Source organism: Pyrus communis, chromosome 2 (assembly GCF_963583255.1).
Source record: "Pyrus communis chromosome 2, drPyrComm1.1, whole genome shotgun sequence".
NCBI classification, from domain to species: domain Eukaryota; kingdom Viridiplantae; phylum Streptophyta; class Magnoliopsida; order Rosales; family Rosaceae; genus Pyrus; species Pyrus communis.
Window position 1 is genome coordinate 18,885,785 of NC_084804.1, and position 65,716 is coordinate 18,951,500.

At 37.3% G+C, this 65,716-nt stretch overlaps 3 protein-coding genes and 1 pseudogene across 3 annotated transcripts; 2 read left to right on the forward strand and 2 right to left on the reverse strand.

Moving 5' to 3' along the window:
• Nucleotides 1-3,242: 3,242 nt before the first annotated feature.
• Nucleotides 3,243-24,702, reverse strand: LOC137724908 (F-box/FBD/LRR-repeat protein At1g13570-like; annotated as a pseudogene).
• A 944-nt stretch (nt 24,703-25,646) lies between these two features.
• On the forward strand, nt 25,647-26,177 carry LOC137724909 (uncharacterized). Its single transcript, XM_068463555.1, has one exon. The coding sequence runs from the start codon at nt 25,647-25,649 to the stop codon at nt 26,175-26,177; it is 531 nt and encodes a 176-aa protein (XP_068319656.1).
• A 5,246-nt stretch (nt 26,178-31,423) lies between these two features.
• On the reverse strand, nt 31,424-32,044 carry LOC137724910 (uncharacterized). Its single transcript, XM_068463556.1, has 2 exons — nt 31,985-32,044; nt 31,424-31,885 (listed from the first exon to the last, which is right to left on the reverse strand). Exons 1-2 carry the CDS (start codon nt 32,042-32,044, stop codon nt 31,424-31,426), a joined length of 522 nt encoding a protein of 173 aa, XP_068319657.1.
• An 882-nt stretch (nt 32,045-32,926) lies between these two features.
• LOC137726023 (serine carboxypeptidase-like 7) lies at nt 32,927-36,935 on the forward strand. The gene is made up of 14 exons (XM_068464880.1): nt 32,927-33,164; nt 33,277-33,422; nt 33,771-33,847; nt 34,040-34,162; nt 34,311-34,413; nt 34,566-34,603; nt 34,701-34,802; nt 35,065-35,151; nt 35,608-35,775; nt 35,950-36,021; nt 36,122-36,240; nt 36,336-36,449; nt 36,581-36,635; nt 36,727-36,935. Exons 1-14 carry the CDS (start codon nt 33,013-33,015, stop codon nt 36,808-36,810), a joined length of 1,440 nt encoding a protein of 479 aa, XP_068320981.1. The 5' UTR covers nt 32,927-33,012; the 3' UTR covers nt 36,811-36,935.
• The last annotated feature ends 28,781 nt before the right edge of the window (nt 36,936-65,716 follow it).

Below are 65,716 nucleotides of genomic sequence, written 5' to 3' on the forward strand. Positions count from 1 at the left end.
GCTAAATTTTCTTTTCTTTGGCATTTTTCAACGGCAGAAATTTTTGGTTGTTTTTCCACTCCCATTGGTTGACTTTGGAGCAAGTTGCTGGAAACATTGGAGGAGTTTGTGAGGGCCAATTTGCTGAGTTCTGCAAAAGTTTGGATAGTGAAACACCACACTATTTTGGATACACCACATGCACTGCAGAACATTTGTGTGGAACCCTCTTGTAGAAGGCAAGTTATATGCTTTCTAACTTTGGTCTATGGACATTTGGTTGGATTTGTTTGCCACTGCTATTTGGTCTGTTGGTCTCCATCATCTGCAATTAGTTTTCTTGAAGACTCCAGTTGAGGTATGGTTTTGGATCTCCTGCTGATTATTTGAATTTGAAATTTTTGGTTGTCCTGTTGGTGTTCATGTGATGATGGTAAACTTGAGTGAAGGGCATATTTTCGTATGTGGTATGTGAGACTATGTTGCCAAATTTGTAATCAGTTTTGACTTGGAGAATATGCCATGCTATGTGAATGAGTCTATTGGTGCAGTTTCAGACCATGGTGTTTGTGAGCAGGTGGAGTTCGTTGTGTGTCCAACTTTGGTATGGTGTGCTTGATCTTTTGTTGGTAATATTGAAGAATTTCAATTCTTCGTTTGAATCACTTTTGTTTTGGTCAAGACACTTATGGTTTGGAAATCTGGAGAAGACGGTAGAGAAATGGTCTACTTTTGTTGGCTTTGGTACAGTTTGAGTCGAGGTGGAAATTGTTATGAGCACTGGTAAGTTTGGGGAATTTGATTTAGTTCCCGTTGTCTTTAGTGTGTACTTTGGGTGCTTATGGTGATTGTTGATTCGATTCTCTGTGATGCTTTCGGAACTTGGTCAAGGTGGAGATTGTTGGATTTGTGACCAAGTGGACAACAAGACAAAATTCCTTTCGGCTAAAGAAAGAAAGTTGGAACAACTTTCCTTGTTTTGGGGAAGAAAAAAGGGAAAAGGAAACTTTGGTTTTGGTCCTTTATGTTTTGGTGGTTGCCTTTGCAGCCGAAAGAGAGGAGATGAGAGAGAGAAGGCGGGGCCTTTTGTTTATATTAAGGCATTTGGTTATGCCTTTGGTTGTGGGGGAGCGGCAGATGAGAGAAACCAGGGAGAGCATTCGGCTCTCCCATTTGAATATGAGCTGCTCCTTCCCACCATTTGTAATAATCCCATTTTGTTAGTAATCACTCAATCAAAGATGTTGGTGCTACTTGTGTAGCTTTTGGGAGAGAAGGATTTTGATGTGTTTCTTCTTCTCCATTTGTTTCTTAGTTTGAGTGAGAGCTATTGGTTGTATGTGGGATTTGGGTTTGAGAGTTAAAACTCTATTTGTAATCTCCTTTTGATATTAGTGGAATTTCCTCGCCGTCTCGAAACTGGATGTAGGCTTACGCCGAACCAGTATAAATCCTTGTGTCTTTTGGATTATTTGTCTTGTAATATTTTGCCGTATTAGCTTTGGTTTCATATTTGAAGCTTCCGCACGACAAAAGCTTTGTCGCGCATTGTGTGTGTGCGCATATATATATATATATATATATTTATTTATTTATTTATTTATTTATTTCTTCTTTCCATTCATTCTTTAATTTATTTTAAACCAGATACATACTTAATAAATCAAGAACTTATTTCATTAATTAAACCATTCATGCATAATTAATTAATATAAGCATTTATTAAAATACCATTAATTACATTCAAAATAAACATTAAGTACATATTTAATTAAACTGTTCATACGTAAAAAAAACTTCAAATTTATGTCATTATTTAATAAGTGATAAAATTTATAAAAAAAAATCACAATTCTACTCTGCCGCTGGTTGGTCAGGCTCTTGCTGTAGTTCGGCCACACATTGAATATTAAACTTCTACTCTCGAAAACGGGACTTGAATATGTTGTTGATGCACTTCATCAAATTTGGGTTACTTTTGTCGATGTCCCAATTAGGTTGTTTTGCGAAAATTAATAAATTAAAATCTCAGTAATATATTAAATTTAACAAACATAATTATTATTTAACTAATTACTTTACACATACAACTAACTCATCAATCAAATGTGTCTTCATCTCTTTAGGGACAATTCTCCAAGACTTCCAATCCACACCACATTTGTCATCCACCAATACTCCAATGTTGGACCAAAACTTGGTGCGCATGTCCGACTTCACAACCCCTAGTAATTCAGTAGAAGTAATTCGGTAGCGGCTCCCACCATAAGTGGTGCAGCTTTCTTCTTCTTGTCCACCAACAAAATATATATTTATATACTCAAGTTATATATATACTTTATACAAAATGCAAATTTTACAACGCATACCTTTTTTGGAACCTATCAATTGTCTTTGACGAATAAGCATCATAGTCGCCCATCGTACCAAAATTCAAATAACAACTAGATTATAATCTAGAAAAAAAACTAAAGCATTTTCGAAACAAATTGTGAGGAATAGAGAGAGGAACTGCAAATTTATAGGAAGCCAAGGAACCTTGTGCAACAAAGGTTTTGTTGTGTATACCAATGCAGTAAATACGGTATTGATTCCTCCAATTCACATGCATTGAATCCTCTGATTGAAAAAATTGAACATCGGTTTCCTACCTTGTGTGACGAAGCCTTCGTCGCGCAAGTGTTTTGCAAGAAACATTTCATCGCGCATTTATTTTGCACCAAAAAATAACTTACCCACGTTTTTTGACTCACTTTGTGTGACGGGGTTTTTTGGTTCGTCGTGCAAACCATCTTTCGGGACAAATCTCTGCGTCGCCCAAAACAACACCGCTCTTGGGCTACGAAGGTGTATATTTGTTGCGCAAAGCCCATATGCACAACGAATGGTGCTTTGTTGCCCAAACATCTGTCGCGCAAATGGTTTTTCCTAGTAATGTTTGTGACTGAAGCAACATACAGACTCATGTTATGACCTAAGATAATTGCATGTGACAAAAATCAAATTGTAGTGAAAATGTAAAGATCATTGCAAGAGTGAATCATTCTTCAGAAAAACCAGACAGGAATAAATTCATTATAAAGACTAGTAAACCCACATTCGTTTCTACAAGCAAGTCCTCCTAATAAACAGACAAAAAATTCGTGAAAAGGGATACCACCATATGAGACGTCATTCCGAAAAACAGAAAGACCGCATCGTGAAATCCTCTTAAACCTTGTTTCTGCAATCAAGCCCTGTTAGACGCGATGTTCATGGATGAATCATGGGTCCAAGTAGATTATCTCGCAATGCGCTGAGGCACGCCTAAACCGGATCATGTTTTTCAATAGGTCTGAAAACAATCGTCAGAAGCAGGCTTAACCGCCATTTTCTCGAGCACAGGTGAACTTGAAAGCAGGAATTCAATGAAATCTAGTTCAGCTTTGATACCAGAGATGTTGGTTATTTGAACAAGTCGCAGTCGGGTCCATGGGCAATCCTGATTGTCATCTAACCAAGAGTTCACTTCTTCCTCAACAGGCTGATCCTCATCGAATGCCTGCACAAGGTCTATAGCATCAGAATCATGAACTCTGACAAATCAGCTCTCTAAACTACATTACTGTAGAGCCACATTGGTTTGAATTTTTTTTTTAATTTTTTTTTTTTTTTATGCACCAGAAAAATATTGGACGCATCAGTAGAGTAATACTCACGGCAATTTCGAGTTTTTATAGAGCAGGAGTGCTTCTTAGAAGGCATTGAGCAGCTGAAACTTCCTTCGAAATATGAAAGGAGATGCTCATAGAAAGAAAATTCAGATACATGTATGGTTCTGGCAGCTTTACTGGCAAGTTACCATCCGCCAAGTACTGGAGCAGAATGGAAGCATCAGACTCAATGAATATGCTCAAAAACCCATGGGCAGGTTAATGGTCATGAAATTAAAGTAGGAAGCCAAATAATCCATTACCGCTAAAAATTCAGTCTGAACTGTGAGCCTTCGAATATGGAGCAGATGAGCAAGAAAATTGACCAAATGGCTAGAACTGAGAGTTCGAGTCCAGGTAAGGTCATCACCGACCAAATTAATGCAAACTTCAGCAAGATTTAACGTATTCATAATACTAACATGCTCAAAGGAGCCGTCAAACTCAAAGAATTTGAGACTTGGTGCATCAATCTTGAGAATATTAAAGCCATCACATTTTGTTAAAGTCAATTTCTCAAGCAGAGGGCAGCAAACAATCAGATTATCAAGCACATCTTGAGCAACTGTAACTAGATCAAGACAAAGAACCTTCAATCTCCCAAAGCCTTTGAAGGTGGAAGGTGGTTTTAGCAAACAATTATATAACTCTAAATGAACCAAATATTGATAAGAAAATGAAGGAATCTTGTAAGTGTCCCCTTCCAAAATTTCAAGCAGCAATTCTTTGATAGCATTTCTTGATAGATGACGAATCCAACGATCAATAGCACTAGTGGCTACAATATCTGGATGAGAAAGCCTGAATGTGTGTATGGAGCCAACATGAAGTACCAGTACTTGATCTACAATGCTCTCAATAAATGTACGGTCTGAAGTCGATAAACAATCAAACACAAGATGTGGAATCATGGCCGAGTTGAACCTCCATTTGCTTGACAAAACACTTGTCTTCACTGCCTCCTTAATAGGCAAACTTGACAAAATTTGTCCTATAACATCACTTGGTAAGTTGCTAATTCTGTCCAATCCCATCTTTCTTTTCAAAGAGGACTCGGACTGATTTCCTTGCTTCATGAAGTCATTAATCTAACACAATGGCATGTCATGTCAAAATATCATTTATAATATGTAACCTTTGTGTGTTGAAGTGTGAACAGAGAGAGAGAGAGTAGTATCTAAATCCCATTCAATCGTGCACAAAAGAATGACTCTCATATTAGATCAATATTGACTTCTCTTTCGAACATGACTCCGATGCTTTTCTTTGCTTTTCTAAAATATTCAGACAGTAAAAGAAATCAGTAGTCCAACAACATTTGGTCGCATAAAACTGTGTTGACCAACTATGCCTAACAAAAGTACTTGTTTGTCAAAATTCTTTCAGCCAAATTTTAAATTTACAAAGAAAATATATTTATATATATAAACATTATTTTACCCGACGAAATAAGCTTTATAAAGAAAAATAAAATTGAAAGTGTAAAACCTTAACCTAACGATTCTATTCAGCGGAAAAAATATATTAAGTTATGTTTAAATTTAATTAATTAAATTTTATTATACTAATACCATAATATTAAAAAAAAAAAAAACATTCCATTAATAAAACAAAACAATTAAATTGAAGATTTTGAGCAGTAAGAATCAACCAAGCATCATGATTGAACATGGAGCAAAAAATTGCATATGTATATATATATATATATATATATATATATATATATGTATGTATGTATATAAAATCTATCTCTACTGAAGCTTTAGCGCGCGATAGTTCAAGCCGTTGCACATGGGGTCTCTTCGTGCAATTAAGTTGAAGGGGTTGATTTAAGGGGAAACTTAATATGAGTCCAATTTTATGAGCCATTATTAGTTATAGTCCAATTTTATTTAATTTTTAGGTTAGGTCCAGTGATTCATTGTCCACATAAGCTTATTTGTATTCTCTTGCCAAATTTACCCTTAAATTGACCAATTAAGTAATTACTGTTTTTTTTAAGTTTGTGATTAATGTTAATCGTATCCTTAATTATAGGATTAGGGATTTAAATCTCTTTTTTTTTCTTCTCCTTCCCCAAATCATTCATTTCTCTTTTCTTGTTTCTCCCTCACAATATCTTTCTCTTCCTCTGTTATTTTTCCCAGTAGTCTTCTACCATAATATTATTCTTTTGCTCCTCCTTTCATAAGGATGATCAATATACATTTGATTGGTTTCTTTTAAAAAAAAAAAAAAAAAAAATTTGTATTAGTCAATCTTGTGTTTTGGGTTCTTCGTCTCATATATATATTTTTTTTTAACTTTGAAGTTCTATCGAATTAGCATTTTCTCTAGTGTTTCCTCCCTCAATATCATTTTTCTTCACGATGTTTTTTGGTTTTTATCTACCAATATCACTTGTCCTTTATTTATTTTTTTATTTTTTTATCTTTTTATATTATAATGTGCCTGTATCATGAATAATTGTATTTATCTACCTATATATTACATATTTTGTTGATAATCTATATAAGATTAATTGTGTTTATCTACCTATATATCACAAATTAACTGTGTTATCTACCTATACAATAAGTTTTTGTTCATAGTCTATCTGTATCATAGATTATTTTGTATTATCTATCTATACAATAGGTTTTTGTTCATAGGCTACCTCTATCATAGATTCTACCTACATCACAAATTTTTTATCTACCTCTAGCAATGTTTCTTTTAATTTTTGATAAACTTATAAGATTTGTAATAATGTCTTTTTAATTAAAAAACGGGTAGATAAAGGTATTTGAAGATTCAAATTTTAAAAATTCAAATTTAAAGAATTAAAAAAAAAATTCCAGCGGCAAAACAGGTGTAATAGAAAATGAAATAAAATTGGACCCAATTAAAAAACAGCTGAATTTTTTGGACCTGAATCAAAGTGCCCCTTGATTTAATTGGCTGATGGCTTTTTAAGGGTGAGCACGTCATTTGAAATGACTTGTAATAGCTTGGGCCTTCTTTATTAACTTGTACCTGAATAATATCAATAGTCCATTGATTAAGTCTGAAGACAAAACTTAATATATGGTTAATTAGTAAACTTTTTAGTGATTTATGACCAAGTTCTCTTATATATATATATATATGTAAACACAAAAATTCCTGAAACAAGAACACGTGTACAAAATATATTTTGTATTGATTTTGGGGTTACAATCTCTTTTACGAATTTAGCCTCTGATTCTATCTTTGTAAAATGTAGATATGTGGATGGGCTGTTGATCCAAAGGGCCGTCGGGACTTGGTCTAGGGATGAACAGTTATTTGGATTTATTGATGTTGTTGATCCAAATGGTCGTCGGGGCTTGATCTTAGGATGAACGGTTGATGAACAGATCTTCAAGGGGTTTTGGGCTTGATCTTGAGAATGGGTGTTTGTTGATCCAAAGGGCTGTCGGGGCTTGATCTTGGGATGAACGGTTGATGAACGGATCTTCAAGGGCTTTTGGACTTGATCTTGAAGAATGGGTGTGCGGATTTGTTGGTGTTGTTGATCTAAAGGGCCGTCAAGGCTTGATCTTAGGATGAACGGATGATGAACGATGAACACTTTCTTCAAGGGCCATCGGGGCTTGATCTTGAGTTGGTGGAAGTTCTTCAAGGGCCGTTGGGGCTTGATCTTGAAGGAGGATTTGACGAAGAACGAAGAGGGCTTTCTTGATCCTTCGGGATTTGCTTGAGAGCTTTAGAGTTTCAAAGCTTCAAGGTTTTGGTGTAATGTGAATTGGTGAAATGAAATGAATGAAATTGGCTTCTATTTATAGAAATTTTCAAGGCCTAATTTTGAATAAAATATTCAGATGAAATAAATCATTTCTGCCATGTGTTGACATATGTCCTATTTGATGACTTTTCCGATTCATTTCGATTTTTCGTTGAGTCACACGCTACGTGTACAATTTATGTGACACGTGAGCATTGAAATTTTATTTATTAGTCAACATTCATTTCACCGAAATTTCGATGTCTACTATATAGACATGGCTACGACATTCATCAAAATTAACAAAAAAAAATTTGTACCAAAACATGGAAACATTCTTCAAAACCATACACAAAAAATAATAGATATTAGGCTTAATTACGTTAGTAAATTTCTTTGATTAAACTCGAAATGGATACATTCTCCAATCAACAAACAAGAATGTACACATATAAGTTTTAAAATGGATTGGAAAATTGAATGGATTTTATATTAAAAAAAGGGTACATTTTATATTAAAAAATTGTACATTTTACATATAATAAATTGGTATATTGAATAATGGGTACATTTAAGATTAAGAAATTGAAAATCTTTTTATAAAAAACTAATGGTTGCAAACCTATTTTTATTTTATTATTTTTATTTTGAAAATGTTTTGAATTGAAAATTAATTAGGAGTTTAATAATGGTGTGACTATTTAAACCCTAAATCAATTACTAATTTCTATTTAAAAAAAAATATGTAACTAACATGTAAATTTATTATTACATTAATGTTAGGGACTTCGATCAAAATCTGAAAACTAATAAGGTCTCAGTCCATGAACATTAGTAACTAGGGATCGAATACTAAGTTTTCTAATAAAAATACTAACCTTAAATCAATTGAGAGAGGATGAGATGCAAGAGATATGAGTGATGAGGTAGGTGTGATTGTGAGTGAGAGAGAGAGAGAGAGAGTGTGTGTGTGTGTGTGTGTGTGTTTTGCAGGGAAGATCAGCCGGGCGGAAAAGGAAGAAAAGAAGGGAGAAGGAGAAAGAGAAGGCACGTACCTCTTTAATAAATAAAGTTTTGCTCGAAGAAATAGTTTGTCGGGCAAATCTAAGAACGACGTCAATCAATAGTTGTGTCGGTGATTTTTTTACAGATCACTGTGGACCATTGCCTAATAATTAACACACTTGGCCTGATGAAACATATTGGTGGGCAAAGTACCTTAAGTCGACGAACTAAAATTTCGCCAGGACAAATGCTCACACAATACATGCCAGATTTTTTCCTCGGTGCCAAAATATTGCCGATGAATGTTACCTTGCCTTGCAAAAGTTCTTCATCACTTAAAGTCTGTGACAAAACTCTAAATATTGACTAGGTTTGTCCGGCCACCATTTTTTCTTTCACCGGGTAAAGTCACTTGACCCAATGAAGTGTGGTTCATCGGGCAAAATGTGATTGGGAAAATGATAATTTGGTAGTGACTGTTGGGCAAAGGTCCACAATGCCCTGTTAAAAAAATACACCGACACTAGTTTTACTCGACAATGTTCTTAGCTTTGCCTGATTGACTCTTTTGTCAGTCGTCGGGAAAAACCTTATTTATTAAAAAAGTCCGTATCTTATCTCTTTCCTTCTCCTTTCTTTCTTCGTCCTCCCCAGCACCGTGCTTCTGTGCCTTCTGTGAAAACTATCTCTCTCTCTCTCTCTCTCTCTCTCTCTTACATCCATCTCACACGTACCTCATGACCCATATCTCCATCATCTCTCCCTCTCCCAATTGATTTAAGGTTGTTTTTTTTTATTTGTTAAATATTTTTTTGTTTAATTGTATGATTAATTAGTTTTGTTTGTTGTAGGTTCATTTGGTTTGCAATAAAATTAAAAGAAATGTATTGCCTCTTAATTTATTTTTTAATAAGTCTGAATTTAGTTAATTGTCTCCCAATTGATTTAAGGTTGGTTTTTTTTTTATTTGTTAAATATTTTTTTTATTTAATTGTGTGATTAATTAGTTTTGTTTGTTGTAGGTTCATTTGGTTTGCAATAAAATTAAAAGAAATGTTGTAAGATCCCACATTGTTTAGGGGTGAGGATCCTGTAAGCCTTATATGTATATTCTCATCTCTACCTAGCACGAGGCCTTTTGGGAGCTCACTGGCTTCGGGTTCCATAGGAACTTCGAAGTTAAGCTAGTTCGTGCGAGAGCAATCCCAGGATGGGTGACCCAATGGGAAGTTCTCGTGTGAGTTCCCAAAAACAAAACCGTGAGGGTGTTGTAGGGCCTAAAGCGGACAATATCGTGCTACGGTGGAGTCGAGCCCAGCATGTGGTGGGGGCCCGGGCAGGGATTTCACAATTTGGTATCATAGCCAATCCTTGGGCGGAAGTGTGCCGACGAAGACGTCAGGCCCCTAAGGGGGGTGGATTGTAAGATTCCACATCACCCAGGGGTGAGGATCTTGTAAGCCTTATATGCATATTCCCATCTCTACTTAGCACGCGGCCTTTTGGTAGCTCACTAGGTTCGGGTTTCGTAGGAACTCTGAAGTTTAGCGAGTTCGCACGAGAGCAATCCCAGGATGGGTGACCCACTGGGAAGTTCTCGTGTGAGTTCCCAGAAACAAAACCGTGAGGGCGTGGTTGGGGCCCAAAGCGAACAATATCGTGCTACGGTGGAGTCGAGCCCGAGATGTGGTGAGGGCCCGGGCCGAGATGTGGCAAATGTATTGTCTCTTAATTTATTTTTTAATAAGTTTGAATTTAGTTTATTCTGATATATATATATATATATATGTGTGTGTGTGTGTGTGTGTGTGTGTGTGTTGAAATTGTAGGTTATGTGAAATTTTGAGTTTGTGTGTTATTGAAACATATGCAGTTTATATGAATTTTATGTGTGCAACAATAGCCTAGGAAATCGTGGCATGAAATTTGTTAAAATTCATAACTGTTTATACAAAGTTAATTATGTTGATTAACCTTGTATAATAAATTCGAAAAAAAAAACCTTATTAGACCCATTTGAGAGTCTAGTACACAAATTGTAGTAGGAAAAAAAAATAAAAATTGCAAGTCAATAGATAGATTTTTCTATGTGCCAAGGACAAGGTCCGTCATACAAAGTGTCTTAATACAAGTCGATGGACACTTTTAAAAAAAAAATTATCCTCACTCTTATATTATGACACTTGGTGTACTGGGTCATGTTCCTAGTACAATGAAAAGTCTTTCCACTCAGCAAATAAAAATTTGCTATTTTAAGCTATTTTATGATTTTTAGTTGTCATATTCCACTTACCAAATGAAAATTTTTAATCTTAAGTTGCTTTTAAGGAAAATAAGAGCTTTTAAATAAACTCTTCGTTTTAACCAATATTATAGTTTAATAGTAATAAATTAAAACTTACATACCACAAATGATTCCTTATTTTAATCACTTGAAAGTTTTGAAGGCTAGAAGCCTAGAAAACAGTTATTACCTTCAGTTTTACTATTAGGCATCAAAAGATTAAAACTTTGATTTCGTAATTTTAGCTTAGCCCACCCACCAAATAATTCATGGCTACCTCATTTGTATGTAGCTCTAAATTTGCTCAATTCATCTTCAATACAGTGGAATAGTTAGGTAATATGGGCCCACACCACAAAGTAGGCTTATGATATGAATCATTCACTTTTTAGGTCATCATTCATAGATTGTCTTTGTAAAAAGTTCACTCAAACCAAAACTTGTGAAGCACTATTATTATTGTGAACATTTTATTCACAACATTATACCTTTCAATGATAACATTAAAATGATCAGTTTCAATTATAAGAAATACTAAACTGAGCATGCCTAGACAAGGAGTCAACACATTATAAAGTTATATGTATATTTATACATGCCCTTCATCTAAAGGGATTTCCATTTTTTGGTAAAAAATAGGACCAGTTGTGAGGCTTACTTCACATCGAACTTCAACGATTTGAATAGTCTATTTTTTAGGTTGCAATTTATTGATCATTCTTGGAAAATATTAGCCAAAGAAGAAATGTTTGAGACATCTAATTGAGTCCAAAAAATTGATGAACACTATGTTCGAAGAAACATAGAAATTACATCACGACAATCAAACAAGTAAATTGTTTCAGATTGAATTAATTTTTTGAAAGAATGATTTATGAACGAAGGCTTAGTAAAGGGAGCTTTAATGAAAAGGATTTAAACTAAGATTATTTTAACAAAAAACTAGTCTAAAATATTGTTTAACCAAAAACTCCTCAAATTTAAGCACAAATACAAAGGCCATAAAATTATATACGGGCTGGATTAAAAGGCCCAACACACTCAAATATGACTTTTCATAATTACCCCTAACGGAAAGAGAGGAAGAATAAAAGTTTCTCTCTTCATTCCCACCCCACGTGGCATCACCCTTTCATATTTAATGTTTAATTAATTTGCTGTCCAATGTAATTTGGACAGCTACCATCCCAACATGTTTAAGAAATGGTTTGGTGCCCCGACCTCCCTTCTTTGAGGCGTCACATCCTAGTGCTCCCTCTAGGGTTTGCGTCACATCCTAGTGCTCCCTCTAGGGGTGGGCAAACGGGCCCTGAACCAGCAGATAAGAGTGGGTACTAGTGGTTCGGGGCAAGTTCGGGATGGGTCCATATTTTTTAATATCATAACGGAACGGGGCGGGCCAGGTCCAAGTAAAAAGCGGGGCCGGGCGATTCCTAATTCATGAAGGCACATGCCCCCGGCCCGTAACGTACCTAGTGTCTTTTGGTGGATATTACAATCATTACATCTATACCATTCAAATCTCATATACACAGATGCATGATATCAGTCTAGGGCCATCCTACTCCTCCCTCGATCTCTCCTCCTTGAATCTCCTTTCCTCTCTTGAGTCCTCGACGACATCCTAGACTTCAAATCCAGAAAGGCAAAAAACGAAAAGAAAAAAAAGCAGAAAAAAAGAAAAAGAAAAAAACACTGATCTTTATCACCCATTCTTCAAATCCAGAAAACCCAATTGAAAATAAAACCCAAATAGATCCAGTTCTCCCATCAGATCTCAGAAATTAGACAAATTGAAAAAACCCCAGCAAATTGAAAAAACCCATTCTTCAAATCCAGCAGGTCTCGATCTCGTTGGCGACATGGAGGATCTGAGCTCGAAAGCGAGAGCGGAGGGGATGACCTTTTTGTCAAAGACCCTTTGTGGAGAAGGTGGTGGTCCGGTTCCTGGAACGATCGAGAGAGTTAATTCTCACAAAAGAAAAACTCCAAAATCTAATTTTTCCATAAAATCAAAGAGTACCACGATGAAGCATGAAAAATGAAATTACATCATTCTCCAAAAAGGAACAAAATTTCACAACATTACCTCACCACTGACCCAAATTCTAGAAATTAGATTTGCATGCAATAGAAATCAGTATTTTTCTAATTAAAAGAAAAAAAAAATCCATTGATCCAATTTCATTCCCAAATGCATGAATGCCTTTCCTCAGAAAATAAAACAAAGTTCCAACAATTTTCTTTTAAAGAAGAACGACTGAGAGGTTTGCCTGAATAAAGAGCATCGGGTACACACACACACACACACACACATATATATATATATATATAGAGAGAGAGAGAGAGAGAAAGAGAGAGAGAGTCCGATCTGAATCACAGGGAGAGTTTTGGGTTGAAGAGATTGTTGTTTGCTTGAGTGTTGAGGTTGGAATCAGTAGCAGAAAAACGAAACTCAAAAAGCGCAGTTGTAAGAGACAGAGAGAGACAGAGAACTGGAAGTCTGGAACAATCGAGAGAGTTAAATAAGAGAAAAAAAATAAAAAATAAAAAATAAGAGGACCCGTGGACCCGACCCGAACCGGCCCATTTCAAACAGGCCGGGTTAGGTCCGGTTCTTGTATTAAATTTGTTATACCCGGCCCGATCCGGCCCATTTCTTTTAAATTCGTGTTCGGTCCGATCCCTTCAAAATTGGGCTCGGCTCGACCTATGCCCAGCCCTAGCGCCTCCTTTTTTTTTTTTTTTTTTTTAAATTAAATTGTTGTTCAAATGCCTCTTTTTTTTTGTCATGTTCAAATGTTTTTTTTTTTTGTCATGTTCAAATGCTTTTTACATCACATGTTTAACACTTTTATTTTGTTTTAAATTTACAATAAATTCATATGATTTCTAAAAAATATTTTGTAAAGTACTATGGAGTTGTAATTAATTAAACTTTCATCTCATTCAGACTAAGTTAAATGGGACTAGCACGGACTCGCATGGACTACCAGCCTCATTAAGTCGTCCTAATTAGTCTAACCCAAAAGCATGGGATTGCTAAGAATCTCAATACGTTGCTTCCCTCGCCGTCTCCTTCGAGTGAATTGGTAGGAGCGAACCGTTTGCTTCCCTCGCCGTCTCCTTCGAGTGAATTGGTGGGAGCGAACCGTTCTTTGTCAAAGCTATTGATCCGCTGGTGAGCTTCCAGAACAAGTCTCATCTCTCTCTCTCTTGGATTGATATGGGAATTGGGGGATGAACTTGGTAATTAGAGCTGCTCATGAACTTGGTTAATTTGCCTTAAAACTTGATAGTTATTTCTCTTGAATTGAAGAAGAACCATTTGGCTGTTCCGTTTTTCCATGCTAATGTTGTGCCCATTGCATGCAGTCAAGAAATTCCAATAAAAATTTTCAAAGCTCTGCCATGGTAGCTTGACAACTGTGTCCTATTTCTGATGGGTGAGTGGGTCGGCACACGGAAGGGTTGAAAAAGCACTGTCCAGATGAAGATTGAAGACGATGAAACAAATTGTCAAATTCCGGTTTCGTCATGAGGATAAAACAGTGGTGTTCTACTGGATTTGATCTTTTATTATTTATTTTTTAATTAGTTTTTAGTTTTTAGTTTTTCTTTTGTAAAGTAAGTGCGGATTAAAAATTAAAAAATAAATTAAAAAAAACGATTTGAGTCCTAAAATAGTTTAGTCTGGCACTGTACCAAACACTTCACTATTCTTATCCTGCTTAGTCCAAATCAAGCTATTCCAGCTTAATCCTTAAGGCTAGTCCAGTCCGAAATAGTTCAGTGCAACAAATGCACCCTCTAGTGTCTTTTATAACCATGAAAAAGTGTGTTTTCTTCAGTTTCATAAATAATGTATATTTTTGCAATAGTTCCAACAATATTGTGTGTTTTTTTTTGTTCAAAACCAGAATTATTGTGAGTTATTTTGTTCTAATTTCTAAAATGGTGTGTATTTTGTTACCATTCATAAATAGTGTGAGTTATTTTGGATAAATTTTAGAAATAGTGTGGGTTATTATGTTGTAGTTCCAGAAATAGTATAGGTATTTTTGGTTCACTTTTTGAAAATAGTGTGGTTATTATGCTGTAGTTCCAAAAATAGTGTGGGTTCATATGCTGTAGTTCTAGAAAAAGTGTGGCTTTTTATAATGTAGTTTAAAAAATAATGTAGGTTATTTTGGTTCACTTTCAGAAATAATGTGGGTTATTATGTTGTAGTTTCAGAAATAGTGTAGGTTATTTTGGTTCACCTTCAGAAATAGCGTGGGTTATTATGTTGTAGATCCTTAAATAGTGTGGGTTCACTTTCAGAAATAATGTATGTTATTTTGGTTCACTTTCAAAAATAGTGTGGGTTATTATTTTGTAGTTTTAGAAATAATATATGTTATTTTGGTTCACTTTCAAAAATAGTGTGGGTTATTATTTTGTAGTTTTAGAAATAATGTATGTTATTTTGGTTCACTTTCAAAAATAGTATGGGTGATTATAATGTAGCTTCAAAAATAGTGTGGATTATTATGTTATAGTTCCTGCTATAGTGTAAGCTATTTTGTTTTATTTTTAGAAATAGTGTGGGTTAGATCTATAAATAGTGTGGGTTATTATGCTGTATTTCCAGAAATAGTGTAGCTTATTTTCGTTCACTTTAAAAAATAGTGTAGGTGATTATACTGTAGTTTCATAAATAATGAGGATTATTATGTTGTAGTTCCAGCAATAGTGTAGGTTATTTTGGTTTACTTTCAGAAATAGTTTGGATTATTACATTGTAGATCTAGAAATAATGTGAGTTATTTTGGTTAGTTTGGGTTATTTTGTTGTAGTTCAAGAAATAGTGGTTCACTTCAAATGGTATTGGTTATTTTGTTGTAATTCAATAAATAATGTTTGTTTTGCTCTCTTCCATAAACATTATGGGTTATTTTGGTTCGGTTTCATAAATATTTTTTATATTGATTACATAGTGTTGTACCATCATTGTTAATCACACTCCATATTATAGTTAATCATAATTTGCAACCATAAATTGTTAAGGACTTGTAGCGTAAGTGTTTCGATTCTCAACATTCCCTCTATGTAAATCTCATGCCCTTGTTAGACAAAACTAAAAGATGGTTGCTTCTTTTGAAATTGAATGAATGAGTTTAAAATAAAGGAAAAGAAGAAACAACAAAATGGACATTGCTGATGAAAAAAAAGTTACGGATCCATTGAAATTACAATTAGGACAACATATTGTTTGAAGAAAATAAAAGAATAATAATAATTAAGCATCTTGATCTTAATCAACACGCATATTGTGATAATAATTGATCATATTGTAAGTAAGGTCAACATAATCAAGAAATGACTTTACAGGGACCCTCGTTCCATTCGGCTCTACCTTCATCGTCTTTCCAAGGCAACGTTTCGCACCGACCTGATTTCAATCCGGCTGAAAGTACTCCAGATGCTGTTGAATTCGTAACTGCATCATAGTGGGTTGTATCACCTCTAATCTACTGACACAGTTGATAAATTAGCTTTCATGGGGACAATGTATTATTTTATGAGGATAAACAAAATGCATGAAAGTACCACTTGATAAAAAGTGCCACTGGGAAACGATGGCCCCGAGTTTTGGTGACAGAACTTAATAAAAAATGCATACATTTCTATCCTCGTTCAAAAGTCGAAAAACAAAACCTAAGAACAAAATAATTAACCAACTATACATGATGTTATTCTTTATGATGAATTTATAAATGGAGAATGTAGTAGGAAACACTCAATGCATCAATATAATGGGATGCCTAAGCCTAAGCCTTTGGTATCTACAAAAATATGCGGCAATGTCCAAATCTTGGTAATCCGTGAAATTTCAAGATTGTGCTTTAGTCTCTTTCATCCTTCGTATATGCTTGTAAAATTTACGATTGTGTTCAAGAGGTCTAAGTTAATCAATTGAATGGTTAAGATGATATGATGGGAGTACAGACGAACCTAATTCGGAGTGCATGAGGCTACATCTTGGGTTGTTGAGCACTTTGACCATTAGCCCAATCAAATTCACCAATCTTTTGTGCCTAACCTTCGCAACCATAGCCGCCTCCGCCTACTTTCAGATACAATACAAACAACTCCATCAGCTTAGAAACTCACAATTTTCCCTAATTATAAAACCAAGAAATGGAAACGAAAAGAAAGGAAAAAAACAAGAAGCAGAACACTTAGTACCCGCAAATCACAGTGTAATATAAAACCAAAATGCACATCAATATTCTAATTTTCTTAGCAAAGATTGTGACCTTGACCAAAATGCACATTAATATGGTTACTTAAATTAAACTACCTCAATAATCTTTTGAGATGTAATATCAATAATTTTAAGAAATGGATTTCGAATGACACGTGTCGCTAAAGTGAGTAACTCTCCAGATTTCTTGTTGCTATGTATTCTTAATAATTTTTCGAATTGGATTTCGAGTGCCACATGTCGATATGTGAAACTTTCCAGATTTCTTGTTGATATGTAATCTCAATAATATTTTGGATAGGATTTCAAGTGCCATGTGTCGATATATGAGTAACTCTCCAGATTTCTTGTCAATATGTAATCTCAATAATTTTTCGAATAGGATTTCAAATGCCACGTGTCAATATGTAATTGGTTGTGCGAATTTTAGATAAGATTTTTATCTGCATGACACTTCTTATCTTCAGCTTCCAATGTCCATAAATAGGGTGGATATTGGGCTACACCTTCATCTTTACCCTCTCCAATATCTCTTTCAATTTAAGTTTGCAATGAATTCCTACTTTGGATCCTCTTCAAATTCCAAATGGAATCCTCATCCAATTTCGAATTGGAAGATAAATGGGCACATATGAGACGAGAAGATGAGGAGTCCAATGAAGAAGATAAAGCATGGTGAAACACAATATATATAGCAGCAATGGCTGGGGTTATGGTATGTGAGGCAACTGAAGAACAACCCCAATGGGGTGGCTCTGCTGCTAGTCGCTCTTACAAACCATGAAATGGAGAGATAGCGCATGATACGTGGCATTTGACGTAATAGGTTATGAATGAATTTCAACATCGGACCGCTACTTTGTGACATACGTTCTCTAGGAATGGCGGGTAGAGTTGGTTCTGCATAAAGTGACGTGAATTAGAGGAAAACTTAGTAGGATGAAGTCTAGTTGGGATCAGTTGAAGATCGAGGGCGATGATGATTCTTTGCGACATGCTTTTCTTAGGAATGGTAGGCAGAGGCATACCTATTTGGAAATTGCTTATGACATCCAAAATTCGTGTTGGAGCAAATTATGGAATCACCAGTCGTAGGCGAAGTTAGTAGGTATATGTGATGTAGACCTAATCAACTTCATCCGATTTGTTGCTTCCACTAAGGAAATTCATGTGGACTCTCAAGAAATCTCTCAGTGATTGTTTCATCATTAATATCCTTGTCTATTTCAACCACGAGGTTAGTTATTACACATCTACAACCAGCTTTATACAAATTCCTTAAATGTCAACCTCGCTTGGACTTCGTACCTTTCTGAGGAGACGTGAGCATAGCAGAAGTTTTTCTAACCAAATCCAAGGTTGTGACAGTCAATAATCGATGATTTTGTCGAGGGTCGTGAATTACGAAATATCATTGATCTTGTTGATTCCTATCAATAGTTGTCATCGATTCATTGACCATAACCCAAACTCTCATCTTCAGTTAGGAAATGAGTCAGTTTTGTTCTTGATGTTGCCTAACCCTACCATTGTTCTTAAACACTTTGGTGACATAAATAAATTTTGCATCCGACGGTGATGTTTTACTAAAGGTGTAGTTGTGCACTGACGCAACATGATCAAGTGAACGCTTTTACCTTTCACGGTTAGGACCACCTGATGCGAAACGTCTTATCTATGACCTTGAGTCATCTACTACCATCCTGGCTTGGAAATTCGATGACACATCTCCATGGAGAAATGCATCAGATCATTATTAAGCTTGCACACTTCCTTGTTATCTTCACTTGAAAATAGCTAAATCTTTGATAGCGGTGATGGATATGATACGATAACGTCTACGATTGCACCATCGCATTCCACCGCGATTGTGCAATTGCAATTATTGACTATCGCAATAGAAAAACACTTAGGTATTAAATGCTTTTCAAGCAGTTCTATTTTCACCTTATGTGGAACCCTCAAATACTTTTGTGACGTTACTTGTTTGATCATCAAGAAACCTGGTTAACTAGTCTTCAAGTTCGACTTTTCTATCCTTAGCCTGAGATGACAAGGAACTAAGTAGTCATTTGGCATAATTCTTCATTTTCGAAATCATTGGACTCTCTGATGTTTGGCTTTGTTCGTAATCCCATATTCACCTCCTAGCATGTTTTAGTCAATCTGGGATTGCTCTTTTATTCTCCGTATCATTTCTAAAGTAGACGGACTGTCCAGGAGGACCATTCAGACGTTGAAGTTTTTAGTTGAGGTCATCAGTCCTTGAATCACCCAATCAGCACCCTATCGACCGAATCTTCACCATTGGTGATTTATTATTCCCAGAACTAAGGTTGTAATGAATTGTTGTGAATTTTGGGTCAAGGAAAAATCTAAGTTCCCCTTCGTCAAATTCATTAGATTATCGTCCAAGTAGAGTTAGGTTTGACCATTTCAAGTTGTTGTTACCTAATTAAGTTAGGTACTTATAAGTACTCAAGCATTGAAGTTGTATATTCAATCTAGAGATCTTGTACTCTAAACTTAATGGACTTGTTTTGACCCTTAAATTCTTAAGTATTCTTTTAGTCTTCCTAACATGGTTTCTCGCTAAATTCATGAATAATTCATGATGGATCAACTAGACTGAAATGTGTGCCCAATTTCATATCGATTTTGATAGGAACATTAAGAGCATAACTTTTTCACACGCTTACCAGACTTACTAGGAAGAGTTCCAAGTGGTTTGAGGTGGGAGCTGTTTTTTTGTAAGGGATTAGTGAAAGTAATAATGCAGGTGGTCAGTGGATTACATCACAAATCACTATCTTCACGTATAAATGAATAGTCACATCCTATTATCTTGCTATAATTCATAGGCATCATATTGTACTCTAGTAGTTCTTTTCCAACGATTTTGCCCAAATATTTTAAGGGTATTTCTCACCCAACCCTAAAACACCTTTTATATGCCTCGATGGAGATTAAATTCCATCTTGGGTTTCGAGTATGGTGATGGTAAGGCTAGTTCTGTGAATAGTTTGAAGCGGTAACCATTATTCGGAGAAAGTGGGTAGATTTATGGTTCTTCTATTATAGGTTTCAAGTTTTATACCTCTTGACCAGGAGAGCGATGGTTGTGGTTAGTCACAAAGGAAATGTTATACGACATGTGTTCGTCTCTACGCATCTTTCAACTACTTCACTCTAGGATCTTATTGTTCATGGGAACGTGGATGTCGAGGCACTTCTAGCAGTTTTGAATGGTGCGTGTTGGGATAGTGCGGGAGTACGATCGAGTCATGAATCGGACTATCTAGGCACATTTCACATTGAGGAACACAATAGCGTTTTGGCAACTTTGGGAACTTCTCATTTGCTTATCGAGACAACGATTAGTTATTGGCATTACAGGCTGCAGATTGTAATATCGATGGCTTAATTGTTGGGTTCGCTAAGCAAGTGGGCAAGTCAGCCCGTCTACGGCATGAGTTGTGAATTAGCTATGATTAAGACTCGACTCAAGACACACACTCATTCTCGGAGTACGTGACATGATGAATGCTTGGGCAAAGCCTATTTTCATTTTTGGTTTTGATTTTCCGTACAAACATTTTGAAACTACATTATTTTATTTATATAGGTAATTTTGCCATTACAAATTTTGGGTGAGTTATTTCCACTTTCGGTTTTAAACTTAGTACAAGAATTTTAATTCTATGCTATATATCTATTTTAGACGTTTTATTATACGTATATATATTTTTGAATTTATACTATTGCATAATTATATGTATTTGCAACTTTATATTTTTATACGAGTATTAGACTACTATATTATCGAGGAAGGAAGAAGGTATGAGCTTGGAGGCATGAAAGAGGAATAATTGCAAGCTGATTGCAACGGAATGGCATTCTCTTTTGTGCAGCCGCTGTAACTTTATTTTTTCTTGTATGTATATTTATACACATATTTTCTACCTAATTTCAAGTATTTTACATATAACTAGTTATTTCAAAATTTGGGGGATGAAATTTTCTTAAGGGGGGTAGATGGTAACGACCCGTCCCCAATTATTACGAATTTTATAATTTTAAAATGTGAAATTTCAAAAAATCCCTCCGAGGCAAATGCATTGACTTTTGTTGACCGCTTTGTCATGTCATGTAAAATTCGTTTTCTTGGCATATCGTCGTAGTACTCGTCGCTACGAGTGCGTGGGCACAAACGGAACATAACTTGTAGCTATAACGAATGAAGTTGAGGGCAAAATGATCATTTGACCATAAATCTGGAAGGCTCTAGATTATGTTGGAGCATTAATTTGGTGCCATGCGTGTGGCTAGGATGGAGAGAAAAGGAGAGAGAGGAAGAAAATGAGAGGCGTGGGAGAGAAAATAAGGGAAAGGGTGACCAATCAGAAAGTAGAGAAAAGAGAAAAATGACAGAGTTGAGGGAGCAACCAACCAGACCCTTTCCCCTTGACCAGTTACACAACGACCCGACCCGTGTTTCGACGAATTTTCTCGGCTTTCTGTCCATTTTTTCGATGAATTATAGCCTTGCACCCTTACCAAACAACTCCTAGGCCTTCCTTCTTCCATTTCCACCCAAAACCCAGTTCCTTTAACCCCTGATTTGAGGAGAACGGAACTTGTGGGTTCTGAAGGGGCCACGGCAAGAACCGCCAATCCTGCAGGTTTTGACCACCATTACCACAACCAAACCACTCCTCTACAGGTCAGGAACAAACCCCAAACAATTTTAGGGGCGGCGGAGCATCGGAAGAGACGAATCGATAGTCACCCATTTCTAGGGTTTTGGTAGGTTCGAGGGTGAATCGAGGTGTTTTCAAGCCGAATTGGACTTCGGCTTAGGTATGAAAGTTGTTCCTCTCATTGAGATATGCTTTCCTGTAAAATTTGAGAATTTTTAGAGTTAGTCGGAAATTTAGGTTTCCGTTCGCCGAAAGCCATCACCTACGGCGATGCTTGGCCTTTCGGGCCATTGCCTCGTGAAGGTTCATGTGGCGGCATGTGGGGGGAACCCAAGGTCCCCCCATAGGTTTTCCGACGTGCCGATTTTGAATTCGCCATCCGTTTTCCCAAATTCTATCGTTTAGGTATAGTTTTACTAAAAGGTCTATAATTGTGTTTAGGTGCGTTGGCAGGAAGCAACGTCATTCTTGCTAGTTCGAGCAGTTCTCGGGCAATAAAATATGTGAGTGGACCCCTTCTTAACTTGTTTTTATAAAATATTAGCCTAGTATGCATTCCATATTTCATGACTTGAATATGATTTATAATATGCTTTATGGACTTTTATAATTATGGTTTACGAAATAGTTTGATTTATCAAAAATACGTTTTATTAAAGGTATTGAATTATTGGATTTTCTTATGTGAATTTATATGGATTTTGAATATGACTTAATATGGATTTACGAATATGATTTACCATGGATTTGTGAGTTGAGTTTTGGAGCTTTTGAGTTTTGGTTTGGATATGAGATTTGGAGGTATGCTTTCGGTACTTATCTAGTGGGTTATCATACGCCACATCCGTACACCACAAGTATAGATGTCTGTGGCCATAGGACATAGTTAATGAGGAGGAGTTAGATATGATATATGATATACCCCCAACTTCACTGCCGAAAGCAGTGTTGGATAGCTTCACTAGCCATGGCTAGTGTCGGTGTGAATGTATGTTATTTTATACAGCTTCACCTTCAGGTGATGGATAGGTTATTCAACTTCACCTATGGATGATGGACATGTTATTCAACTTCACTTTCCGGTGATGGACAGGTACTGCCTTCGGGTGACTATGATACCCCTAAATAGTATAGTATTGAGGAGATTTGTGGATTTGCCTTCGGGCGGTGTTTTCAACATTACTGGGCATGGTTTTACATGTACATGTTCACGAAGGTTTTGGCGTGGCATGTTAGGTTTTCATAAAGTCTACTATATAATGTTATATATGTTTTCAAAACAGGGGGTTACTATGTTCTAAAATAAAATGGTTTTCCTATTATTAGTATTATTATTATAAACTTTGGTCCACTCACCTTTTCTGTTTTGCGCCCCCTCAGGACTTAGAGTCGAGGCACACAATCTCGGCGTCAAGACACCTTCGCTTAGGCATATTCGAGTCTTCTCTAGGTAAGACACATTCCTTGGTTCATACCTTTCTATCATAATTCTTTCACTTGATTCTTGGTTAGTTGTATGCTCTGAACATGATTCTACACTAGTGTATCTCTTTCTAATTACATATTTTATCGGTACGCATGTTTTTAATGGCTTCGTCACCCTTAGATGTCGCCCAGCACGTACCTATCTTGATATTTTGGGATATTGGGTTTGGGGCATGTCATAAATTGAACTCCATCATGATGTTGTGCATCATATTACACAACATGATTGTGGAGGATGAACGAGATGGCTATATTGATAGAGAGTCTGATGACAATCATGATGATCCAAATAGGTCAATGAGGGCTCGTGTAAAAATATATGATGGACCTAATTTGCCTTTGGATCCAAGAACTGGTAATATCTCTTTAAATGAGTACATGAGGCGCCATATGATGATACGTTTACGTGCCACAAATAAATACCTACAATAGGATCTTGTTGCAAATATTTAGGCCGAAAGAAGCATGAAGTTAGCATTTAATTTTTATGTTGTTAAATATTTTTTTAATGTTGTTTAAGTTTGAATAACTCCCCCAAGTAGTACTAGAGTGGAGATTGTGTTGTTTAAGTTTAATGTTATTTAATATTGGATAATGTTGTTTACTGTTGTATAGTGTTGTTTAATGTTGTTTGATGGCTAAGGTAGTTATAGGAAACAAATTAGAATTTTTTTACTTTATTTTTAAATTTTGTCCCCAAAAAAAAAAAATTCAAATTCAACGGTCACCTGGCATCAGCATGACATCAGCTAGCCGTTGCTAGCTGGCGTCATGCTGATGTTAGGTAGCCGTTGCATTCAAACAATTGGATCAACCCAGAGCTGGCTGGCTAGCTGTTGTTGGCCAGTTGGTTGGCCTGTTTTCCCATTTTTGGCCCGGTGAGGCCTACGAGCCCCGGTTGGAGATGGCCTAAGGTGTACAAGATAAACATACTTTTTAAATCCATAAAACGAACAATCACAAATTACTCAAATATTGAAACCCTAATTCTGCAATTCCCCAATAAATCACAGATTACAAAACGAAATTACATCAAATTTCAAATGAACAATCACAAATAGAAAACCAAATCCTAATTCTGCAATTCCACCAAACATTGAAACCCTAAATAAAATACACAATTTTATACACACCAAACCCTAAAATAGAAGACCAAATCCTAATTCCTAAATTCCACAAAACAGTAAAATCCTAAAATACAAATTAAACATCACGTAAATTAGAGAATCCACAATTTTGTACCTGCTTATACTTCTTCTGTCGCATTCCGTCCGCCGTCTCGATGATGAATTCAGTGGAGAAGATGTTCTTAAGCTTAGCGCCGTAGCCTTTGCGTCCACCGGTGGTTTTCTTCACCGTATTATAATAGTTGCTACTCGTCAGGAGGTGTCCGAAGATCAACTACGGGACATAGACCTCTCTTCCTGGTGAATCTCAACAGGGAACTCCAGCGTTGTTGTTGTAGATGCTGATGCAGACATCAGTGGACGGAGAAAATGAGGAGATGAGTGAGAGTAGTACCTGATGATATCGAGAGCGGTTGAGATGACGAAGGCGGTCATTGTTGGGGCGACGGAGCAACTGAAGAGAAGACAGAGAGTGGAGACAGAGCATAGTCGAGAGATTAGGGATCTTAGACTGACAAAAGACTTGCCGTTAGGGGTAGAATTGGAAACTCATTATTTGGGTCATTTCAATCCGTTAAGCTTTGTCCTAACTATTAAATAAAATTATTATATGATTTTTGGTTAAAATTCAAAGTATTAAAGTTCTTTTCATTATTTTTTCTCTTAATAAATAAGCGGTTCCTATCGTTGAGATTGGATATATAATGGCCTCACTTAGTACTCATTTTTACCAGATTAGAGATTCATTTGAATAAAGGCTATATGTATATGTGCATATATACTCTGTGTGTATGCATATTTTTTTATGAGAAAATAAAAAGCTTAAAGAGATTGACTGCGGTCACTTCCAGTCTCAATATAGTGAAAAAGATGGCCATTCTTGCCTCAGATGACACAGACCTATTCCACACATCAAAATTATGAACTGAAATCAGTATTAGCAATTGTGTCCGCCAAAAGTTTCGCTTCCTTGTGGACATGAATTGGAATCAAATATGGATGTTAGCCACTGATATCTTCAATGGTTCACTGTAATTTTATTATATTGTATGCTTTTGTCACATTGTTTTTTTTTTTTTTTGGTCCATTCTGTTATATTATAGTATTTACACATTTGAACCTTTCACATGTCCCATTTGATTCATGAAATTTGATTTAGTCCACACGTCATAGTAAATGTAATTTTTTTTCATGGATTGCCGTCCCAATTAGACTACTTCTAAATGCCTACTTCTAAAAGTCAAGTCCAAACCCCAAATCCTCCAAAACTTTATAAACACACATCACTAACTCATTTTCATTATTCAGCTCAGCTCACTACGGCACAAATATTTTCCAATCACTTCTCTTGTTTTCAACCCTTAACCATTTTACCAAAAATGAGGAGCTCTACCAAAGCAACCAAGCAAAGCATGCTGATGTACATTATTTGTGCACCCATAAGGACCTTGACCAAGGCCAGGAATTTTTACATGAGGAGTGTGGAGGATTGTGCCGGCAAGATGGGTCATGGTGGTGGTGGTGTGAGCGGTTACACTGCCTCACAAGTTCCGCACGTTCCCAGAAGCTTCAGTATCAATCCTTGGAGTTCTAGCAATGATGAGGACGTGAGGCAGCTTCTTAGAACATCGACGTCAAATAGGAATAACAGTGTAGAGAAATATAATAAGAACAAGTCAGCAAGTAATTCAGATATGCATAGAAGACCAATTGCTCAACCAATTGTTAGACAACCCAATAACACTATGAATGGAATGGGGGTGCGGAGTTACAGTGTTGGGTTGACGATGGGAAGGATTGATGAGGAGACCGCTTGTTCTTTTCGGGAAGATGAAGTGAATGTGAAGACTGATTTGTATCCAAGAAGAACAAGTTATGCAGTCAAGAGAAGAACTGTTGGGCTTGCATAAATTGTGAAGGATTAAGTTTTTGATAGTCTAGCCCGTTGTTTGTTTCTTTCATGACCAGCCGATATTCGGAAATTTAGATAAAAATGATCAAAACTTGTATCAAGAAAAAAAGATAATTGCAATTACCGCTGTTATTAATCATTGTTAAGAAAAACAAACAGAAAAACACCAAAAATACTTTTACCCTACCCATATTTCCTCATTAAAGTCCTGTTAGCTGCAGGAACTGATGTTCTAATAACGGGTCCAAGTAGATTATCTCAGCATGTGCTGAGGCACGCCTAAAGTGGAGCAACTTTTTTAATAATTCCGAAGAACCATCTACTGAAACAGGCTTAACAGTCACCCTTTCAAGCATAGATGAATTTAAGAGAACCATCTGCATCATCCTTCTCGCGGGCCTAAACAAGGTCTACAGCATCAGAATGTTGAATTTCTATCAAAATAGATTTCTGAACTACAACTTTCTAGAGTGCAGCTGGTTTGAAAGTTTTAATTCAACATAAGAATACTGCATGAATCAATAGGATTAAACTCAACAAAATTTCCAGTAATCACAGAGCAGGGGAAATACAACAAAAAAAAAAAAAATCTAACAAAAGCGTGTCCCAGCGCGCCCACAAAATATTTAGTTATCGCACACATATTACTTCTTATGTGTATACTGATGAAATTGGGATTCCACCATAACCATAAAATCAATTGGCTATATAGGAAGTAACCCAAGACTTTATAATAAGCACATAGCAAACCTTGTCCCCTCACCGACGTGGGACAACTCTCAACACAGACTGGGTCCGCATTCATATATAATATATGATATATTGTATATTATACAATTGTGGTTTCATATTTAATTTTATATAAATATACATTTGTTAATTGTTATTAGCACTCAAAAAATTTTATCCTACACTCCAATCTTTTTATATTAGGAAAGAAAAATATAATTATGAGGAGTGAAAATGAGATTTTTAGAGTGTCAATAACACTTCACTTTTTGAATTTATATCAAACTGGTTTTATATTTAATCTTATTATTAGACAAAATTTCACCACAAAAATCTTTATAAATGCACGTGACACGGAGGCCGGCGGCGCGGGTCTGTATAACCGGAGTCGTGAGTTGCGGAAAGGCTTCGCAAAAGCAAAACCGTGGCTGAGGTTGGAGATTTCTGAGTTTTGGGCTTGGATTTGAGGAGAAGAGGGCCATCACGGCAGCTGGTTGGGGATTTACACGCGAAATTGTGCTGGAATGTGGCAAAGAGTTCCATGCCCATGTGTTGAAGTTTGGACTTGATTCTAATGTTTTTGTTCACCTAATTAACAAGGTGATTGAAAAGGTTCCAAAAATATTACTTATTTCCATTTCAAATATCCTACTATCGTTTTGATATAAACGCCTCGTTTTTAAATATAATAAACTAAATATCTATTCCTTTTGCAAATTTGATTAAATATTTTCCCTACAATTTTGGTACTTTAATTTTATTTCATTAGAAGTCTATTCACGTTAGTATTCCCTTTTTTCCTCCTATTTTTATGCATCTCTTATTATGATGATTTAAGATTTTTTTTAATTTTTTATTAAAATATTTATTTTAGTAAATCAAATAGAATATAACAAAACTCGTTGTTAGGAACGTTTGGTTGTATCGGTACGTTTGATTATAATGGTACATTTAGTTACTTGGTACATTTGAATTTGTGGTACGTTTGTTTTCAAAACATAAGTTTTATTACCTTTTGTCCTAATAATGAGGAATTACTTTAATTAATTATTTTTTTTATAGAAAAAGTTGTTAACAATGTAAAAGTTTAAATTACTTTAATTAATTATTATTATTTTTCTTTATAGAAAGAGTCATTAATTAACAGACAATAGCCTTTTTGTTAATTCAAAATTATATGATTTATTGTTATTATTTAACATTATCTACATTAATAAGGATTTATCTCTAATCAACTAAAAGTTATTCCAGAGACTTATCTACCAAAAAAACAAGACTATAGCATTGTGTACGAATCAAACATATTTTTAAACATTCCAAAAATATGAATATTCATTTTAATACAGTTTATAATTGGGTACGTTTTAATTCGGGGTTGGTACGTTTTCGTTTGACGTTGGTACGTTTTCATTTAATGTTGGTACATTTCCATTTGGCGTGGGTGTTGTTGACCCTAAAAATTGCAAAACCTACATAGCATGCAGGCCGAGTAACTAATGAGTTAACTATGTCATTCGCTTGATGCAGGGCGTGCCAACTTGTCGGCCGAGCTAGGCCGAGGAGTAAAATTTGTTGATGTTGCGTTAAGCGCACCGCTGACTTCTTAATCTTGCAATTGCGGCTGAGGAAGGAACAAGTCTCGACCTTCAAGTTATTATATTCGTAAGAGTATAAGCACGTCGAATCAGCACCAGACTATATGGACACAAGTACTCAAAGGAGATGTATGTCTTGGTCGTAAATGTGGTTCGGCCGTCAGAATGCCGAACTCTGAAATTCACTTGTGAATATCCAATCATAAAACCACTTGGCATTCAATGTGCCGAATGTTGTAACTCGTAACACCTTACTTTGCCGGGAAGGCTAATAAGATGAATTCTGGTAATAAGGATTCGGAAACTTTTCTCGACCGAGACTTGGATAGATAACCAGTTGGCCTTGACGCAGTGCTGTTTATCCAAACTGAAGGTGTTTCTCGGGCGGCTGATTCTACGTCAACAGTGCTGTTTATCCAAACTGAAGGTGTTCGCTGGTTTCCTTCACAGTGCTGTTTATCCAAACTGAAAAAGTGTCGGCGGAAAAAGAAAATAAAAAATCTCAAGATGTTTGAGAGGTTTGCACATGGCAGTTGTGTGTTGAATTCGAGGTCCTCCCTTCGTTGCCATTATGACACGCCCCGACCCCGAGGTCCTGGGGACATCGAGACGGTCACATGCTGGCCAACACTCGAAAGGTGACGAAAGCCATATAATTTAAACAAAAGCTGAGAAAAAAACTAAAATATACAATAGGGGCTAATTACACAAAATAAAAGTTCAACTACTAAGTATTGAAATTAGGTAAATACATAACACGTCCAAAGCATAAGTCTATCACAGAGTACAAGCAGAAACTAAGATAGAGAAGTGTTATTACAATAGATGGCGAAACGGAGCGAACATAGCACAATATCACTGGTAGGGGAATGCCTCGTAGCTCAGATCGTATTCCTCATTCATAGGTCCTGAAGGGGGCGCAAAATAAACATGAGTGGACCAAGTTGATATATATACATAATAAAACAGTTATCAACGTACTAATCCCCAGGTTTTATGAAAACACAAATATAATGATAAACATAGGTTTTCCGAAATCTAACATGCCATGTAATGTCTCAAATCGTAATTTGCATAAATAATAAACACTAGTGAATGTCCGATAACTCTTCAGGCCCCATGCCGGCTCCCCGTCTCCGAGTAGACAATCAGAGAAACACACACTACAGGCCCCATGCCGGCTCCCCGTCCCTATGCTAAGTAGCTAGAGGAAACACACTTCAGGCCCTATGTCAACACCAAACTGTCGCCCGGAATGGACCGGATTTATCCCTACGTCCCGTAGCGAAAAGGACCACTAGGTAAGTACAAAACCAGTGAACATACATACATTGAAAAACAACTTCATAGTATAAAGTCATCCATCATCTATACTACAAAGAGGTGTTCTAAACATGTTCTAAATATCATATCGTCATCCATCAGATATTCTATAAGAACATGAGTTATAGGAAAAATAGTACTAATTCAAACTAGCCTCAGTAAGCATGTTATCTCGTAAAACGTTTCATAAAACATAATCATCAAATCATGCTTTTCATGTATGCATTTCTACTATCAAAACATGTATTTTTAGAAGGGGTCCACTCACTGTACACCGTTGGTGCAAGCCATACCAAACAGGAATAACGGAAACACTGTTATGAATCGCACCTATTCACCACAAATGGTACCTTCAGTCAAACTCTACTCAAACGATTGAATTTGGGAAAACGGACATCGGAAACGGGTTAAGAGGGGTCCCACATGAAAACCCAAAAAGTCAACTTCGAGGTCAAAGTCAACGTTGACCGTTGACTGGTCAAAGTCAAAAGTCAACGCTGACCGTTGACCGTCAACGGTTAACGGGTCAATGTCAATGGGTTATGGGTCAACCCGGTTTAGGGTTTGGGTATTGAATCCGGGTTTGGGCCCTAGGGTTTAGGTTAGGAAAATGGGTTTAGATTTTAGGTGGGCTGGTTTAGGGTTTAAACCACACGGCCCAAAGGCCCAAATAGAAAGGGTTTTGGGTTTGCTAACACGACACTAAGGCCTTTGGGTCTTAAAGAAATAAAATAAAAATAAAAAAGAAAAGGGTTAGGGTTTTAGGCTGAAACCAAAACAAGCCTAAGGCCCGTGGGTCGAGAAACGGCCTGAAAGGCCTGGTGCGAACCGGAGGAGGACACCGGAGCTTCTACAGCTCTGGCCAATTGCAAACATGCACTCTAGACCCCGATCTAGGTATCAAAATGAAGCACTAGGCAAGAGGAGTATTTTTATACCTTTGGTTCGCCGTAAAACGGCATGTGGTGTTGGAAAACTCCTTGACAACCACGAAACTCGCCGGAGATGGGTGCGCCTTCACCCGTGCCGATCTCACTCTAAAACCTTGGAAATGACGAGTTCAAACTCAGTAAAACACATCCAGGCAACGACTAACATGGATAAAGGGAAGAATCAAAGCTTACCAAACCGGAAAAACAAAGGAAACTCGCTGGAGAGTTCTCGGTTCCTACGTTCTCACGGCGACGAGAGCAAGGGAGAGAGAGATGAGGTTTGATGGCGATGATGATGACGATCTCCCTGAGCAGGTGCAGCTATGGGTGCGTGTGCATGGTCACGGTGTAGAAGAGGGAGAGAGTTTCGAGAGAGGGAAGAAAGAGTGCAGAAAAAGAGAGAAGAAAGAAAAAGAGAAAGAAAGAGAAGGTCACGGCAGGTAGGGGATAGAAAGAGAAAAGAGAGAGGTGTGTTGGGGTACTACCATGTGGCAGCTTAGGGATAAGGACAAATCTCTTTTCCAGATCTTGATTGAGTGAAAATTTAAGGACTAAAGTGATAATTCTATAAATTTTTAGGGAGAATTACAGAATTACACTTATAAGCAGGGGCGGGTGTAACAATCTACCCCCTTATAAAAATTTCGTCCTTGAAATTTACAACCTTAAGCAAATAAAAACGGATACTGACTTCTCATCAAATCCTCTGTTTCCCACGTCGCTTCCTCAACAGCGTGGTTCCTCCAGAGCACTTTCACCAACGAAATAACCTTGTTCCTCAACACCTTATCCTGCTGGTCAAGGATAGCCACTGGTTCTTCCACGTAGCTAACGTCCTGATTTACCTCTAGCGGCTCCAACTGAATGATATGTGAGGGATTTGGTACATATTTTCGAAGCATAGAAACATGGAAAACGTTGTGAATCATCGACAACTCCGATGGTAGCTCCAACCGGTAGGCAACTGCACCAATTCTCTCAGTAATCTGATAGGGACCGACATATCGAGGACTCAGCTTTCCTCGCTTACCAAAACGAACAACACCCTTCCAGGGAGACAACTTCAAAAACACAAAATCCCCAACCTTGTACTCACGATCCCTGGAATGTTTGTCCGCAATGCTTTTCTGTCAATCCTGCGCTGTCTTTAGATTTCTTTTAATCAACTGGATGTTAGCATTTGTGGTATCCACAATCTCTGGTCCCACTAACACCCGTTTGCCGACCTCTGTCCAACACAACGGTATCTGAGACACTTTTCCATACAGAGGCTCATAAGGTGCCATACCGATGCTCGAATGATAATTTCATCCCATCTCAATGAATATTAAATTCATTTTTAATTATCACCATCTCATAATTTCACCCCATTAATGTCACCAAGCCTAGGCTACCTAGGCTTCCTATCTTATCACCTTTAAACTCATCCATCCATGCATGCATCCTGACCCTTCTTTGTTGAATACCAACTTTGCAGCATATCCACACGTCCACACACATCCCAACTCAACTTGAACTGTACCGCTTGCTTAGAGATATAATTTGCATCTTATCTATCCCATTTAAGAATATGCCAAGATAATTCATATTAAAAATATAATTACTATGATAAAAACATAATATTATCTTTTAATAACAAAATTATCCTCATTTTCCATCCGACAATTGGGAGTTATGCTCACTCAACGACTTTATTTGCACGGGCCGATGATGTAAAATCGGGTCCAAACAGGTGTACATTTAGATTCGAAAAGTTTAAATTTTTAGATTTAAATATAGTTGAAATTATTTAAAATATATAACAGATATTTAAATGTAAATTAATTTCAATTAATCTAAAGTAGTTCAAGTTTGAGTATCTTGATCAAATGTTTCAAAAGCTTAATCAAAAACTCAAAAAGCATAAATGTTAATAGAAGTATGAAAGTGTCTGGCAATCCTCACTAACAAGTATGAAACTAGAATGAAAAAAATATAATGTATTAAAGTTTGAAAATCACGTTGCGTCAAAATAGAAAAATGAGAATTATTGTTTATTCTTTAATTTTTTATTTTTAGTGAAGTTATTCATTTTTCTTTTTAGCAAGAATCCAAATCATGTGGGGTGTTAGAGTATAACATGTTATACGTAGGCTATTTTGGACTTTGCCAGCAATAGCAGTTGAGATAATAATGTTAATAGTAAGAGGTCAAATTCCAAGCTTTAGTTCATTACTGGCAGAGATTTGCAACAAGAGAAACAGAAGAAGCAAAAATGACGTTCAGTTCCAGCATCTGCACATCTGCTAAATTCTGGGCGTGGCAAGCATCTTTTCTGCTGCTGCTTACCAACAATGGTGCATCACAGTCGATCATCAAGAACTTGCCGGGCTTTTCCGGTGACCTCCCCTTCAAGCTTGAAACAGGGTACTTACAATTTTTTGATTAACATCTAAATTTGAACTCTTATAGAAGCCTATGTTTAATTATCTGTTTTATAGTACTGAATTATGGGTTTTAATTTGTGTCCACTTCCAAGGTATGTGAGCGTTGGCAAATTTGATGAACTGCAAATGTTCTACTACTTCATTGAGTCAGAGAGGAGTCCGGAAAACGATCCTCTGCTTCTTTGGATAACAGGAGGCCCTCGATGTTCTTCTTTTTATGGCCTCGTTTATGAAATTGGTAACTTATCCTACTAATTTGTATCATTAATTAGCAAGTAATTCATTACTTTTACTGTCTAATTAGTATCATTAATTGTTTGAAGGCAATTATCAATTTTGATTTCCACCGATTGCTACAGCAACTAGTACTTTTTTCAAGAGATAAGCAAAAACCCCTGAAAATATATTGTTTTAAAAAAACCTCGACAGTACATTTTTTTTTCCGTTGATTTGGAAAATTAAAAGTTACACCTGGTCCGCCGCACATAAACCTTACTCCTTAGGAAAACGTTTGAAAATAATTTTGTTTATTAGGTCACAAATGCAAAGCACACTTAATAAGTTCTTTAATCGTGATTCATTCCAGGTCCAATTTCTTTCCAATTTGGAGACTTGAACAAGGACCCATTAACACTTGTTACGAATCCATACGCATGGACCAAGGTGTGTGGAATTTTTTCGTCCCCACTTTTAGCTTCCATTAATAATTATGAGACCACCAGCTAACTCTCAGTTTCGTGATACTTCTCTCTAATAATTGAAAAAAATGTTATCGGAATTCCACAATGGTAAATAAAACAGATGAGTGCGTGACCAATTGAGGGTGGGCGGTGAGAGTGGTTCTTTTGTTTTCAGCTAGCAAACATAATATTTTTAGATGCCCCTGCTGGTACTGGATTTTCATACTCAACAACTCTGGAAGGGTATATCAGTAGTGATACCCTGCATGCCACAAGAGCTTACGAGTTTCTCAAAAGGGTAAGTCAAGATTTTGCATAAATAATTCGTAATTAAGAAATTAGTTCAACAGTACAAAAAAAAAAAAAAAAAAAAAAAAGTGGTTGTTTATAATTGTTGATATATTGATTTAATTTTCATTATTGCTTAAAATCATGCACCTATGCAGTGGCTTGTGACTCATCCCCAGTTTCTTGCAAATCCTCTCTACATTTCTGGAGATTCCTTCTCAGGAAAAATTGTTCCCATCATTGTTCAGCATATAACCGATGGTAACTTTATTCACATGACAAATGAGTCCTCCAACTCATATTCAATTAATTCCGCATAAATTTTAGAACTGCATAACAAAATGTGTTTGTATCTCGAAAGAATTAAGGATTAAGGACGCATGTGTTTGTATCTCTGTTGTTGAGTGCTGCAGATATTGAAGCAGGAACCGAGCCACCTTTGAATCTCAAAGTAGGAAATTGACATACCGAAAAAATTCCTTCTTATACTGTCAAATTTCATGACATCATTGTGCTAGAAATTGATTTCATCTATAATGGATTTTCAGGGATACATAATTGGCAATCCAGCTACAAACATTAAGGGGGATTTTAACTCGAGAATTGAGTATGCTCATCGTATGGCGCTTATATCAGATAGAATATATGAGGTATGCATATCGCTGTTGGTTTTGTTTCAAGTGCTAAGTTTTAAGGTCTCCCTTTGTAACTTCTAAGAAGCATATAGCAATATCACATCTAAAGTTTGAATAAAAAAAATATGCTTATGAAAAGCAAAGGAATAAACCCTCATAGATAACAATTATACAAACGTTGAGTGCAATGTGTCGCTACATTCTTATAAGATTCGGATGCAGTAGTGCACTCAAGTTGCACTCCACAAATTAACAGTTTTAATTGCTTTATTTTTAGTCAACTACAAGGAATTGCAAAGGCGAATACGTAGATGTAGATCCAAACAATCAACTATGCCTCAACAGTCTTCAAGCTTTCCAGGAGGTACGTATCACCATGGTTGCATATCCAAAGAATTAAAGTATTTTGGGGGTCATCTCAAAGTGTGGTTCGATGATTCAAGCTTTCTAATATGTAGATACTCATTTCAGAATATCTGTGCGAAATTTTTTAAGAAATCAGAAATCGTTGATCATTTGATTATGCTTATCAAGATTTCATTGTTTGTCAATAAAGGATTATTTTATTTATTCTCTCGTAGGTATATGACTAAATAATTTCATATTTAGTTCATGTTTTTATAACGACAATCTTCAAAGGAAAATCTAAAAAGTGGACCGGAACTTGACACCCTATGGACATTCTTGATTTTCAATCTGATCATGTAAAGTGTCAAATGTGTACACACACACACACACACACACACACACACACAATCCTAACACCCTGCATGGTTTTAATCTTCTGTTATATAAAGTCACTTGATCATTGAGTATGCAGTGCACTGGAAGACTTGATTCCGAACACATATTAGCACCTTTGTGCCCCAGGGCAAACGACTATGACGAATTAACAGTGTTAGAAAAAAACTGGAATTGGAAGGCGGGTATCTCACTCCCTGTTGAGGATACTTTGAAAGATTTCCCCTCTTCTCTGCAGTTGTGTCGGGTATCTCTCTCGCTATCTCTCTCTCTCTGATATTCATCGTATGGTAATTTGCTCGTAGTTTAGCATTACTTCTTTTCAATGCTAGAAGAGGTCACAAATACGAATCCACCCTCTCTGTTAACTGCGAAATGACTCATTTTATTGGGTAGTAACAAACTGACAGATGTGTTGCAGGAAGATAGGATCCGCTACTCTGTTCTTTGGGCAAATGCTATAAATGTCCGTAAAGCTCTCAACATTCGAGAGGTATATGTATCCTAATGCTATCTCTAATCAATTAAATAGTAGATACGAACTTGCAGCCATTTAATTTCTAACAAAAATATTTACAATTAACGACAAACAGGGAACAAAAGGTGAATGGGCTAAATGCAATAGAACAACACCTTATACATTTGATATCCCAAGTAGTTTTGAATATCATCGAAACCTTAGCAAAAAGTCCCTTCGTGCTTTGGTCTACAGGTAATTGTTAAATATGATACGTTCTTCATGTTTTACCAATTAGAAAAGAAAAAAAAAATTGAAGAGGCAGCATAGTTACATGTATTTACCTACAGTGGTGATCATGATATGGCCGTACCATATATAAGTACACTGGCGTGGATAGAATCCTTGAACTTGACACTTGAAGATGATTGGAAACCATGGTTTTCTGATGATCAAGTTGCCGGGTTAGTATATTATACCTATAAAGCTCAGTTTTTATTGTTTTCGTGATTTTTTCGGGTTGACAAGTTCCAATATTTAATACTAACTCTTGATCCTTTGTTCTCATTTATTTTGTCACTGATTCATTTTGCAGATACACAATTTACTATTCGAATAAAGAGTATAATTTGACATATGCCACCATAAAGGCATGTCCGATAACATCCGTACATTAATGTACTAATTAAAATCAATAACCATTCCTGATCTTAGAATTGATTCCAAGTTGCAATTGTGCAGGGAGGAGGGCATACAGCTCCAGAGTACAATCCTAAGGAGTGTTTTGATATGTTCAATAGGTGGCTAGGGCATTCTCCTATTTAATCTGTTCTAGCACACTAAGGCCTCGTTTGATAGAGAGGATTGAGTTAAGCATGACTATTACTGTGTAACTACGAGTACATTTACTTAACCGTAACGTCATTCATAATTTTGGTACATTATGTTTTCCCATATCATAGTTTTTCGTACTTGATTAAAGATTATGATAACTAGTAGATGTGAGCTTTTTTTTTATTATTTTTTTAACAAGCGATATTATTTACAAGGCTGCCACTGACTCTCTCCGTCGCTGATCTTCAAGCCGCGTGTTGATAATTGTGGAAAGGCAGGTGTATTAATGGTTGTTTTTGCGTTTATTTAATATATCTATGTTGCACATGTTTCAACTATGCCTCTTCCCATATATATTTGCGCCTATTGATTCGGTGACTTGAGCTTTACAATTCGCAGGGACGACGAGTCTACACGACTGAGTTGACTCACCAATGACTCTACGAGTTCGTAAATCTACGAGGTGTTTCATGGATAACCCTTCCTAGGCGTGAGGTGTGAGGCGAAACCTCATGGGACCTAAAATTATATATATATTACAATACTTGTAAAACAAATTAATCAACTTCAACAATCAAACAAGTAGCCAAACTACCAGTGACCAATTAATTAGAATACGAAAAAACTTACTTGGTGGTGTGGAGAATTTTGAAACAAATTGAGGTATGAGATTGGAGTAAAATTTTAATATAGGATTGTTATTGAGAATTTAAAGCGAGGGATTGGGTGAAATAGAGAGAATTGTGCACTGGGTATTGGGTGGGGAAGGAGGAGGAGACCTCCTGTGATTGGGTTGCTTGTTGCTGATATATGGGGACCAAATGTTCCTATATTAAAAAAAAAAGAAAAGAATAAAAAATAGAGAGACCTGGCCAAAATAACCTTGTTTTGGGCCAAGTCATTAAAAACATTAAAAGGCTTGGCCAAAACAGCGTCGTTTAGGGCCAAGTTAAGATTTGGGTCGATGAAGGATACTTGAACGCCCAATCAAATGCCTCAGGCGTGCCTTGGCTGCCTAGGCGCGCTCTGACAAAGCCTAGGCGAGTTTCTGCCCACTCCCAGAAAACAGAGGTGAAATTGTTGTCGTCCCACCTCCAAGGCCGCCTAGGCGCGCCCCAAGGCAAGCTTTTTAAAACACTGATATAATGTGATGTTAAATGTACCCAATTTTTTTATTTTGACTTAGTTCAGAGTTTTTGGGTTTTTTACTGTTCAATAGAGCAGTAGTTAAAGCAGACATCTTTGTGTTCGTACAGTTGGTTGGAAATGAAAATTGCCTTGTATTATCTCTATTAATTAAACCTTCTTTGTCAATCAAAAGAGAGTGAAAAGACTACTTAGTCTTCTATCACACACAAAAAAAAAATGATGGGTAATAATGTAATTTCACAGGTCCAAATTTTACTGTTTTTTATTGAAGCCTCACTTACAGGTGATGTTAAAATACCTCCAATATTAAAAAAAAAAAAAAAAAAACCTTCCACTCCCTCCATGTTCTCTCTCTCTCTCTCTCTCTCTCTCTCTCTCTCTCTCTCTCTCTCTCTCTCCCCTTCTCATTTTCTAAAAAAATGTGTTCATACACATAAAGTGTGTAGGCAAATACTAGTTTGTTAATTAAGCAAACCGTATGCAAGCTTTTAATTACATTAGTTGTTTTGGAATTTCGTAAAATATTTTTTGTATTTTTATAGGTTGGAGCACCAAGAACGTGATACTCAGTCCAAAATCTGAACACAGTGAAGAGCTAAAGCATATCCAACTGCAAGCTGAAAACGAACTGAGAGAGGTTCAAATAAATAGCTTTGAATTAAGTTGGAACTGCTAATTTAAGTAGAGTGTTATATGCTTACGTTACAAACCAGTTTATTATTTTCATAGAAAATAACTTCAATGAGGAGCGAACATGAAGCTGAGCTGACAGGTTTGCGGCTTCAGCATGAATATGAGTGTGAGAAGATGCAGGATGAATTGGATCTACAAAAGTCTAAAGTATATATCTACCATTAAATAATTGATATTTTTGTACCTTTTACTTACGGAATGATAATTATCGCAGGAGGAGAAGCAGAGGGCATTACTGCAAATGCAGTGGAGAGTTTTGGTAATAAGCCACAAGAGGGCCAAGAAGTGAATTCAAAGAAGGTTGGCTTTATAATAGATAACTCTCTCTCTCTCTCTCTCTCTCTCTCTCTCTCTCTCTCTCTCTCACATATCCACAAACACAGATTAAATTACTATAAGTTGTTTAGTTGCAGTTGATTGGATGTATTAGTTAATCTTAATTTTAGTCCACAAATTATTTACTCCACTAATAAAGAATTTGTTAAATTACTATAAGTCATTTAAGTGTTTGATTTCCATTTGAAAACTTGGGGAGTTCTAGGTATGTTGTTTATGGAAGAAGCTCAGTCTCAAATCCCTCGAACGATCTCTCAGTTGCCACTTTGTTTTCGTAGGTTGTGGAACTTGATTTTCTCTATCCGTGTGAATTTGTGCCTTAGGTTACATTTATCTGCTAAATGTGTATTTTGGAAATGTTTATTTGATGAATGCACTGGTGTAATTGATCAATAAATTACTATGATCGGTGTGTTTCTGTGGAAGTGATTCATGAAGGGTCTGGATAACAGTTTTTTGGGTTAGATTTTTGAATCCATGGGATTTGCTGACAAAGAGTCTCCGATTTTAGGGAGGGGGAGAGAGAGAGGGAGTTCATGGTAATGGTGGAGGATGCGCAAGATAGTGAGAGCCATCCGAGTAATCTCTCTCTCTCTCTCTCTGAAGGAGGCGCACGGTATCCAGTCCTAGATTAAGAGTGTTATGCGCTCACGCGTCCCTTACTTCAAAGAACTATCCGGGTAATCTCTGTCTCTCTCTCTCTCTTCTCACTGAATTTGTGTGCTTTTGATGAATTTAATTTCAAATATTAGTTGTGATTTTTTTTTTCTTTTATGCCAGAATGTGTGGTATAAATTCATGCTGGATTGATTTGTACTCAAAGTTTGTAACTTTGGTTTTTGTTTTTATGGTTTACTCATGCGTATTATAACTTAATTAAGGGCCACTGTGTAGACACAATTGTGTTTATGTGTGTGGTGTTTTTGATATGGTTTGTGTTCTTAGGATTGGCATGTTTAGTTGTTTTGTTTGGGGTTCGTGGGGATTTTTTCGGTCGATATATATTCTTAAGTTGCATATAAAAGCTTAATTGCAGAGAACCAGCAGTAAATAGCTCACGGTATAATGATGTAATAGTATATGAATTATGTCGTTCTGCTTCGTAAATCAAATTGCTAATGCAGTGTGTTTGATTTGTTTCCTCTTGAGGTACTTTCGAGGCCTGCCGTCAGCCCAATGCAATTGATCGCATCCCACATGATTAATTTATCCACGTTCGAGAATTTCTCATTATACAATTCTACTGCATTTTTTCTTTAAATTTAAATTTTAATTTTAAAATTTTGGTTTTGATTATGCAGTTTGTGGATATATGCTTTTGTCTGATTTCTGCTACGATAATGATCGAATCCAGAGGATCGAGGCCAGTCGATCTTAGGTTTGTACTACTCTATCCCTTTCTTTCTCTCTGTCTGTGAATTTCTTGAAATGTACTATTCTTGCTGTGTTTGGGAGCGGAGAAAGCTCTGGATTAGCTTTGATCGCTTGAATGTCTGATTTAGTTCAGCACGGTTACGTCGCGCAAAACGGTATTGCGCGACGCCAATCTTCGTCGTGCAAAGTGCTGCAAGCTTTTGGCGCTAAACCAAGTGAGTTTTACCGCTTTTTCTGTTGACTTTGTGTGACGCAAGGCTACATGAGTCGCGCAAAACAGCTTTGCGCGACGGACGTGCACTTACGTCGCGCAAAACATCTTTGCGTGACGTATGTCGCGTCACGCAAAACAGTTTTGCGCGACTCATGTAGCCCTGCGTCACGCAAAGATGTTTTGCACGACGCCGTATGCGTCACGCAAAGTCAACGACTTTTTTCTCCTTTACTTCATCAGTTTGGGTGGTAGAAACTGCAAACTAATTGACTTTTTTCTCAATGCTAAGACAATAGGTTTTAGTTCAATAATGAGCGGGTTGATTTTTGTGAGCATATGCCATACTTATGTAGATAAACAATGGCTATGACGGTTGGATCGTTATTTTTCTCCGTTAAATCGTTATTTTTCATTTATAACCATCGAAAAGTGTTTGTCGCGTTACTTGATCTCTAAATGTTTTTTTTTTCCTATTTTTCGCGTATGCGATCTCGAAGCATATGCAAACAAGTTTGACGGTTGGATCGTTGAAACTAGTTTCGTACAATGTGTTTCCCATCAAAATGGTTGATTTATTAATACTTTCATTAAGTATAACATAAGATTTTGTGGTATCCACTTGTGTAAATACTTTAAATTGACGATCGAATGAGTTCATTGGATTCATATAGGGTCAAGGAGTGTAGCTGTAAAAAATCATCAAAATCGGAGTTAAAACTACCGTTAAATCGTTATTTTTCATTTATAACCGTCGAAAAGTGTTTGTCGCGTTACTTGATCTCTAAATTTTTTTTTTTCCTATTTTTCGCGTATGCGATCTCGAAGCATATACAAACAAGTTTGACGGTTGGATCGTTGAAACTAGTTTCGTACAATGTGTTTCCCATCAAGTGCAATGGTATATGTATTTACTAAGTAGATTTTAATTTATTTATTTTGTACTTATAACACTTAAGAAATTGAATGATATATATGTAAAAAAAATTATTATGGGTTTTTTTTTTGGAATAATATATTATTGTGGGGTTTATGTGAAATAAAAATTGAACTTGAAAGGAGTAAAGTCACATTTTTGGTAATTTTTTTAATACTTAAAAAAAAAAAAAAAAAAACCTTGCGCGACGTCAAATTGTATACCTACGTCACGCCAATTGAAAATTTTGGCGGTCCATAATGAAAAATAGGCACTTTTTTTCAATTTTTTCAAGTTTTGCAACACGGCCTAAATTGCAGACTTTCCCTAATCATATACCCTATCCTCTTTTCCTAAATTACAGAGGAGGGAGACACGGGTTGGCGAATTCGATCATGCGTCCTACAGTCCGCATCGATCTCTTCCATCTCTGCTTCGTGATCCCTTCGATCCCTTCAAGAGGTAATTAAATCTCACTTCTTTCTCTGATTCGTACCTTATTCTCACTGTTTTTCTCGAATTGTTTGTTTTTCTTGGATATTGTTGTGTTTCAATCCCAAAATTTTTCGTATTTGAAGGGATCTTATTTCTGGTATCTGATTTGTGGAGGGTTTTTTATACTTTTAAACGTGGGGTTGTGGGTGTTTTGTCCAGGGAGCAAAATTTATCTGGTTAGGCTTTTTCCCTTTGAAAATTAATAGATGTTCAAATTCGGAACCGTGAATTATTAATTTATTTGTTGTTGTGGTAATTTAGGCACTTGAAAGCGAGGCAATCATGGTTAGATTTCATGTGGTTCATGAAAGACTCGGTCAGGCTTTAGAAGGTTTGCCTGATGAACTTTACCTATCAGATGAAGTTGAGGAACAGGCATATACATATATGTCCCTTTTATCCATTTTCAAGCTAATGCTTCCCATGTGTTATTTCATTTTTTTTCACACAGACAGATCCAAATTTTACTACATATATTTCAAGGAATTAATGTTGGATGCAAAGAACAATGTTACAGTTTCACCATCATACGTCCAAATATTGTAAGTTTGGGACTTAACCTAAGGTGTAGTTAGCAAGACCACTTACAAGTTATAAATGTTTTTTTTTTTTTTTTTTTTTTTTTTTTTTTTTGGGGGAAGCAGTTGAAAAACTTGATATCACCTTTGCATTTGTATGTTATCAATGTAAAGATTATTCTTTTGTTCAGTTAGATGTCAGTTTTATAATCAATGCTTTGGTTAACTATAAATCCACACACCGTTTTCATAAGATTTGTTTTTCTGCCAACATGTTAATTTTTCTCAATGATAATGCCATAATTGGAATATTTTTTATAGAAATGATGTAATGGGTTAATCTGAAATTTCGAACTGAACTTTTACATGACTGCTATTGCACATGCTCCTCTTTTTTGGTTGTTGGGTTTTATTTTTATTTCATTTTTTGGTAAATGCAATTGTTGGTTTTGCAAAGAACTGACTTCTATCTTATTTTTAGTTCTCTATGCATGTAGTTTCACCTTTTTTGATCTCGAGTATCTGGTTGGCTTTATTTATCAGGCCCAGGGTTGTGATTCTGGATGCTGACATGATTAACCACACTTGGTGCGGAGAAATGCAAGCATGTTGCAGCGTATTATGGGTATATTGCTACTACTTTTTTTCCCCCTTTCTGTAAATGATACTAGATTTTAACCAAGACCAGATTGTATCAAACAAAAGCATTGTTTTCCAACTGGTATAAAACAAGATTCTTTTCCACCAAAAAAAGACTAGGTATCCATATTGTATCATTATTTTCTTTATAGTATAAACCTGTTGAATCAACCATAGAATTGGTTTTGGAGTTTTCGTTTGATCAGAAAGTGTTTTTTTGGGTGAAAGTTTTAATCGGTGAGACTCGGATGAAAATGGAAGAATTTCTCTAAGAATCAGACCCTATGCATTCTTACTGTTTAATGCTGAGAGTTTCTATTCTGTTATATTATAATGGAACCAATGCAGGTTTACTTCGACTACATGAGGAGCTTCAGAGTTGAATTTGATTAGTTTTTTGAGGAAGGAATGATATCAGAAATTGAAGTTGGATTAGGTTCGTGTGGAGAGCTATGGTATCCTTCTTATCCTGAACGGCATGGTTGGAAATATCCTGGTATTGGTGAATTCCAGGTACCTTAACAAATGGTGATCCCTCCTTTCATTAGTGGCATGCATAATAGCTAGGGACTGACGGTTATTTATAAATGTTTAAGTTAATAGCCCTTCATTCATCTGTGGTTATGACCTTAAGCCTGTAGCTCATTTGATTTTTTACTTCTATCTGAACTTTGAAGTAGTTCTCTGATTCAACCTGGTTTAGTCGATCCCCTTTTGTCGCGATGCCAATTTACGGTTCTTATCATGTAAATTGGTTGAATGTTGCTTCTGTTTCTTATGAAAACAGAGAATATTTTGCAACCACGTCTTTTGTAATCAAGAACGTTCAATTTTGTCCTGTTAATTGTACAATGTCTTTTCATATCAGCTATGTTGAATGTATATAAAAACCAAGCTGCTTATCTTATCGACCCCTTTCACTCATCTATTCCTCTGTCCATTCATGGTTATGTTTAATTTATTCAGGTTAAATGTGTCTTATTCATGTAGTTTAGGCTGGTGCATTCAAGTCCCGCAGCAACGCGCGGGCATATTTTCTAGTGTCATTCTAAAATATATGTAATTCAATTCTCTCATTTTCTATAGCAGAATTGCAGATTTCTAAATCGAAAAGGAAAAATAAACACTATAGGCAGCTTATGCAGAATGAGCATGTAAAAGGGAAGCAGAGGTAAAGGTTTCTGATGTCAGTTGGCTGTTTCTATTTAGTGTTTTCAATTTGTTCCTTTTATTCTGTCTGCAATTTTTAATCTGTGGTTATGCATCAATTTCTCTGCTTCTTCTTTATAAATCTTGCAGGTCAGGACAACAAACTTATCGGGGCAATGTTGGGATGTTTAGGCTTGGGTGGAGACATGGACTTATGGAAGAGGTGAATTAGCTTAGCTCTCTGTCATTAGCTTTATCTGTTCTATGCATCTCTACAATCTTACAATGCTCCTTTATTAAATTGCAAGATGTTGAGACCGGTTACTGGAATACAAGATTTGGAACAAAAATGGTTGACAATGCTAGAGTCGAAAGCAAGTGTGAAATTCACATTGAAAATGACAGGTGAGAATGCTAATCATATTCTAAAAAAATGTTGGGCTTCGTGATGAGATCTCTAGCCGAATTCAAGAGGCTAATTTAGTGATTTGGAGTTAATTTTGTGAACTTATTGAATGAAGTTGTTTATTTTTAGCTTATCTTGCGTTTGCTTTGGTTTTAGGAGAGGGTTGCGCATGATCTGTAGGTTCAATCAACCTCGCTGTTTACGTTAGAATCACAATTAAGGGTCAGTTTTTCAGACATTTTTTTTTCTTTTTGCTGCATGTTTATGTATGTTTGGTCTCTGAGATTTTGTTTTTAGTCACTGTTGATTTGCAGTTTATGTCTCCCTTTAGCTACATATTGACACATGTTTATTCTCAGCATTTTTTTGTTAGGGTAAGTGGTTTGGTGAGTTCTGTATTATTATATATTCTTTGGGGCTATTTTAAGTAAAAATGAAATGTTAACATTGATATAGCATACGGCACACTTAATTCACACTCCTGTATTCGGTCTTCATGTTTCCATTGCAACACTCTGCATTTCCTAACCAACGAATTTTTTGATAAAGACGTTAAAGCAATTACATGCTCTATCAAGTATGTTTTATATGTAGTTGTGGTAGTTGCAAGGAAATGAAATATTTGTGCTGATAATTGATAGTTTAAATATATAGAAATAGAGAATAATTATAAATGGAGCACCTAGGATATTTAACATTGTTTTCTTTTCCATGTAATTTTTCTCATGTTTAACATCTGTTTTTGCTTATGGATTTGATTCAAGTGCTTTTTTTTATTAGTGTTAATTTTGGGTTGGATATCAACAAACTAACCCAGTTAATTTTGCTTAGCGTTAATGTATAAGGAGAACTCTCATTGCATCAACTCGAACAAACATTCTTCTACTTAGTTGCTTAGCTGCTGAAACAGGAACGAAACACTTTTTATGTTTTTTTTTTTTTGTTTAACTGCTAAAACAGGTGACTGGCCTGCAGGACATATATTTTGCCATCTTAACTTCAAGGGTAATATATGTGTAAAATGCATGTTGCTTAGAGAATCAGAGCATTTTTTGCAACCACATCTTTTGTTATCAACTTGGTTGAATGTATACAAAAGTCAAGCTACTTATCTTACCTACACCATTCACTCCTCTATCCCTTTTGTTCACTCATGATTTTGTTGAATTTTTTTCAGGTTAAATGTGTCTTATTCATGTAGTTAAGGCTGATGCATTCAAGTCCCGCAGCAACGCGCGGGCATTTTGCTAGTGATATACTATTAGGGGAGGTCTTGCAAAATCGTCGTCATGGCAAGGTTGTTCGGGGTATGGGGAAGACGCGGGTTCGTGAGACGGGTGCCTCTTCTTCCAAATCGACCACAGGAGAGGTCAACGCCCTGAAGGCTGAGAACGAGCAGATGAGAGCTGAGAACGAGCAGATGAGGGCCCAGATGAGTATGATTGTACAGGCCTTAGCGGTGTCTGGTCTCCAAATCCAGCTGCCAGCACCTGATCTTACTCCACCTTCGACCTCCCAGCCACCTCACCTACCCGATACCCAATAGTTTTCAAACCTAGAAGACTACTTGTTGTAGTTTTTTCTTTTTTTGTTTAGACATCTTGTATGCACATTTTCATATGGTTTATAATTAAATTTTTTCTTGGTTTATTGTTTATTGTTTACAATTGAATTACAATATTTATTAAAAATTAAATCAAAAATATTAATAAATCAAAAATATTTTTGTCAAAAAAATTAAAAAAAAATAAAAACATAAAAAGTTTGCGCGACGAAAAAGTTCCATAGGTCACGCAAAATGGGTTTGCGTGACGTAGGTATGCGTCACGCAAAGTGTCTTTAAGACTTTGCGTGACACACACCTTGGTCATGCCAACCCACACCCACTTAGGTCACGCCAACCGACTTTGCGTGACGCACACCTTCGTCACGCCAACCCACACCCACTTTGCGTGACGCACACCTTGGTCACGCCACCCCACTTTGCGTGACGCACACCTTGGTCACGCCACCCCACTTTGCGTGACGCACACCTTCGTCACGCCACCCCACTTTGCGTGACGCATGTAACTTCTTCGTCGCGCAAAACCTTCTTTCACAGGCGTGGCGCAACGCTTGTCGCGTGACGAAGGTTCGTCACGCAAATTTTTGCGCGACGTTTTTTTGACTTTGCGCGACGAAGGACCTACGTCACCCAAAGTATTTTTTGTACTAGTGTTCTAGGAAGGCTGTATGTTTATTTTGTTAGTCTGTTGACAGTTGGTATGTCTATCATGTTGATGGAACTAAATTGTGAGTTAATTATGGTTTAGATTATTGAATTTTGAATTTGGAATTCCCTTCGGAAACTGTCACAAGCGAAGTGTCTATTGTGGCTATAAGAATCAAAAGCGAGTGAAAGGTAAAGCTTTTCTCTCAAACATTCATCGTCAACAATTCCAGCCAGAGCCAGGTATATCTGTCCTCTTGCTTTCTTTTTACAATGTTCTTTCCCAATTTCTCTCAGAAAGTAAGAGTTTTGGTTTGTATCCTTGGATTAGATTTGTATATGTTCCATTGCATCTCAGTTTTGTCTGATTTAATAGCATAATCTGGCTCTTGGTTTTCTTGATTTAATTTTTTTTTCATTTCTATAATTAGACAAATTAAGGATAAAATTTTCTATTAGTATACGAGTAACCATTCTGATATAACATTTTCCTCCATTTGACGTGATTTTGGATTATTAGGGACTCAGGCTTGCCTTTTGAAAAAAGGCTTTTAGGTGAGTAATTTACTAATTTGGTTTTTATTATCAGAATAGGGGGTTTAATTTGTAATTATTTTGATGCAACAAAAATTTTTAGATTTTACAGATTTTTCTAGTTCAGGATAATAAAAATTTAGGGCTTTGATTTGTTGATGTGATTTCTACGTACTTTGAATTCAAATAGAAATGCAATGATATATTAGATGTTTAAGTAAATTTTCAGTCAAAAGTTTTAGATTTTACAGATTTTTTTCAGTTCAGGATGATAAAAATTTAGGGCTTTGATGTTGATGTGATTGAGTAAATTTTCAGTCTTCATCTATTTGTTTAACCTTAACGATGTGAATTATTGATTGATAATTTGATAATATGTATGCTATTATTGATCAAGAAAAATTAGTTCGTTAATTTGTTGGGCTTGGTTGTTTTGACATGTTGATGTTATAAAGCTCCTCTTTATAGTTAGGTTGAAGATCATGTTAATAGATTTTTTTTTTTTTGGTTGGTTCGATCTGTAATAGATGAGATTGTTTTGTTTGAATCAAAATTTGATCTTTTTTTTTGTGTGAAATTATAATGGAATTGCAAATTTGTCAGGTATACCTTAGATTCTTGGTTGCATAATCACCTTCCCACGACTATTACATTGCCTCTTGATTGGATGCATTTTTATAATTTTCAAGATCTACAGTTGCAGTGCTTTTGATTCATGAAGTAAGGAGAAAGCTACTATTCTTATGGAGCTTATTTGGCATGGTAAGTTGAAGTTGCATATCATTTTTTTCGCTCACATAATTCATTATCTTGCTATAGGCAATTAGCAGGGTCTGACAATTGGTAAAGTGTGAATAAATGTGTAGAAGTTTAAATTGTACAGATTAAAGTGAATTTTAACAACTCTAACTTAGATTTATTGATAATTTGATTCGTCTTTCTTTCTTTTGTGTTTGACTATTTTACTTTTTTTTCTTCTTTATGTAAGTACAACTATTGATAGAAAGCCACAGAAACTACTTAACGACCGCGAAACTGTTTGTGTTAAAAGAACATAAGCTTAAATTTTGGGCACTTAAATATATGTTTTTTTTTTTTTTTTTTTTCAATTACAATCACTCGCATGAAAATTCAATTGGGTTTGTTCTGGCCTCCAAGAATTTTTCCTTGTTTAGTTACTGATTAATTCATGTGGTGGGAGTTTAGTTTTTGCTTTGCTGCCTATGTATGTATGTTTTGAAATGGACAGTTCAATTTGTTGTATATAAATTTGTAATATAAAAGCTCGAAGGAGAGATGAATTAGAAACAATGGTTGGAGAGGCATGGAGTTGAGTTGAGAGTTTACGAGGTTCACTTTAATTTATGTATGATGTCCTTGGTATTATTGGATCATTGAGACTTATTGTCTGGTTGATTAATCAATAATTTGAAATATTTTAAGTGTAACTTTTCTTTAATTCCTTTTCCTTTTGTATTGTCATTGGATTCGTTCCGTTTTTCTGCTTAATTTATCTTGAGAATGTTTGCATCTTAATACTTATCTCAAATATGTTAATTTGTCTCATTTTCTATAGAATGTGCAATGTAAATGTAGGTTATTCTCGATCTTTAGATAGTGAGTATTTGACGACTTCTCTAAACTTGGCTACTCAGCCTTTCAAATACAGAGCTGCAGATGAGAGAGGAGTCAGATGAGCTAGAATTGGGTTTGTACCGTTCTAAATTATTCGTTTAGATGCCAATAAAAGATATGGTTGCCCAATTCAGTTTTGCATTTTCAATGTCTTAATTATTTTCCTTTGATAGCACTTCATTTTGATTTGTAAATGAACTATATACTAATAAAAGATATGGTTGCTCAATTCAGTTTTGCATTTTCAATGTCTTGATCATTTTCCTTTGATAGCACTTCGTTTTGATTTGTAAATGAACTGTATATTTTATCTTGGGTCACATTATAACGTTTAACGATTGAATTTGTAGATCATATTCCTTTGATACCATCTCTGCAAACATCTTATCGTATTCAACTCTTTTCTACAACAAAGTTATCGTTTCGCCTAAAAAAACATCTTAGAATTTTATGTTTGACAAAACAAGTAGAAACAATACAAACAGAAACGACTACGACAACTCACAAAAATATCTGAACCCCAAATTAAAAATAACCTAAACACCGATATACCGTTTCAAGCAAAATTAAGAGTTGGAAGCTTTCTATTAAAGAAGAATCATCATCTCCGGCTTCTTTTCTTTAATATACGTTTCCTAATATTCTAGGTCAACTCAATTATAATTAGAATAAATTGTAGCAATAGTTATTTAACAAAAAATTCATTATCATTGGTCCCTCAACTTATCAAAACGTGTAGCTATGATCCCTTAACTTTAATCCAACTAGAGAAATGGTTTTTTAACTTTAACCCAATCGGAGCGATGGTCTCTCAACTTTAACCCAATTGTAGTAATGATCCTTTCAACATAACTTATTTTGACAAAATTGTGATGAAGTTGACGAAAATGACCATAGTTACATGTTTTGATGAGTTGAGGGACCCCAATTGTAGCAATGATATTTCCAACATAACTTATTTTGTCAAAATTCTGACGAAGTTGACGAAAATGACCATAGCTACACATTTTGATGAGTTGAGGGACTAGTGGTAATGGATTTTTAGTTGAGGGGCCATTGCTCCAATTTGATTAAAGTTAAGGGACCATTGCTACAATTTACTCTTATAATTAAATTGTAGATTCATACCACATATGAGTTACCTAATACCCTATATATTATAACTATTGTATACACAATTGATTAAGGAATTATATTTCTACATGGTATTCGCCTAACTAGGTCCTAGGGTTCCCTTTTTTCTCTCCTGAAACGTTACCTTCTCCGGTTGCTTTTCCTCTTCCTCCACCGTCTAGGTTTACGGTTTCTTTCCTTGTCCTGCCATGTCTACCTCCTCCTCTTCCCTTCCCAGTCCCAACACCACTCACTTTGTCAAACTCACCGAAACCAATTACCTTGTTTGGCTTTGCCAGATGACGTCGTTCCGTGTTGGTCATAACCTTTGGCTCCCATCCTATCCTCCTCTTACAATCCATGATCATACACACAAAGCCACGGATGCCCAACCTTGAAACATAACTCCTTTCATTTTGCAAATCCTTTGAACATTGTGATATTTTGTAATGAACTAATGTTTCTTTTATTACGCTCTTATTTTGGGTATGTAATATACTAATTTAGTATTATGTTTTTCATTTGATTATTTATTGGTTTAAAATATATTTTCTTTAATAGGTAACAGGTGGATCATATTACTCATTAATATAAATAGATCGATTTCGAGTTAGGTCATATTACCTGCTTATTTTAACAGGTGTTACACAACACGACCTGTTAAGATATCTGGTATGACACGAAATCGACATGAAAACAAAAAACATGACACGAATGCCAGGTCTACCCAATCAATTTGTAACAATTTGATGACCCAAATCCGTTGGCAGGGAAATCCCTATCAGCGGATCGAAAATCTCATAAAGCAACTCCAAGTTCATCGATTCAAGCAAGAAATTCTCCACCAAGGCTGATTCTGAGATTTATTAAACATTTGATCAAATACTGAGGGCGTTTGAAAAAAAATAATTATGAATTCTTGTTCCTGGGCTCCAACTTCAAAGAGTCTTGTTGAGTTTGAGTTTGTATTAGTTGTGGAGCTAAAAATAATCTCAAAAATTTTAGAGGTGACATGTGAACTTTTGCTCAAGAAACACAAGATTGCCCTTATTAAATGGGCAAACTCCTCAGATACTCCCATACGCAGCTCACACCCCTGAAGGTCCCTGTAGCTAGACTTGGCATTTTAAATTCGACCCGACCCGACTCGTTAAAATTAGTACTCGGGTGAGTATTTAACGGATCAGGTTGTTAACAGGCAACCCGTTAATCACTCGTTAAATAACGGGTCATTTTGGATCAACCTGCGAAACCTGTTAGCACCCGTTAACACCCGTTATTGAAGGCTTTTGTGTAATTTCAATAGTTATAATAAGAAGCCCTCAAACTCAAACCCTATCTTTGCACTTTAAGGACGTCGCTGATATGCTCCAAGATTATATTCCCAGCTCAAAATGGTAACAGTCGACTTTTCCTACTTCTCCGGTGGCTCTGACATTTCGTCTTAGCTGCTTTCTCGAGAGCAAGTCAAGCTTCTCTCCTCCAATAGCGGCAACTCGTCCTCTAGCTTGCCCGATCAGGATCTTTCATTCAAGTGCTTCTCTATCTCAGACTTGAAGAAGAAGGTCATGGCACGCCTCTGTCAAACGGCGAAAAGGATTGATAATGGAGGTAACTGTCATAATGGATTGATTCCATTGGTTTTGCATATTGGCATTACATGTTGGATTCTTGAAATGGATGGACATAAATGCATTACCAACTATTGTAAATGAAATCTGAATGTGAGATCTTGTTTGTACATTAAAATGAGTAATTTGAATTGGAATGCAAATTAAACAAAAAACCAAAAAAATTGTTAATGGGTAACGAGTGAAATAGATGACATGGGTGATTAATGAGCTTAACGGATTGGGTTCAGGTGACCTATTAGATTAACAGATTGGGTTCGGGTGACATGTTAACTTAACGAGTTGGGTGAAACCCGACCCATACTCAATAAACCCGACCCGTTTACAAGTCCACCTGCAGCTGAATACAACTATCCATAGCTCGCCTGCCCTTGCTAAGGAAAAGTAAAGGCATTAAAGATTAGGATTAATTACCTAAATCTTATCTTTAATACATTCCCAATTGAAGATTGACTCTATTCAAGTAAGTAATCCCTATTTATATCAATTAGTAATAATTACTCCATTATCTCAAGATATTATTTCCTATTTAAGATCTTGAGAATATCTCTCCATAAACCTTAGCCAATAGGATGTCGCCATATGTAGGGCAAAACCCTAACACCATGGTAGGTCCTCTCCCCTATATATATCCCCAATTCTACCAAGTTTTAGTAAGCTATTGCTACCCCTAAAAGCCCTAAACGCTTACTCTTTTTCAGAGAAACTAACTTAGACATTGGAGATCCATTGACCTAATCCCCTCTCCCCCCCCTCCCTACCTCATGGGCGCAAGCGGCTTAGGTCTTTGATCAAAGGTGTTGATTGTTTTGCAGGTGCATTTTTGTCAAAGCTAGAGACAGTGGAAATTTGCATTGACAAATTGGTGCTTTCATTGAGAGCTAATTCAAATACTCAAAGAAGCCTAATACATTTGGTGAAGGAAATATTTGTGAAAAACAAGTTCATTTGAGCAACATCTATGCATGCAATTAACAATTAAAAGGCAGAATCATGCTTGTATGCACTCAATAAACAAAACTTTACCCATGAAATTCAAAGCCTAGTAGTTATGGTGAGCCAAGACTCAACTCAAGAACAAAGTGAGTTGAGAAATATTATACCTTTGTTGATTCCTCTTTGCATAAGCAAAGGCTAATCACCCAAGAGATAGGGCCTTCATTCCTTACTTCTTAGCTCCATGGATTTCTTGGATGATGATGATAGAATGGATTCTCCAAGTTCCCAAAATAGAGAACCTCTAGTATTCTTCACACCAAGGAGAGCATTGTGAATAGATGAGTGACCTAGAGGAAGGAAGATTGCTAGTTAAGCTCCTCTAGGGTGGACGGCCTCTTAGAGAGAAAAAGAGAGCATGTGTTCTCTCTAATTTTCTCAAAAGAGAACCCTAATGACTTTTGGCTATAAAGTCCTTTACATAGTCACCTCAATAAAGTGACAAAAAGAACCAAAAACCCTTCCATCCAAATATAACCAGCCTTCTTAAAGGTTTTGGGATGTTTGGGCCTTTGTGAATCATTAGTCATTAAGTTGTCATACAACTTAAGTCAAAGGGCTTGACGTTCAAAGCCGATCGGGCCTTGAGGCCCAAAACTCACCTGAGGTCTAAAATGAACTTATTCGTTTGATTAATTAACATATTAATTCATCCTAGCCATAAATAATTAAACCATTTAATTATCCTTACTCATCTCCGTTGTTTCTTCAATCTCTACCTTACACGGTGTATGATCCATTAGGTTCCTTTTAGCAAGGCAGTGGGCAATTAGAACTCTTCAAATCGATTATAAATTGAAACATACTTTCAATTCTCCCTTTAGTGATTATACACCTTTAGGGCTTCCATAAGCCATGAATGACACCTAATAGTATGTCATGGCTACGCAAGCTAATCAGAAGAGGTGGAGAACCTATTCAGTTTAGGATTACAAAGCAATACGGTCTTTCTCTAGTACAATACTCCTGACCACGTTGTTTGGTTTGATAGTTTATTTATGTCTACTATCCAATGTGATTCATTTACTTATATGATTACCTTGAATGTGATTTGGAACGACTTCCTAAATCTCATTCATACTCTGGCCATAGATTCTTAATCATATCATAGAGTATTCTCCCTCAAACGGTTTGACGGTTAGAGATCCCTTGTTGTGCATTCACGTGCCTCTATGGTTAAGTGACTTAACCACAACTATACCATGGACACCCTCTGATGAAGTGACTTTGACATAGTCAAAGATCAAGGACCTAACCATAAGACAAATATGATGCCTCAGGTCAAAGGACTACTTTGCATTATCCCAACCATGAGTTCTCATGTGACATAAGTATGAGAACTCCTTGTTGATCGTGTTTAGCGGACTCATTCTCTATTGAGCACCTACATGCTTGTCTTGGTCTCAGTCACACCAATGACTCGAGACCAGTCACTCTCCCTAAGAGAAGACATAGCACGTACTAATCTTAACGGACTGTCAATGCCCAATCGGCAAGCCTATGATCAGGAATGTTTAGGATACTCCCAATTGCATATTCCTTGGACTTATTGTTTAAGCATATAACATTTATATGAGACGGCTTAAAACAATAATTTTTTCCCTTATATTAAACTAGATTAGTTTAACATGTGTAATGTCCGTAAAGTATCATCATATGATTGGTTTTAGGGCACATTTCCAACATTTGGTTTGTCGAATTTCTATTACGTTGAATTTCTCACACATCATATCAATTAATCTTTCCTAAAAAATTAGTTGATCAATCCCTAAAGAAATGATACAATGGTAGGAAATTCAGAAACCACGACGAACGAAACCCCGTACGTACAAGGATTTAAACAGGAAAGCGGAGACAAAGACAAAGGTAGTACTTCGAATGGCAAAGAGAGATGGCTCGACAGGGAAGGACGTAGCCCCTTGACTGCAATCCTTAAGACTCAACGCGATGGCGGGAATAGCTCCATCGCCACGAAGCCACACCACCGCTGCGACCATCATTTGTAGCCCACAGCAAGGACCACCACAGCAGTAGCAGCCCAAGCCGGAACCCAGCTGCATGCTGCAATTGCCCACCGCAGTGCACAGGAGCCCACGGCCCAAGGGCAAGAGTCCCCCGACATGGCAGCTGCCACAGCAGCAGGCTCAGGGCAAGATGCCAAACCTACTACAGCACTAGCTGCTATCCAGCGAGACTAGGCCCTCCAGGCCCAGGCCCAGGTCCAAAGGAACCCAACAAAGATGGCCCAACTAGTAGGAGCAGCCCATGGGCAAGTAGCCTAGGTCCAGTTTGTTGCCAACTAAGCCCAGCTCACTACCAGGTGAGCCCAAGCCCGCGATGAGTCAGTGTCGGCCCAACACACAACACAAGCCCAAGGTCAGTCGCCACATGCATGAGCCTAACGTATGCTCGCGTACGCTTTGACGACCCAGGCAGGTTAGCCCACCCTGCGACCCACTTCGATTACTTAGCCTGAGGTCCAATATAATCCGAGGCCACCCCTGGAGATTTTGATTCAAGCCACCGGCATCGTGATCAACCCAGGGTTATTTTCACCGGTCTTTTATGCAGAAATCTTGCTCTAGGCATAAGCTTTGTACCTGCAGTCCACTACACTTCCACCACACATGGAGATGCCCACTATCTAAACCACTCTAATCCAAATGACGAGCATCACCTGTCCCAGTAGGTCGCTGACTTGACCAGTGCCCTCGCACAGTAGACTACCTTTGTAAACAAGCTCATTTAGTGCATCAAAACGTAACGCACCCCAGATGAGGTGTCCTGAAGCAGAACAAGGGCAAATGATTCTGATTCATTCAAGCGACCTTCATGAAGAACAGCGCGCTCAAGTAATGTGCACTCTTATTTGGGGCCTTAAGAAAACATTTTCTCCCGCCTCAGTGCACAAAGACACTTTCATTCCTGACTTGGCTCAGGAGTCAGTGTACATTTGAGGTTAGGTTCACACTCTGAACATTCCAAGCAAAGAATCCATATGAGGCTAGGCCTATAAGAAGATCCTCCTGTGACGCACCAGAGTAAGCAGCCACATGAAGGACCAAGGAAAGCACAAAAGCAGTCCAGCTTGAGTTCCATTGGTAGCCCTCGCCAAGCGCAGCAGTGAGCAGTATAGAATTAACTCCGTGCATCGAACCACGAGGGGCCGAAGGCTCCGCTGCCCTACCAAAGAAAAATCATGGATGAAGTATAAAGGCTCGTAGCAGGGTAGCTATGTGAATTCCAGCGCATTGAGACCACCGACAATGTCCTTCGAATAAACGTAGCCAACATGAGCAGGTCACCATTTACATATGAGATCGAGCAAATGAAGCCACCATGGAAGTTTAGCCCCCCAGCATTCACCTTGTTCAAAGGAGATGAAGATCTAGACAGGCACCTGATATACTACCGAAACGCTATGACCCTTTACGACAACAATGACACTTTCATGTGCAAAATCTTTGCCACAACACTCCAAGGTAAAGTGCAAGAGTGGTTCCACACCCTGCCACCACGCTTAATCCAAAACTTCAGTGAACTTTCCCTGGTTTTCACTAAGGAATATTCATCATACCGCTCAATCAAGAAGAAGTCTGACCACCTCTTCAACATTAAGCATATGCAGGGACCAATCCCTAGTAAAAGAAGGTTCTGCACCCAAAGTGTACACTAAGTTCTCAGTCTCAATCAACCAAATCATTCGCGACCTCAAGGACAAGCCATGGTTCAAAATGCCGCAGCCCATGAAGGAAGATACATCTAAGATGGACTAGAAAAAGTAATGCGCATTCCACAAAGGTCCAAGGCATGCAATCAATGATTGCATCACATGGATGAAGTACCTTGAGAAGCTCGTGAAAGAAGGTAAATGCAACCAGTATGTCGACAAACCAGCTGCCTGGCTGAGGCAAGAAACAGACGCTAATGCCAAACCCTAGCCAAGACAATTCAAATTAATAACATCTTCACCGAATCCAAGCATCTAGATTAATCGTTGGCTTCACCTAGCAGGAAGCTGAGGAAGTAGATTTTTCCCACGATGGCGCCTTGGTGATTTCTGTTCAAGTAACTCATGCCATCGTTGACTTAATTATGGTGGACAATGGTAGCTCAGTTAATATCCTACAACTGTTAGTCATCAAGAAGATAGGCCTGGAAAGCACGATCAAACGCAAAGCAGAGGTCTTGACCAAATTCAACATACATAGCTCAACTATCATTGGCACAATCATGCTAGATGTAACCAGCCCTTCAATTGTCTCATCGTAGACCTTTATGATCGTTAACGATCCATCCCCCAATAACAAGATTTTGGGCCTACCTTAGCTTGTGAAGATTAGAGCTGTGACCTCGATCGAGTATCAGAAAATTCGATTTTGCATCCTGGGAGGAACGGTCGGTGCGATCAAAGGCAACCAGACCATGTCTTGACGATGTACTGTACTAGTTCTTAAGGAGACAAAGAAATAATCTTTCACCCCAGCAATATCAGCTGAAGTTCAGAAAGACAATTCTACCTCTACCAAATAACAATCACAGCAAACGGGTCAAGAAGATGGCATCAAGGTTACAATGCCCTAGTAGATGAATCAGGTTGAAAACCCGAAGAATATGCGGAGTATATCATTCTAGACCCCCACTAGCTAGAGAAGTCGGCTAGGATTGGCTCATGTCTGCGCTCGATGGAGAATGAGGAACTCACAGCTTTCCTTAAGGAAAATTATGACATTTTCGCATGGTCACCCTTTAACATGCCTAACATTGATCCAGCGATAATTTGCCACAAGCTGCATGTCGACCCTGCTGCTAAACCTATAATCCAGAAAAAGTGACACTTCGTACCCTAACGAGTATCAATTATTGAGGCGGAGATCAACAAGCTACTAAAGGCCTGATTCATTGAGGAAGTGGCCCAATTAGAAAGGCTGGCCAACGTCGTGCTAATGACAAAAAAAAAAAAAAAGTACAAATAGAAAGTATGCGTGGATTACACATACCTCAAAAAGGTATGCCTAAAAGACAACTATTCAAAAAGGTCATACCTTTTGTCCTCAAGAATGCAGGAACTACCTACCAACGACTCATCATTATGATGTTTAAGAAGCACATTAGATTAACCACGGAGGTTTACATCGACGATATCATGGTGAAAGGCAAGCAACGGTCTACCACATTGGCAACTTGGCAGAGAATTTTGGCATCATCCGAGAATACAAAATGAAGCTCAACCAAGCCAAAGACACATTCAGAATCTCCTCAGATTAGTTCTTAGGGTACCTTGTAACCCAGCGAGGAATCAAAGCTCATCCAAGGTAAATCAGAGCAATCCTATACATGAAGTTTCCCAAGCAACTACACTTAATTGTTTCCTTTCTTAATCCATCGACTGATGCAAGCCCTTCTTTAAGGCAATCAAGAGGGTGCAGAAAGATAAATGGAACGACAAGTACGAGAAAGCATTTCAAGACCTGAAGTAGTATTGACATCACCTTCATTACTATCCAAGCCGGAATGAGATTTACCCTCATATAAGAAGAGCTAGAGGCCCAACTGCTTATATTCTACACATCTAAAGCTTTCATCGATGCAGAAACTAGAAACCCGAAGATTAAAAAGATAATTTTGGCACTAGTTGTTAAAACTTGGAAACTCAAACCTTACTTTCAGGGATATCTGGTCATCGTCATGACACAATACCCACTACGGTCAGTTTTGAATAGTCCATACGCTTCTCAATGAGTGATAAAGTAGGTGTTGGAACTTGGCTAACACGGCTTAGCATACCAACCTTACACGGCAATAAAGGCCCAGGCATTAGCGGACTTCATAGCAGAATTCACCCCAAGCCTGAATAACGCTGCAACTTAACACAAAAATGCCCAGAGGCAGCCAAGCACATCGTAGCCGCACTAGTCCCATATGCAGGAGATTTCTAGCCCTTACAAATCAACATATCATCTAACTACAAAGGATAAGGAGCAAGCCTAGTTCTTACTACTTCAAGCGGTTCGATGCTCGAGCAAGCGATCACTCTAAGCTTCAAAGTGTCAAATAACGAAGCAGAGAATGAAGCCCTAATAGCAGGTTTCTGATTAGCGAAAGACCTGACGGTGAAGAAGCATACAATATATTTTGATTCCTAGCCGATCACCAACCAAACCTCAAGGGAGTATGCTGCAAAACATTTAAGGATGGCTCGATACCTCGAGAAGGTATGAGAGCAGCTAGCAACTTTTTAAGCGTACACACTTGCTCAGCTTAAGCTCTGCCCTAAACCATCAGCTCAAAAACTTCATCCCAATCGAGTACTTAGAGAAGCCGAGCGTAGATGCAGAACCAGCAGTAGAGGTGGCGCAGATTAACACAACTCTGAGTTGGCAAGATCTCATCATCGACTACATAGTCAATGAAACACTCCCCACAAATAGACTGGGTTTAGGAAGCTCCAAATGAAGGTAACACGTTATTACATGTGGAATGACAAACTCGTTCGTAGATTCTTTTCAAGACCACATCTCCACTGTTATCGCCTGTCGACGATCTGAAGATTCTTAGCTCAATCCACGAAGGCATTTGTGGAAATCACTGTGGAGCTGCTTCCTGGCCCAAAAAACTCTTAGCGTATGCTACTACTGGCCAACCATAGATCAAGATGCCAAGTAGTATGTACAAAGGTGCAATAGCTGCCAGCGCTTCAAGCCCGTGCTTGCACTACCTGTAAGTGAACTCCACTCGTATACGAGCCCTTGGCTATTCATACAGTGGGTGATTGATTTGGTGGGACCTATGCTGCCTACCATTCAGGGTAAAGGCATGATGATTGTAGCGACCGACTACTTCATAAAATGGGTCGACGCTGAACCCATGACCACAACTACCCAAATCAACATAAAGTGTTTCATATGGAAAAACATCATCCGCCACTTCGGCATCACTCATTCCATTGTCACAAACAATGGCTCACAGTTCGTGGGCAAAGACTTGGTGAAGTTCTTCAAGAAATATGGCATTAAGCAGCACATGTCCACGCCCTAATATTCGCAGGGCAATGGGCAGGCCGAAGCGTCTAACAAGACCATTCTCGATTGCCTCAAGAAGTCCCTTACAGATAAGAATGGCAAGTGGCCAGACGCGCTCCTCGAAGTTCTGTGGGTGTATCGCACCACCAAATGATGACCAACTGAACTTTATTCTCCTTGGTGTTTTTTTTTAAAAGAAGATCAGTTATCCCAACGTCATGATGCCCAGCATCAGCACTATACTGCTAATTTCGAGCAGAATGAAAAGGAGATGGCCATCAACTTAGACTTGGCAGAGGAAGAGTGCAAAAAGGTTATCACCCGCATTACGGCCTATCAGCAATAACTCATTTTCAGCTACAACAAGAGGGCAAAGATTCAACAGTTCTAGCCATGAGACATAGTCCTTAGAAAAGCATTCATAACCTTTTGCCAGAAAGGCTCCAAAAAGATGGCTCCTATCTGGAAAGGTCCATGCAAAATCAGTCGAGTATGTGGGAATGGCAGCTACACCCTCACCACTATAAGCGACAAAGAGATTGAAAAGCAGTGGAATGTCTACAACCTAAGAAAGTACTACGTGTGACCTACCACCATTCCTTAGACCTTGTTAAAGACAAATAAAGTTCGAAGATTCAAGTAGCTCGACAAACAAGACCTCACATGCCGAGGATTATCAGTTGTTATGTTATTTCTACCTACAAGCAGAGTTAATACATTTCTCTATTTTAAATGAAGATCGAAGGAATTATTCACAAGCTTGGGCCGAATGCATAAACATCCCAACTAACCACCCTTGCCAAAGTAGAAAATGCCCCTACCCTAACAGACATGGTGTGTGCTCTCTCATCATGAGAGGGTAAGCTGATCTAGGATATCCAGACGTGGATGAGTTGTTCGACTGCTTAGTTTTCCTGAATGATTCGACTACTTGGGCCGAGAAGCTTCCAAAATTGACCATAATAAATTTTTTTCTAAAAAAACTTAGCCGACTGAAGGATTCAATTTTGCAAGGGTCTGGGTCTCTAACAGGAAGAGATGATAAGTGCAGGATCTCTACCCATGAAAAATTCGCTTAACTAGATGGTCCACCCACAACGTGCAATATTCATGAATGTAACTCAGCTCTAAAGTGTTGCAATACTAGTCGAGGGACCTATAAAATCAATTATAATTGCTGCCCAAGATATCCATATCGAGCTGTGTGTAGCTTAGAAAATCAAGGGACCAATAGCTCGGAAGGATATGGCCATTTAGTCACGATTTTGCATACAAATTAAGCCTAAAATGTAGGTAAGCCAGGGCCAACACCTAAAGTGGTCGCGCGGGTTGTTTACTTCTATAAGTAAGACGCCCGACTGACGACCCAATGGTGAGCAAACCTAGGCAATCTATAAGCCGAGACTTACACCTATTACGACTATGCAGACACGTCTACTTGTTCAAAAACAGGGCTTTCGACCAATGGTATACGGCTCAAGTTTTGCAAGAGCTAAACCCGAAATGTACAACTATAATGGCTATGCAGACTTCTCTGCTTTCTACGAGAAACACGTGTTTGGCCACCAGATCTATGAGTTAAAATTTTTGCAACATACCTAGAGAGGGCAAGGGCTCGTGCAACCGTTAAAGCCAAAGTTCAAAACTATAGCAGCTACACAGATTCCTCTGTTTTCTACAAGAAGCATATATACAGTCGCTGGCTCTATAAGTTAGAAATCTCGTAACATGCTTTGGAGGGCCAAGGCTCATGAAGCCACTAAAGTCGAGATTCACGATTGTAATAGCTACACGAACTTGCTTGCTTGCTACGGAAGCCATGAGTTTGGCACTGGCTTTATAAGTTAGAAATTGTACATTTTTCCTCGTGTAGGTAAAGATCCTTCAGCAACAAAGCTTTGCAAATTGCTCATCCTATGGCAAAGTTTAAAGTGATGATGTGGGATCGACTGCTTCATTGAAGTAGCCAACCTAGCCGCCCATCCTATGGCAAAGTTTTGCAAGTTGCCTCGAGCAGGCAAGGTTCTCAAAGCCAAAAATAAAACCTATGTGACGACTTGGGATTGACTACTTCATCGAAGCAACTCACCCAAATGCTCGTTCTACAGTAAAGTTTTGCAAAAGACATGGCGAAATAGCAAGGATGAAGCAAAGCATGGAAAGTTGTTTATTAAATTTCTAGCAAATTGATAAACCAGCTCGAAGGCCAACAAAGTTCAAATAAAGTAGAATGAAAAGGAAAATAAGAAAATTCCTAAGTTTAAGAAAAAATACTATTCATCGGTAGCCTGCGCAACCACTGGTTCCTCGACTACCACGCCCTTAGCAGCCACACCGCTCTTAGCAGCCAAAGCTTCCATTAGCTCATCCTCAGCCGCCCCTACCTTGACAAACTGACCCTCAGCTGCTCCACCAAAGGCAGCCTCAAACGAGAAGTTAAGCAGATCAATTGGAGAAATAGAGTAAGTCTCATAGTTCTTGGAGATGAGCTAAAATTCAAGCAGGCCAGGAATGAGCCTGTTAACTTACTATTAATAGACACAGTTAGAACACGCAACTCAGGAAATGAGTCAAACTCTCTACTCTCCACTTACCTCCAAGGTATCTTTCGCCCACTCATGATCACCTTTGTAGGAGGTATCAAACAACCTATGACGAGACCTCAACTGCCCTACACCTTCCTTATGGCCAATTTCAAAGAAGTACCGGAACTCATTAATGGTCAAGCTAAGATTAAAGAACCTACTCAAGTTCAAAAGCCCCACCATCACATGAACTGCATTAGGGAAGCACTAAGCAGACATACATTTCATGGAGCAAATTATCTTCTGGAAAAGACACGACATGGAAAAAGTAAATCCCAACATGAAGGAAAAGTAAATCCCAACACGAAGTAATACGAATAGAATTTGATAGCTCTCTTCTTAGTAATGACACCCTTGCTACACGGTTCATGGTTGTTATCATCCTTCACCCGCTTGACGCGAGCCTCTGACAGAATTGCACGCTTGTACGTCTCGAGAAAATCCTGAAACAACTAATTGGAATTAATCTTGACATGTGCATCCTTGAAGTAGCCCACCTTGCCAGAAGAACCACCTTAACGGTACAAAGGTGGATGATACTTTTCACTTTTGCAATCGGAGGAAAACATCTCAAAATTCTTGCAAAAAGGACAAAGAAATATATTTAGAAGGCAACTTGTGAGAAGAAAAAAAAAAAAAAAAATATATATATATATATATAAGCTAGGCCCCACGGCCGAGCTCACTTACACGATCGGGCCACAAGAGGGCCATTTCCTCACACTCTATCTCCTCTAAAATAGGCTTGAGCCGTATAAGCCTAGCAGCCATGCCAAGCCCTACAACCCGGACCCTCATTTCTCTCTTGTGCAGTATGGCCCAAAAGCCCACGGTCCTTCCACCTTCTCTCATCTAGCCTGCAAGGGCCCGTGTGCAATAGCCTTGGAGGCCTAGCCCGAGCTAGCCTCCCCGCGCCCCACGCATATATCACCTCAGCCCAAGCAAAGCCGAGCATCCAGCCCACTCCGGTTGAGCTCCGCCGCTGCACCACCTATGCACAGTGACACCGTGGCACCAATGCCACGATTTCCACACCTCCTTGGCCCCTTGCTGAGCCAATTGTTCAAGCCCCGAAGTTCTAAAAATTAAGAAGAAGGAAAAATTCAAATTTTTCTTACCTTAGTGCGGCACGGAGAAAAAGAACAACAACGAGAGATGACTCTTTGCAAAGGCAAGAGAAGTAGAAAGTTAGGGGAGGGGGAACATATTTCCTCTGGCTTTTCTCTTGCTTGTTGGAATGATGATTGTTCTCAGATTTATTTAATTCTCTACTTAAGGTAGAATTAAATAGGTATTGGGAGCAATTGGTTTCCGTTTCCTAAAAGAAGTCTATCTCCAAATCAAGGAAAGAGATCTAGTTCAAATTGGGAAACAACTCTACATGCCTATTCCGCTTGGGATTTCCACACCTACTGCCCTTTTCATATATTCATCACAGTAGGTGTGGGGGCATTTGTGGAGCCAAAAATAATCCCAAAAATTCTAGAGGCAACATGTGGACTTTTGCTCAAGAAATACAAGATTGCCCTCATTAAATAGGCAGACTCCTTAGATACTCACATGTGGAGCTCATACCCTTGAAGGTCCCTGCAACTGAATACGACTGCCCACAGCTCACTTGCCCTTGGCAAGGAAAAGTCAAAGCATTAAAGATTAGGATTAATTACCCAAATCCTATCTTTAATACATTCCCAATTGAATATTACCTCCATTCAATTAAGTAATTCCTATTTAAATCAATTAGGGATAATTACTCCATTATCTTAAGATATTATTTCCTATTTAATATCTTGAGAGTATTTCTCCGTAAACCTTGGCCATTAGGACACCGCCTGTTGCTACCCCTAAAAGCCCTAAATACTTACTCTTTTTCAGAGAAACTAACTTAGGCATCGAAGATCCATTGGCTTAACCACTCCCCCCCCTCCCCACCAACCTCGCGGGCGCGTAAGGCTTAGGTCTTTGATCAAATGTGTTGATTGTTTGTAGGTGCATTTTCGTCAAAGCTAGAGACGATGAAAATTTGTATCTACACCAGTGTTCTAAAAGTTTCACCTAAGTTCTAGGCGTCTGGTCACCGACACGATTAATCTCTAGGCATTTAAAAAATAAGAAAGAGCACCTAAGACGGGTCGCAACTCTCACTTTGATAGAAAATAGAAAATTTCTATTTTGCATTTTATATTTTCAATATATTGTAAGAGATGAACACTCGTTACATGCTTGTTCCCCATATTTTCAATATGTTCTAGTATTTTATAATTTATATGTCTAACTATTTTGCAATTTATGTCTTCCAATACAATTATATATATATATATATATATATTAAGTATTAGTAGACAATTATTTATGTGTTATATAATAAATTTAATTAAAGTTAGAGAAAACCAGTTATGGCCCCCGCCTAGACTCCTAAGCGCTGAGGCCCTGCTCGCGGCCCGGCTATCGCCTAGCTCCTTTTAAACCTTGATTTCTACGGACAAAATGGTCCATATAGAGAGAAGGAATACGAATGAATAGGACAAAGGAGGGGTAAGATACAATGATTTGAGTAAAAAAAGAAATAAAAAATAAAAATTGATAATTAGTTGTCCTAGATATGTAGCATAGTTTTATTGATTGGTGAGCATACACATCTTGGCATATATACAGCTTTAAAGACACATAAGCAAAAGAGTGGAACTGAAAAAAACTTTTTAAACCTTAACTTATGAAGGGTAGTTACACGTGATCTCAAGGCCGATGGCTTGGGATAACTGGCTGTCGATGACCACTAGTTGGATCCGATAACAGTTCAATTTTGTGACATGTTTTGATGGCCACATAAACGCATGGTCCTTGTAAAACTTTGATTATATGTCTTACGATATACTGATCAGGACAACTGAAAGGGTCACCTTGTTTGATGGTCACGAGGTTCCAACTAACGTTCTATGTCAATCTGACCACGTCTCTACAGACTAGTTATTTCATTGCTCAAGATTTTGTTCGATACTTTTCAACAATAAAACAGGGGCGACCGGCCGGCAAACTTCGATGACCAAATCAAAAGTTGCATGGTTTTGAATGTTTTTAAACTAAATCATAAAGGGACACTTGAACCACTATATTTAGTGAGCAAACTCTGGAAGGAAAGAGGACTAACTACCCCTTCAAAATCCTATAAAGGTACCCGAAGAAACATCGTTCTACAGTATCAACATTTTCATTGAAAAACCAAAGCATTAAGAACAAGTTTCCGCATATTTTGTTTTCTGTCTAAACTAGAGTATTACTTGTTATC

Bases quoted from the DNA above. Each gene is read 5' to 3' on its own strand.
- LOC137724909 (XM_068463555.1), top strand. From the start codon at position 25,647: ATGAGGAGCTCTACCAAAGCAACCAAGCAAAGCATGCTGATGTACATT.
- LOC137724910 (XM_068463556.1), bottom strand. From the start codon at position 32,044: ATGGCACCTTATGAGCCTCTGTATGGAAAAGTGTCTCAGATACCGTTG. The intron at 31,886-31,984 runs GTCGGCAAACGG...CAGGATTGACAG, and splicing joins TACCGTTGTGTTGGACAGAG to AAAAGCATTGCGGACAAACA.
- LOC137726023 (XM_068464880.1), top strand. From the start codon at position 33,013: ATGACGTTCAGTTCCAGCATCTGCACATCTGCTAAATTCTGGGCGTGG. The intron at 33,423-33,770 runs GTAACTTATCCT...GATTCATTCCAG, and splicing joins TGGCCTCGTTTATGAAATTG to GTCCAATTTCTTTCCAATTT. The intron at 35,776-35,949 runs GTATCTCTCTCG...GATGTGTTGCAG, and splicing joins CTTCTCTGCAGTTGTGTCGG to GAAGATAGGATCCGCTACTC.